Source organism: Camelus ferus, chromosome 3 (assembly GCF_009834535.1).
Source record: "Camelus ferus isolate YT-003-E chromosome 3, BCGSAC_Cfer_1.0, whole genome shotgun sequence".
Lineage (NCBI taxonomy): Eukaryota > Metazoa > Chordata > Mammalia > Artiodactyla > Camelidae > Camelus > Camelus ferus.
The window spans coordinates 45,407,645-45,479,733 of NC_045698.1; the positions used below are offsets into that span (position 1 = coordinate 45,407,645).

The 72,089-nt window shown below is 39.6% G+C and overlaps 1 long non-coding RNA gene across 1 annotated transcript; it reads right to left on the minus strand.

The window, feature by feature from the left end:
• Window positions 1-44,158: 44,158 nt before the first annotated feature.
• LOC116661423 lies at window positions 44,159-46,349 on the minus strand. The gene is made up of 3 exons (XR_004317287.1): window positions 46,329-46,349; window positions 45,994-46,087; window positions 44,159-44,996 (listed from the first exon to the last, which is right to left on the minus strand). It is a non-coding gene; the product is annotated as an uncharacterized LOC116661423 (long non-coding RNA).
• Between the last annotated feature and the right edge of the window lie 25,740 nt (window positions 46,350-72,089).

Consider the following 72,089-nt stretch of genomic DNA (forward strand, 5'->3'; position numbering starts at 1 on the left):
GTGCAGCAGAGTGCCTTGAATAGCTTATTAAAAAACAAAGACTTTCTCCGAAACCATGTGCAGTGTTTGAAAAGTTTGAGAAGGAGGGAGGGAGGATATAGTTCAGTAGTAGAGTGTGCGCTTAGCATGCACAAGGTCCTGGATTCAATCCCTAGTACCTCCATTAAAAAATAAATAAATAAACCTAATTACTCCCCCCCACACACACACACAAAGAAGAATGTTTTAAAAATTTTTTGAAAAAGGAGAGTCCTGTCATCAAGGTCCATGTTTTATAAAGATTGTCTTCAGAGGTAAGGGTGTGCCATATAAGAGAAAGGAGGCAGGGAAAGTGATTAGATAATACTGCAAGCCTAATTAATTGTTTCAACATTTACTGAACGTCTATTAAGTGTCAAGCACTATTTCTAGACTCTGGGAATAGCAGTAAACAAAACAGGAAAAAAAAAAATCCCTTCCCTCTTAGGGTTAGTGGAGCAAGACAGAAAATAAACAAAATCAATCTAATGAGATTCTGAGACCTTTCTCTTGCTTAAAGCCTTCACTTAACTAGAAATATAAGCAGGGTACCAGGTGAAAATATGACTGTATGAAACAGTCATGCTATTTTTTTCCTTCTTGTAATAATAAGATTATCTCAAAGACACGGTTATAATTGCTCTTCTTGAATTACTATTGCCTAAATCTATGTGGGTTCAATCTATACTGGGTAGGATTTGAGGTAAGAATACAACAGGCTTTCTTAATGATGTTAATTGTCTTCCACTGAAATGGGTCCCTTAGGCTCTCAGTGGTTTTTACTTTTCCTGGATATCTTTATAAAATGTAAACTCTTTTCTTTCCTTTAGTTTGGGCGCTCCGGGTCTAGTTCACTTGAAGGCAAAAGGATGTTCTTCATCAGTGATGGTCCTTAGGTTCTCCTGATCAGGATTCTGTGATGGTGGGTCCAGCCTGGGCCTTCTGTTTACCTATTTCTGTACCTGTGTAGACCATCTCGCTGGTGTACACAATTCCAGAAAGACAGAAAAGATTCTGATCTGCAGGTCCATATTGTCTACAGTCCTGGTTTTCATAGCCTTCTCTTTTATTATTCTGAGTAGACTCAAATTCAGCAGACCTCATGGTCTTCTGTAACCTCCTTATTGTTATCGCTTCTCCTTTGTTTCTGAGTTCCCTCCCTTCCCTAATTAATTGCTATTTGAATTTGCCCTTTGGAACTCAGGGAAGGTCTAGGAGGCTGAAGTCTTTTTCTTGCAAATAAGATACCAGGGTACATGAAGAGGCTTTTGTACCGAGAGGGCCCCACAGGGTCCTTCTTGGTTTCATTATGATAATTGCACGTCTATTTGCAAGCCCTCAGGGGTCTGCGGTCTTGCCCCAGAGGCTTTAATCCTCCCTCATCCACACTCTGCAAAAGCCACACTCTGCAAAAGCACGTCCCCTTCTCCTTGGCATCAAGGTTTTATATTTCAGGGTTTGTCTATTAAAATGTCCATGTTTGAAGTGATTCTCTAAGTACAAAGAACTATTAAGAAGGTATGGAGGGAGGTTTAACAGGGACTGCAAATTCTTCTTCTTGATTCTTCTCCTTCTGGCTTTTCCTGCTCCCTGGGTTTCATTTCTTCTTGACACTTACTTGATTCATTAAGGAGGAACAGCTCTTCTTGGATTGGGAATGGGGGGTTGTAGGAGCAAAGCATGGAGCTGGCCTGAGGAGAAGCTGGTTTTCGGTGCCCCCACACCCGCTCAGCACACCTCTCTTTCTCTTCCCTCTGGAAGTCCAGTGCTTCACATTGGCCCAGTGACAGCACCCTCATGGGCACTGAGGTGGTCTGCTGTAGACTGTCCTTTCCACGAGCTCCTCCTCCAAGATCTTCCTCTTGTTTGTCTCCTAACAGACCTGGTAGATATCAGCTCACATCACTTAAAACCTTCCTTGTATCCTGCACACTACTTCCAGTTAAGTTTTTAAATTGTTGACCATGGACTACTGAGTTACCAGTCATAGAAAAGCCTTGTGCTGTATGGAGAGTTAGCATCAGAATCCAAAGGGTTAAGTTGTAGCCAAAAGTTGATCCCTTGTTCCAGTGGAGAAAACTGCCAAAGAGAGATCTTTTGGTCAGGTTGGCCCTTTTGCTTCTCACTGTCAAACAGCTGGGAGCGCCTTTCTCTGCCTTTGGAAAAGGCCAGCACAAGCCAGGATACAGAACAGATAGGTCCAGAAATGGCACCATCATTTGTTTTGTTCCATTCATGTCTTCTTGCTCAGGTTCAAGAAGAAGACTTCTAGATTGGCAAAGTTTATCCATTCAAACAAGAGATCGATGGAAATAGATGGAAAAAATAATTACACAGAAGCCAGGAAGATCGCTGATCAGTGGCTTAAAATACCAGTTTTACAAGAACCTACAGTGCAGAGTCTAGATCCAAAGGTCAAAGATAGTGAACTTGCAGGCACTGGCAGCCCCCTGCCACAGAGTGCACGAGCTTTGGTGTCGGAGAGGTTTGGTTCAGTTTCCTGCTCTTCCTCTTCTGACTGTGTGACCTAGGGTAAATAAATGTCTTAATCTCATGTCTCTTCTCTATAAAACAGACATCACTGTACTCACTTTTCAGGGCTGTTTGAGGATTACAGATGATGTTTATGAAGTACTTAGCCCAGAACCTAGAATATACAAAGGTCTAAGAAAATGATAACTATTATGATTACAAGTATTGAACTTTTTTTTGCCAGAGACAGGCTGTAGATTTACATTACTTGGATTTCACTGAAGCCATAAACTTCCTTGAAGAGCAACTCTGCACCTGTACTTACTACATTCAGTCAGTGTTTTTCTAATTATAATGTGAAAACCTCAGGCATCTGGGAGTAGATAGAATGGAATTCAAGCTGGTCACATTTATTCTAAAGCACAGTGCTCCACTGCACTCCATTTTTGTTGTGGGTGGTGCCACCATTTTGCCTGTATTTCTAAGAAAGAAACCTGATTAACATGCCCTCTTTTCCCCTTCCTGTTCAAATCTAAGCATTACAGAATTCTGATCTTTCCCCCTATATTGTCTCCTGTTTCTCAGAAGCCATACTTACTCAATTCAACTCAGTCTGCTGTTCAATTTCTTTTTTTTTTTTTAATTGAAGTATAATTGATTTATAATGTTGTGTCAGTTTCTGGTGTACAGCATAATGATTCAGTTATATGTATATATGTACATAGACTTTTTCATATTCTTTTTCATTATAGGTTACTATAAGGTACTGAATAGAGTTCCTTATGCTATACAATAAGACCTTGTTGTTTGTCTATTTTATATATAGTAGGTTGTATCTGCTAATCAGCTTCTTTACTAAGCTCACATAACTACCAGTATGTAACTGTGAGCCTTCCCTCAGACCATCACTTGCCTGCAGGGAGTCTGGAATGCTCATGTTTTCCCTGGCTTCTTTGTCCTCTGCCCCTACCTCAGTTCTCCTAACAAGAGTACATTTGGGTTCCTGTCAGATATTGGAAACCACCAAGATCACACAACTCTGTCCTAGCCTAGAGGAATTTGAAATTCTATGGAAAATAGGATAAATTTTTTTGAATGGTGAAATACCAATAAAGATAAATGAAAGTTAGGTACATCAAAATTGCCTCCACTCTCTTGGAAATGCTGCTATCAATTTCAGCCTCCATTTCAAGGCCTTGAGCAGCATCGGCTGAGACAGGCTTTTCCCTCCTCCCTGCTAACCTTCCCTCTGCCCAGAAATCTGCCGTGTGTTCTTTACTGACCCCTTATCACGGGACAGCTACTGGGCTAAGAATGTTGCACAAGTAGTCCTTATGTAACCCTCACAACAACCCCACAAAGGAGATGTCATCATCTCGTCATTTCACAGAAGAAGCAGTTGAGATGTAATGAGAATAGGTAACTACCAGTGAGTGTAGCTACCCGTGAGGGTATTCTACCAGTGAGTGGTAGAATAGGGGTTTGAACTTAAATTCTTTCTGCCTGTGTTCTTACTCTTAATTGGGTTGTGCTGCCTCCCTGATGGTCACATTCATTTCTTCTTTGATCTGAATTTCCTTGTGCATTCTTTTCTCACACAGGTAAACACCAGAAACTTTTCCTATACTTAGCTTTTACACCATGTGCTTTTCTTCAGAGCTTTCAGAAAATCCTACCTTCTACTAGAAGCTGTCCTGGCTGGAGGGAACTATTTGAACAATCCCTTATCCCAGTTCCAAACACAGATAAGGCCTATTGTCCTCTCTCCTTCTCATATTCACTTATTTAGTCATTAAATGCTTATAAAGCTCTCGTTTCTGTAAATCAGCCAGTTGGGCTGATGGGCTTCACAACAAATGCATGGTCGGCAACCTCGCTCGTCCCTTCACTTGTCTTTGGCCAGCTTCTCTGACTCACCTCTGTGACTCCTCTCCTCAAGTGCCCCACCCACTCTCTCACTCTTAGAACCCTGCGTTTTGCTTTATTGAATAGTTAGAGAAGATCTGTTCTCCCATTCAGTAATCGCCTAAGGAACAGGTACACAGCCATATAGATATTTTAATGGTATCTCTGAGTGTCTCAGATGGAATCTATCACGTCTCTCTCCGTTTGCTCACTCTCTGTATTCCCATTCCCACTGTCTATAGTTACTGAAGCTGAAACCTGAAAGACATCCTAGATTCTTCCTTCTCCAGAAAGCTTGACATCTAAACAATTATCAGATCCTGCTAGTTTTTACTTTGAAATATATCCAGAGTTCTTCCTCTTCATCATCCATTTCATCACCCTTTGACTGCAGTAACCTGGTCTCTTTGCTTGCCTTCTGTTCCCTTCTGAGTTGTCCTGTAACTAAGGCAGCTATCAAAAACTCAAATATGACTATACCGCTTTCATGCTTAAAATCTTTTGAAGACTCCCATTGCCTACAAAATAGATTCCAAACTCTCTAAAATAGACGTACAATCCTTTGAGACCTGGTCAGTGTCTTCATCTCCTTCACCCACTTGCCTGAAATGTTAATCTCTACTTGTGCTTTAATCTACTTGTACTTCTAATAAAGATGATGCTAGCTATTGAATATTCTCATTCACACGTAAGTTACATTTAAGCAGGAAGAGTGCATTTTTTTATTAAATGAAATTAACTTTTTTGGAATCACTCCAATCAAAGGTATAATTGAAGTTAGGTCTTTGACTGGGAATATATGGATTTTGGCTCCATATATATTTCTTGACTTTTTTATTCTATTCCATTGGTTTATTTTTCTATATCTGCCAATGTAACATTGACTTAATTATTATTACCTTATGATAAATCTTAGTAACCAGAAGGGCAAATCCCTCTTTTCTGTTGTTCATTTTCAAAATTGCCTAGGCTGTACTCAACATTAGTTAAATTGTTAATGTCATGAAAAATTATTTTATGATTTTACTTGAAATAAGATGAAATTTACAAGTGAATTTAAGAAGAGGTGACATCTCTATGATATTGAATATTTCCAAACCTCAGTATGGTGTATCTCTTTAATAGTGCAAGTTTTTTTATCCTTGAATAAAGTTTTATAGTTTCCTCTATAACAATCTTACAAAACCTTTTTATATGTCTATTCCTTACACTTTTTATTGCTATTATGACTAGGTTCCTCTTTTTTATTGCATTTCTATCTAGTTGTTTTAGGTGTTCCGAAAAGCTATTGTTTTCATATGTTGATACTGTATCCTACAAACTTTTCAAGCTCTCTTATTATAATTTGTTTGTTCACTTTTATTTTTATGTGCACATATTGTCTACAAATAATGACAGTTTTCAACTCTTTCTTTTTATACCTCATTTATTTTTCTTTTTTTATTGAATTTTCTAGTATCTCCAGTACAACACTAGTAATAAACTTGATAGCAAACACCCTTATCTTGTTTCTTCTTAAAAGAAAGTGCTTCTAAAGTTTTGCCATTAAGTATATTAACCATAGAATTATGATTTAGTATAAAAATGTTCTCTTCTTTTTCTAATTTTTTATCATAAATGTATGCTGAATTTTATTTAAAAAATTTTCAGTAACAATTTAGCTCATACTTTTTTCTATTAATATTTTAATGTGGTGAATTAGAATTTTAAATATTGGAATATTATTTCTTTCCCAAGGTATATCCTACTTGGTCATGATGAAATATTTCTTAATACAATTCATTTTACTATTATACCATGTGGAATTTTGACCTTTGTCCATAAGTGAGAGTTATCTTTATATATTTTTTCATGTTCTACTTTTTGAGATAATATTTTATTTTATAAAATGAGCTTTCTCTAACTCTCTGTCCTCTGAAAAAAGTAATTGAAGATAATGATGATTTATTCCTTAAAGTTTTGGTAAAAACTTTATCCTAAAAAAATCTGGGCCTGGATCCCTTTGGGTTGGAGATGAAAATTTTTTATTAATAACTCCATGTATTTAATAATTATTGATCTAGTGAAGTATTCTACTAATTTTGAGTACATTTTATAATACAGATTTTTTCTACAAAGCTGTGTATCTTAAGAGTTTCAAGTGTATTATTATAAAATAATTTTATTCATTTACCATTTTAATTTCTAATGTTTCCTGTCATTATCCATGTTATTTTTTGTTTCTAGCATATTGTTTGTGTGATTCTCTTTATTTCATGACCAGTTTGCCAGAAGTTTATCTATTTTATTATTTTTTTCCAGATATTTAAGCAGTTTTGTTGGCATGCATAGTGCTTTTTTAATTGAGGTATAATTAACCTATAGCAAACTGCACACATCTAAAATATACAGTTTGAAATTTTGATATATACATACACACACCCAGGAAATCATCACCACGATGAAGATAATGAAAATATCTATTACCTCTAGGGATTTCACTTGACTAGGATAGTCATAAATTCCTTTGTAATTTTCCCCTTTCACTCTTTCTCACCTCTTGTTTCCACTCCCAAGTAACCACTTTTCTGCTTTCTGTCACTATGGATTAGTTTGCATTTTCTGGAATTTTATGTAAGTTAACTCCTTCAGTATGTAATCATTTCAGCGTCACACAAAATTATTTTGACATTTATCTATTTTATAACATATATCAGTAGTTGATTCCTTTTTGCTGAGGAGTATTCATTATATGGATATATTATGTTTGTTTTTTTTAACTATTCACTTGTTAATTGACATTTAGATTATTTCTTGTTTGGAGTGATTACAAATATATTGCCATAAATATTCATGTACAGGTCTTTATATGAACATATGCTTTTGTCTCTCTTGGGTAATTACATAGGAGTGAAATGACTGGATCATATGGTAGATATGTGTTTAACTTTTTAGGAAACTGTTAAACTGTATTACAGCTTGGTTGTACTATTTAACATTCTCACTAGCACTATAATAGAGTTCCAGTTCTTCCACATTCTCACCAACTTGTGACATGGTCAGTCGTTTGAATTTGTGCCATTCCAGTAGTTATGTAGTAGTATTTCATTGTGGTTTTAATTTGCATTTCCCTAATTACTACTGATGCTGAGCATTGTTTCACATGCTTATCTTCTGTATATCTTCTTTAATAAGATGTATTTTTAAATCTTTGTCCTTTGTTTAATTGGATTATTTGTTTTCCCATTTTTGAGTTTTAAAATTTTATTTTAATATTCTGGGTAAGTCTAAGTCTTATAAGTATTTGCAAATACTTCTTCCCAAACTGTGGCTTGTCTTTTCATTCTCTTAATAGTGTATTTTGAAGAACAGAAATTTTTAATTTTGATGAAGTCCAATTTAAAATTTGTCCTTTTATGAATCACAGTGTTGATGTTGTGTCTAAGAGCCATTTACTTAAACTAAGGTCACAAAAGTTTTATCCTAGTGTATTCTTCTAGAAATTTTGTAGAGGCATTAAATTTGGATCCATGATCCATTTGAGTGTTGTGTAAGGTGTGAAATAGATACTACATATAAAACACATGGATATCCAGTTGTTTCAGCATTTTTGTTGAAAAGACTATTCTTTCTCTGCTTAATTGTATTTGTACCTTTGTAGAACATCAGTTTTTCACATGTGAATGGGTTTATTACTGGGCTCTATTTATCTATTTGTCGTTACTCTAATATTCACACACTATTTTGCTTATTATAATAAGTCTTGAAATCAGGTAGTGCTGGCCCTCCAGTTTTGTTCTTTATCAAAGCTGTTTTGGCAATCTTAGCTCTTCTGAACTTCATATATATTTTAGAATTAGCTTGTCAGTTTTTAGCCTACCCTCCCTTAAAAAAAATGCCTGCTCAGGTTTTTTTCTTGGACTTACATTGAATCCATAGATCAAGTTAGGAAAATTGACACATCGACAGTATTGGGTCTTTCAACTCAGGAGCACAGAATGTCTCTCTATTTAACTAGTTCTCATTTAATTTCTCTTGGGTGTGTTTTGTACTGTTTAGTATACAGATCTTTCATATCTTTTACTAGATTTGTCCCTAAATGTTTAATATTTTGGATGCTATTATAAATGGTGTTTTTAAAAACTTCTATTTCTGATTGTTTGTTGCTAATACAGAGAAATATATGTTCTGTATATTGATCTTGTTTACTCAACCTTGCTAAACTTACTTATTGGTTCTATGAGTTTTTTGGTACATCCCATCAGATTTTCTGCATAGACAATCATGTTTTCTAAGAATAAAGACAGTTTTACCTTTTCCTTTCCAATCAGGTATTTTTTATTTCCTTTTTTGTACTGTTTAAGACACCAATGAAAAATTGAATCAAAATAGAGAAGATATTTTGGGGAAAAAACAAAACAAACATTTAAATGGACATTTTTGTCATGTTTCTGATTTAGGATCATTTTCAGAGATGGGGTAGGTGAGGAACCATTCTAGGAACTAACTTAAAATGGATCTGCATTTTAAATTATTTTGATCAGATAGACATCCAAATATAAATTCTATTTTTAGCAAATAGCTACATAGAATGTTGGGGCTTATTTAAGATTTCTCTGTATTTGATTTAGTTGAGTGTCTAGGGAATATCCCAGATTAGGGCTTGTAAATGTAAGTTAGTTGATGAAAAGAAACCAGAATGGATTTTAGAATCATCACATCTGTCTGTTAAATGTCACTAAGACAAATGGCAGGAGGAGGGGAGGATAACGGGGACAAGCATTTCACTGTGGTATCTTCCAAATTCTGTGTCTTTGGCCTCAGAGCACTACCAGAAACTATGATGAGACATGCAACTTTTGGAGATATTGAGTAACTTAGCTCCAGGCACCAAGAAGGTGCGCACATACACACACACCACTTGCCATCCCTGGCTTCTTATTAAGGGCACCCTATGAAAGTTACTCTAAATAGAGTGAGAATTTAGGATTCACAATATTATTGCTATTGTCATTGTTTAAAATACCTTATTAGGGGGGTGCCCAGAAGGAACCTGACAAACATTCTAATAGGCTCCTATGGTTTAGTATGTAGCTTCTATAATTTTTCATCACCTCAGATTGTAAGACTAGATAGGTTTAAACAGGTCTTGGTGGTTCCAGCTCTGCTTGGAGCACACCCAGATTCAGACACATGACTGGAGGCTATGCTGGTGAGAAGCACTTAAGAGTAGCACAGAACAGGACAGATGGCATGGAGCAGGCTCAGCCAAAATAATCCCTGCTCAAGCAAAGTTGGCAGCTTTCTGGGGACTGACACAACAGTCCTCAGCCAATCTGTGCCAGGATCATCAAGTTACAGACTATTGGAGTTAGGACTTTAGAGAGCTATTAAATCCAACCCTCTGGTTTTACTGATAAAGGGACTGACGCCAAGTAAATTGATCTATCCAGAGTTTCCCAGCTGATTAATATTAGAGACAAGGCAAGGCAAGACCTCTATCAGATGTTCTTCCTATAATACCATATTCTTTCCTATAATAACTTGATATCTGCCACAACCTGCCCGAACACTGTCCTATCAAATATTAAAGTAAGTGAAAAAAAAAAAACGTGAGTTGACCTAGTTGTCTGAAACATTGTAGCTCTGTTTATCCAGGCACAGTCATATGTGACATCTGACTGTCAACAGAGTAGCATTTTCAAAATAACTTTCTAGTTATAAATCCCCAAGGAAGTGAGGAAAGTGAAGAGCAAACAAAACAGTTTCCCCTCAGGGAGCCCTGCGTGCCTTCAGACCATGTCTTCCAGGCATTCAACCCCTGTACCTGTTACCAAGTCCAAACTCGTTCTGCTCCTTGCATGACAGGCCAGTAAATCAGGAGATGTTGGGGCAAGGAATAACGACTTTATCCAGAAAGCCAGCAGACTGAGAAGATGGCAGACTAATGTCCTAGAGAACCATCTTCCCTACATCAGAATTCAGGCTCCTTTTATACTAAAAACGGGGAGGGGTGTGGTTGGTTGTTGCAAACTTCTTGGTGTCAAAAGCCTTTGTTCTTACAGCTGTCCACCTAGGTCAGGTCATGAGTTCCTGTAAACCTCCAACAAGACAAATGTTACTCTGTTCTCCAACATTTTATCCCTATATAAATGGAAAAGTGCTATACCTTTAAAGGTCAGAGCCTTGAGAATGGGCTGTCCTGTATATTTCAGGCGACAGGCAACATTCTTTTACAAAAGGTACAGAACCAGTATGACTAAGTATAGGAAACAGAGCACAGGGTTAGAGCTAAAGGAACAGATCAATCTGGAGTCAGAATTATTCTTCCCTATTACATACCTATGACCACTGTAGTGCTCAGCTGACCATGCCATGAGCAAGCACATTCTCTGGTTGGGAAAGAAAATCAGCGCACAGGTTATTGGTCTCCAGTTCAGTTTCTTGGGTCCATAATTGAAAATAACCCACAGCCAGCACCATAAACACAGACGCACCAACCTGGGCTATTGAATCAGAATCAGACAGACGTGTGCTCAGAGAACGCCTTTTTTTTTTTTTGGCTTTGTGACTGAGAACAAGTTACAAAATCTCAATTTCCTTGCTTAGAGAAAGGAAATAATAACTTCTTCATAGGCTTCTTTAAATAAAGCTCATATGTATAATATGCCCATACTTTAAGATATTTAAAAAATGCAACTTAATTTCTTTCCCCTGTCTCCTACTTTCCCATGAATGAAGACTTGAAGGTTTCCTCAAGATAATTCTTAAGGTAAAATACTGTTTACCCTGGCCAGTCAGTTAGCAAAGAGCATGCCTGTATCAGAACCATTTTCTAACTTCAGCTCTGTGTTCAGCAGCTGATAGTTTTTGCTGTCAGCCTCAGGAGAAGTTTCATCTCTCCAAGAACATGAGACAAATCTGAGATATGTGGTCAAGGTAGAAGACTTTCAAGGAAGGAACCACTGTCAGTTCCCAATTGCTTAAGTGTTTATTATCCAAAGGCAACCAGGCTGAATAAACCATGCCATCTCTGTGAGGGCCCTATGGCTCTGGAATTCTTTGATCATCACCATTATACTCAGTGAGCTATCCAAGATGCACTTGGTATTGGAAAACCAAAGTTCCTTTCTTCAGCCTTGCTCTCTATGAAGTCAAGATGTGTTAGCCTGGGTCCTCTGAGAAGCAGGTATCAGGATAGAGTTAGACATGCAAATATTTTTTTAAGGCAAACACTTAGGAGAAAAAAATGAGAAGAGAACCAGGGAAGATTTGGAGAACCATCAGATCATAACAGCAGGTAGGGCTGACCCTTCTGAAGGAAAGCAAGAAGGAAGGCACATTGGGTGGGAGAGTTTTAGGCTCCAGGGCCAGTCTAAGGAGGTTCAGCAAGGCCAATGAGGGATCCTCCAGCCAGAGTTCCCCATCAGATGAGCCATTCATCACCTAGGAGTGAGCCTGCCTTAGTCTTCCTGATGTGCTCAGTCCTTGGCTATCAGATGTGTGACCTCAGCACTAACTCTTGGATGGATTTCAGAGCCCAGCAGCTCAGGACTTCAGTCCATGGCACTCCTGCTGTGGGAGATCCGAGAGGTGTATTCTTGCAGCTACATTACACACTATAATCTAAACAGCATGAATGTTGCTAAGTATATAAAGCACACAGCAGTTGCACTGAAAAGTTAATTGACACAAGTAAGGCAAGCCATCACCATTTTACTATCTCAAATAAACTTAGAAACAATAACAGTAGGTAGAGTGGCAATCTGAAATGTCGGCCTTCATCCTGTGACTTCCCAGTTTATGCTGCAGTATTATTCACAATGGCTGGTGAGCACTTAACATAGTAAGGCGCTGTGCAAAACACTGCATATGCGCTGCCTCACTTCTTCCTGTAAACTCTATTGAGGAAATATTATCTCCCGTTAACAGATGAGGAAACTGAGGCTCGGCCAGGTTAAGTACCTTGTCCAAGGTTACACAACTAGTAATTGACAAAGCTGAGACTCAAAATTAGACTGATTCTAAAGCACACTCAGGAAAACACTCCACTCCACTCTCCCTTCTTTTGTGAAAGTTTGAAAAACTAGAAAACAACAATCTAAGTGGCCGTTTAAAACTCGGTGAGGTCAGCCTGATCCTAGCTCAGACACCATTAGCATTAATTGCTATATTAATTCACCAACTCAGTTCTCATGTATCTATTTTCTCCACTGTGGGTGAGAAATTATAAGCACTTATCCTCATTTTTTTCTAAAGTGTACAAAGCACACTAGTGACCTGTTTCCCAAACACTCCCAAAGCTAGAAATTCTTCTAACTTATTAAGAGACCAGTGGACCCATGCAGCTGTTTATCAAGACCACATATCCAAGTTACACAGCAGAGAATGTTGTCTGATAGATTAGAAACCTTACCTTTGTCGTCCATGGCTAAACCCTAAAGTTTTCCCAAGCCTCCATGTATCTTAGGTTCCATTTGCTATCAGTCAGTTTGTCCATAAATAGCTTCCTGAACACTTTCTGAAACCCCACTGGAAGTAGAAGATAGGGTACAAAGAGAGGTTTCAGCCCCATCCCCAAGAATACTAATCAATTTTGGGAAAGAGAAGAAATACTTTCAGGATGGAAATATAAGGTCACTTTAATCATGTGCAAACATAGTCAAAATGCATTTGGGTCAATGTGACCACAAAGGAAGAAAAGTGGTGTAACTTTTTACAAGGGAACAACATAGTTGCCTGGGGAAGGGCTTCTGTAGGGGTTTGGCTCGGAACAGGAGTTCTAGCCTTGGTTTTGTTCTGGCAGTGTGAGCTTAAACTTATCACTGAATACTTCCGAAATTCAAATTCTTCTTTATAAAATAAAGCTGTTGGTCAAGAACAGTGATTTTCGAACTCTGCAAAGCCAAGAACCACTTTTCCCTCTCATCCCTGTGAACCCCAATGTAGGCTTGAGCTGATTTCAAGCTTGAGGTGGAAGGAGGTGAGGAGTCCCTCTATGTCCCCTCAGAAGTCTCTTAGCTGTTCATGAGTTCCTAGGGTTCCCAAGGACACAATTTTGGAGATCCTGGTCTAGACACTATCTAAGGGAACCTTCTTGGATTAAAGTGTGATGATTGTGTGGATCCCAGAGCATGGACAGTTTAATGTGAGAAACAGAATTAGTTCTTTTGAGATTTAAGTGCAACTCAATTTATAAATCAATAGAACTACCGTAGAAGTTGTTCATTCTCTGTACTGTACAAGATGTGAAATCAGTAACACATTAGGCAAGAAATCCGGGCCATGCTTTCATTCATAAACATTCATTGAGCGTCTTCTACTTGCCAAGCTCTATAGACACACGCTGCTGGGATTTAAATCATTTGAAAAGTACTCAGTGTAATAGGTTCTTAGACCAGAAAACGGTCTGCATTTTGAGAAGCTCTGAAAAAGGCAAGGTAAGAACAACATGGAGTGTTTTCAATTAGAGTTTTTAGGATAAGTTATTTATTTTATCTAAATGAAACTACTCTGGACAGATTTAACAATGTGCAGTGCGGCCTGAGGAGGTCTCTGCATTAAGTCCCGGGGTCGAGAGCATGCTGGCATCCTGACTCCCAGCCTGGGGCACAGTGAAGTCAAGTGTACTTCATCAATTAGGCATCAGGAAGCAGATGGAAGATGCTCTCTGTTTTAGCCTGAAACAGAGCTCCAGAAGGGGTGTACTCGTCCCCATCATCCCATTTATTCTCAAATCCACTCCTTAACTGAAAGGTGAGAAAAATGGGCCACAAAATCTCAGTGTACTGGAGCACAACTAGTTCAGGTATGTTTTATTTGAGTATTTGCCTAGAGAACCCAAACATCTCATTTCTTAGTGGTTAAATTAGATCTGCCTTAGGACTCTAGGACAAAGCAGAACATCAGACTCCAGTGGTCTTAAAATAAGGAGACAGAAGAGAGGGTATATTTCAGTGTAGAGTGCATGCTTAGCATGCACAAGGTCCTGGGTTCAATTCCCAGTACCTCCATTAAAAATAAATTAAATAAACAAACAAACAAACAAGCAGGCAAACACTAATTACCTTCTCCCCCCCAAAACATAAACAAAAAAATTAACAAAAATGTGCAAAATCAATAGACAGCTCAAAAAAATTTTTTTAAAGGCCAAAAATATCCCAATGGAAAATGAAAAGATCCCAGTGGGAAATAAAAAGCTAAAAATTAAAAAAAAAAAAAAAGGAGAGAAAATGAGTGTATACATTTTAAAAGTATTTTAATGAAAATGACTTGGAGAGAAGAGTAGAAAACAAGGCATAATGTAAAAGGAAAGTCCTTTTAAACTTATATATTTATAAGTAAATAATATATTTATGAATAAAAATGTATGATATTTATTTAAATATATTCATCTAGTAAATTTTATATGTATAAACTAATAAATATAGATATTAATACACAAATATGTTATTTATATTGTGTATTTATAATATAAAAAGAGCCGCCTTTCTTTGAATAATACCAAGATCACCTTGGGATGGAATACACATTAATTCCCTTCACATAATCCGTGGTAACTTCTCCAGGCAGTGAAGACTCCTAGTATTTTGTGCACATCTTCTGTCATAAAACTATATCAGGTGCTGTCCTTCTTGCCAGAGACTGAGAAGAGACAGAAGTGAAGTCTTTGTTATATAGATATCAGTTGTGCACATAGCCTATGTAAGTCGGTGCCTTGCCATCACTAGACACTACCAAAAGTTTTCTTCTTTTAGTAAATTATTTTTTATCATGGAAAATTCAACACATATAGGAAAGCAGAGAGAATAGGATAATAGGCTCCCAAGTACCAACTGGTACTAATTTTACCAATTATCAACTGAAAGCCAGCTTTATTTCACTTATATGCCTACCTACTTTTTCCCTACCCCATTCATGGATTACTTTAAAACAAACATGTGATGTATCATTTCATTCATAAATATTTTGGTATATATTTCTAAAACATAAAGACTCTTTTTTAAAAACCTAAATCACAGTGTTAAGACATTTATCATGCCTAAAAAATATGTAACAATAATTTCTTATATCAAATACCTAGGTGGTTTTAAAATTTTCCTTTGTTTCATTTTTTAATATAATTTTTACATAAATATATTTATCAAAGTATAGTTGATTTGCAATATTATATTAGTTTCAGGTATACAACATAGTGATTCAGTATTTTTATAGATTATATTCCATTTAACATTGTTAAAAATATTGGCTATATTCCCTGTGTTGAACAATATATCCTTGTAGTTCATTTATTTTATACATGGTAGTTTATACTTCTTAATCCCCTACCTCTATCTTGCCCCTTCCCCCTTCCCACTCCCCACTGGTAACCACTAGTTTGTTCTCTATAGCCATGAGTCAGTTTCTGTTTTGTTATATTTATTTATTTGTTTTCTTTTTTAAATTCCACATATAAATGATAACATACAGCATTTCTCTTTCTCTGATTTATCTCAGATGTACTTATTGTTTTAATTAGCTCCAAAGTCAGTGCTTTGCAAATGACTTAAATGCCTCTTAAGTCTCCTTCCATCTGAAGAGAAGTGTCCAATAAGAATACAGTGTGAGTCACACATGGAATATTAAGTTGTCTAATAGGCACATTTAAAATGTGAAAAAGCAACATTAATTTTAATAATATATTTGATTAAACCAATATATGTAAAATATGATTATTTCAAAATAATCAATATAAAAATTACTGCTTTTTTGGTACTCTCTGAAATTCAGAATGTGTTTTGCATCTATGGCGCATCTCAATTTGGATTAGCCACATTTCAGGTGCTCAGTATCCATGTATACCTAGTACCAACTAATTGGACAGTGTAGATACATAGATTCTGTCTCCAAGGCATATTTATTTGATAATCAGAACAAATAAAAATCCTTTCTATGTTCTTTTTTTTTTTTTTTTTATGTAACTCTTCCTTACCAAAGGATAAGAAGAGAATTCCTAACAGTGTGATAAATACATGTTAGAGCCTGTGTCTCCCCAGGGCTTGAGAGGGACACTCATGTGCTTGTAATTTCTTTGGGAATATGATCCTTTAAAGCAGAGGTGCACAACAGGGGAGTAAAACCTTGAAGGAGGGAAAACCTCTGCGAAAATATGTTGTATGGTTAGCTTCTGCTACAGGGAACTGGAAGTCCATTCTGCTGGGACCTTCTGAGGAATCATAAAAAATGTCACAGAACTGTACATGGGGCAAACAGGAAAGCATTTCTGCTCTCATCCCCTACTGCTAAAGGATGGACATCAGGCATTGTCACTCTCCTGCTTCTGATTGTGAATGTATAAGCGAGTATCTCCAGTTTTGCAGAGTAGTTAAGTCCAGGAGAGGAAGCAAGCCGTCTCTAACTGGGGCAGAGACAAAGTGCTGGGTGGTTCTGACCCCTGAGGTCTGTGCTGATCTGATCAAAGCCTGCAGGTCATCCAGTGCAGTAGTGGCCAGAGTGAAGCATATGGCCAAGAAGATTCTGAAGAGGAACATCGCAGGAGTCCAATAGGATACACTTGAAACTCAGAAGTAGATACATGTTAGATGAAACCATTTACCACAGAGATAATGATGACCTTGACAAGAAAATGGGGGAATACAGCTAAAAAGGGATTGGTAATAACCTATAACAAAAAAGAATATGAAAAAATATGTATACATATATGTATGACTGAATCTCAGGGAGAAAAAAATATTAGAAATAGCTATCTAACTAAACCCTATATTTACTACTATTTTTTTAAAGCTTCAAGATTCTTCAGACATAACCAACAATATCTGACATTCTAGCCAGAATATATAATTTTCTGATTTTCCTTGTAATGTGTGTTTACCTTTATTGCATGAGTGTTTTCTGAAATTAATATGATTTTCACAATATGGACCATAGCCAATAAGTGCCTAGACATCATATCTACTAAATAAAGAACACCTCTCCAACACTTATAGATGAGATAATTTTGTAAAGCCATTCTTTTCAGAGCTAAACACGATCCTAGAAAGGGACATGTCAAAACATTGCCACTGAGTGATGTAAGACTTCCTCGAGAGCCTTCACTGGAAGTAGTCACACAACATGTGCTACCCCCAGAGGATGAATGGGAAATATCTGGCTTAGTATTGAGCATCTCCTTTTGCTTGAATGCTTAATGATTGTCATAAAGCTAAGTGATTAATCCACCCTCCACCAATAAGCATTGCTGTCTAAAGCAAGACACACATTAGCCTAAAAATTGTTCAGTTCAAGGGTGCCAGGATCTGTAAAATGCCTTTTACCAATTCTGTGCTATAAAAATGGCATGATCCTATTTACCTACTTTGCTGTCATCCTGTAACAGAGCAATCATCTGTCAAAGTGATCTTTCCTATGCCTTAAAATGTCCATGATGGCTATAAAAGAAATTGTGTTTATACATACTGCACGCATTATGAGATCTCATTCTCTTTCCACATCACATGCTGATTCCTGTTAAGTGACTGACTAAAATTACTGCAGTGGGACACAAGTGATTAATCTGAAAATAAGTACAGAGTTTTGGCACTCATTTCACATGCCAAAGACAGTTCTGTCGTTTTTAGCCCAATTTCCCTTCCCTGTAGTCTCCCTAAAGGGAGTAGATGATTGGTACTTGGCAAGAAGTTAAGTTTATCTACACAATTAAAGGTCTGAGAAGTACCATGAAGACGGGGAAGGAGAGCAAGAGGCTCTGTGCATAGAGCAGGATGAATAGTATTGTCTTGGGAGTTGGAGTGAAGAAGATCGAGGAGACTCTGAGTTGCTGGGATGAGTGACAGAGGTGTACAGGAGGTAGAGAGGAGGGACAGTGTTCAGCCTTGCTGTAGACTAGGGAGTGAGCTCCTCTTAAATAGTCTTTGCAGCGAATTCTAAAGGAAACAATTCCTTTCTCATTAGTGTTGCCCTTTGAACTGTTGTTGTTTATTGCTCTGTGGGTCTTTGTGTTTACAGGGGGTACACACCTCTCCTCCAATGAAACCCAAGTTCAGTACGATACTGACCAGGTATATCAATGTAGCCCAGTTGCTGATTTACTTGGCTTTGTGTCTTGGTTTTCATGTTTGTTTTAGCTCCTTTATTCAGAGCTGCATTTTTTTAAACCCTTTCTTGGCTTAGCTTTTGAAATATTTCTACTGAGTGTAACAGCTATTGTGGTTAAGTTTCCACTGCATTGTTAGTCATTTCATTTCATTCACCAGACACATATTAAGTGCCAACCATATGGCAGGCTTGACACTGAAAACCAGGAGTTGGAGATGATCAATAATCAGACCTTGCATTGAAAGCTCAATAGCAGTTAGTAATAGCCCTGGAATGTGTCAGAATTCCTGTACACTAGTATTAATATTCACAGTTCTACAGGCTGTGACCTTAGGAAGCTTATAATGCCTTATATTGCCAAGTCAGGGTACCCACCAAGATAACTTCAGCTTTGGATAGTTACACACAGGAGTGCATGAAAAGTAAAAAAAATGGAGTCATTCATCCAGATATATTGCTAGTGTTTGGAAATTTCTGGGCAACTGTCTAATTTCCTTCACTTTCATCTTGAAGTTTGGCTTCGCTTAACCATATATCGAATGTAAGCACTCTAAGGAATGCATATCCTGGGTTTCAAGGGCATTTTCATCTGATTGGAGGTGATAACATAACTGGAACTGAGTCATAGCATTTGCTGTATCCCTCCCATTCCAGTAAAAATGGTTGGAGAATGTTCAGCACCTGAAATTAGCCAGGACTTCAAGTTGTAGATCTCATCATTAAATTTATCATTTCTGAACCTGAATTTTGTTGACACGGAAAGCTTTTCTTAAATAAATGCTTAGGGCTGGGAACATGCCCAGCATATTAAGCCTTGAACCATGCAAAGGGAATCATTTTGTAAATGGAAATAAGTCTTTTAATATAAACTGGGCAACCATTCAACCACTAAGCTTAGATTTGCAGGATCCTATTTAATTCACTGAGTGTTCTTTTCCATTCATCCAGCTTGAGCCACAAATATGTTGCTTCTCGTTTTGGTCTCTGAGGATATTTTTTTTTCCTTATCATGACTTAGAGGTCACCAGGAGAATAGTATTCATGCCTAGAAATGAATTATGAATCATTCATTAGCTTCAGAATCCAGAGGGATAAGAAAAGCAATAATCCCTAAATATTCTGGTCATTCTTTTTTATTCTACCTTTTGCAATAAAAATGTTGTAATTTAAAAGCTTGCTACATATTTTCTTGTTGAACTCAGAGGAACAGATACCCTGGAAAGAATAGGTAGGGACAGAAAAGTGAGGCAGAGAACAAGAAAAAGTGTTTATTTTCATCATTTTCATCAGATATAACTTTGATGGTCAGTGTATTGGCCAGGATGTGAAGACAGGAAAGTGTGGACATTGTGGCTTTATCTCCAAGGTGTAGCTTGCTGCTTCCCACCAAATGGAATATAAATAAAGGCAAAGTGTTCTTTTCTGTTGTGAGTCAGACCCAGCCTGGATGTCTGAAGGCCCATTCAGAAATGAAAGCTAGTCCATTCAGAGATGAACTTATGATCTGACAGGAAAGTGCTTCTGTATTTAGGAAACTCAGCTTGTGCCAAAATAAAACTGGTGGTCCCTGGGAGCTCCCCCTCATATTCCAAGGTAAACTAAATGAGTTAAATAAATAGTAAGTCTGAATTGACATTCAAACTCCATAACAAGTAAAAAGGGATATTCAGAAGGGAACATGGTCACACCTTGTGTCAGACTCAAAGAGAGGAGTCTGACCCAGTATAAGTAAGAACGTGTCCTTCCACCTAGAGAAGTGTAAAGGCATTTTTCAAAAAAAATGTTTTTATGGTCAGTATCTTCCTACTGTATGCACAGAAAATCACATAAAGTACTCTAGAATCTCACTAACAAGTACTAGAGAGGTTAAGGATTTTATGTTATGGTCCCAATCATTAACTTTACTAGTAAAAATGTATTAGTATAGATTTGTTAGCAAAGATAACAAAGATGGTCTCAGAAGTTTTCCTGTCCCCTGTCACAATGTCCATCTTTTCGTCCCATAGCTGGATAACATTTAATTGCATCAGGTCCTTTCAAGTAGCTGTGCCGGTGACCATTGCTTACCTATTCCTGTATCCATTTGCTTGTTCCTTTTAGTAGGGAACCCTACCTTCTACTTGGGATTGACAGATTTATCAAATAAAAATACAGATTGCCAAAATAAACTTGACTTTCAGAAAAGAAATACAATTTTAGTATGTCTCAAATGTTGTACACTTATACCACAAAAAGTTAATCTGAAAATCTAATTTAATGGGCCATTTTTATTTTATCATGCTACCCTACCAATTGTTTATGTTTCTACTGAGCTAAGACTGTATTTTTAAGGCTCAAACTGTGTGACCATGTGACCAAGTTCCAGCCAATGAGGTATACTTATATGTTGAGTGATGTTCCTAGAAAGTCTCCTTTAAAGAAAGAGGCATACCCTTTTCTCTCTCCTCCATCCTCTGCACTGCTCTCTGAGAAGGATATTATGGAAAAGGGGAGAAGGGCAATCTTGGGCCATGAAAAAGAAGACCATACCACAGCTCTGGTGGAGATAGAAAGAGCCTGGGCCCCCAGCAACATCAGGCTTCTGAATACCAGCCCTGAGCTGCCTTTCTGTAAATTTCCCTTCAGGGAGAGTATGAGGGAGAGGGGAAAGAGAGGGAGAAGAAGAAACTCCTTATATAAACCACCATTACTTAGGGCTTTCTATTATATTCAGTTGGACCCTATCCTAAGTGATAGAAAGCCTTAGCTCCCTAGAGATTTGTGGGTACAACAAAACCAAAATTTGTGGAACAGGACAATTTGTGTAGAGCAGGATAGTCCAAAGACTCTGTGAACGCTCCGTCACATAGAGTCTCATTGTATTTCTCTGTCTCACACACACAGATTCACTTACTTTTCTCAAGCTTCTGATTCCTGCCTTATCTTCTTGATTGCACTCAAAAGTTATTTTTAGCAATCCAGAGGGGAAAAAAATCAGGCCATGCCTAGAAGCACAGAGCATAAAGCTAAGTCGTGGTCAGCAGTTTTATCTAAGAGGTTACTCGACTGTTTCAACAGATTTTATTGATGATTTTTGAGCATCCTATGAGGTGGCAAGGATAAGAGTAATTGATTAAAAGAATTTAGTATTTTGGAAATCTTTGGCTTTGGGAAATGTAAAAATGAATTCCTAACAACAATGATACGTTGTAGAAAGAGGAAGAGACCAACATATAACTCCTTGAAATTTTCCTGGGTCAGAACACTTATATATAATATTCTAGTCCAAATGAGCAATGTTGATTTTTTTTTCAGCACTTGAAATTTGCCAATTTCAACATTTTTCTTGGTGCCATGAAAAATGTTGCCCCTGGCAGGCACTCCACAGTAAGTAGGAAGGCAAAAATAGTGTTAAATGGTAGAAATATGAGAACAAGAGTCTATATTTTCATTAATGTATCTCCTTCAGAATCCTTGATTAGGAGACTTATTTTCCGTTCCTTAAAGGGGGTAGAAACATATAGAAATGAGAAGAACAAAAGAAATGTGACCTTCCAACTAAACAAATAAGAGTAAAAGCAAGGCAAGGGCAAGATTATTAAAGAAATTGTATACTGTTCAGTTTGTTAGAACAAAACACAACTCCTACTGGTAGACTTTCGCAAGGCTGAAAGTTTCAGACACTGATTACCAAGTTGAAGTTATCTGTGGTGGGTTGAATAGTGTCATGCCAAGCTAAGGGACCAGTTCAGATAATCATTCTATAAAATATAAAAGGAAAAAGATCAAATGATAATTGGTCACATGGGGCATATAAGATACTGATTTTATTCTGAAGGACCCAGAGTAACATATTCTGTAGTTAAGATTAAAGTCTCTTCTTAATAGTTTCCAAAATCCAGGCCATGAAGTGACATGCTAGACACAGTGATTGGTATTTATGCATTCCAAGCAGAGCTAACAGAGTCTTCCCCTAGGCCTGTTACAAGTAATTTTATAGGCCAAATGTCATTGAAAAACTTTCATTTTTTTTTCCTTTGTAAAGTCATATGTTAGGCGACTTTTGTGGTGACAAACAAACCTAGTAGATTGGTGGTTATAACAATATGAATTTCTCACAGGTTTTGAGGTTAGCTCTTGTCCAGGTTTTAGGTTGAGTCCAGATTTTTTTTTCATGTGTCTTCTCTGCATCTAGCTTCCATCAAGGGCAAGAGGGACAGTGCAGTGGATAACATGGGAAGTTTCTAAGATTGAGGCTGAGCAGTGACATATAGCACATCACAACTACCCACATTCCATTGGTAAAAACTGTCACATGACCACACCTACAGCAAAGGAGGCAGTTACACAGACCTATTTGTATAAGATTGGAATAAAGTTTTATCCATATGTTTGGCAGGTCTTTTGAAACTGATTTTTTATTATTAGGGAAATTTTAAACTATTGTTTAAATTTCTCAGTTATAGGACTATTAAGGTTTTCTGTTTTGTTTAAATCTGTTTAACAGTTATATTTTTCTGGAAAAAATGTCAATTATGTTTTGAAATGTATTGACATAAAGATTTTCATAGATACCTCTAGTAATATTTTAAATCTCTGCTATGTTAATTATTACATTCCCCTTTCATATCTAATATTATATATTTGTGACTTGTCTTTTTTCCTTGACCAGAGAATCAGCCTTAGCATTTATTAATCCTGAATATGACATCATTTTGTATGTCATTAATTTTTACTCAAGTCTTTATAATTTCCTTCCTTTGACATTTTAGGTTTAATATGCTTTTGCCTTATCAATTCCTGGAGTTGGACATTAGCTCAATAACTAACTCAATATACCCAATTCATTGAGAGTTTTTACCATGAAAGGGTATTGAATTTTGTCAAATGCTCTTTCTGCATCCTTTGAGAGGATCATATAATTTTTATTCTTCATTTTATTAATGTGGTATGTCACATTTATTGATTTGTGTATGTTGAATCATTCTTGTATCCCAAGGATAAATCCACTTTATTATGCTGATTAATTCTTTTAATGTGCTGTTGAATTCAGTTTGCTAGTATTTTGCTGTGTATTTTTTCATCAGAGATTATTGGCCTTGTAGTATTCTTATCTGGTTTTTTAATCAGAATAATGCTTGCCTCATAAAATCAGTTTAGAAGTTTTCCCATATCTTCAATTTTTAGGGAAGATTTTGAGTAGGGATGGTATTAATTTTTCTTTAAATGTTTGGTAGAATTCACTCATAAAGCCAGTCTGGTCCTGAGCTTTTCTTTGCAGGGGGTGGTGTTGATTACTAATTCCCTCTCCTTACTCTATACTGGTCTGTTCAGATTTTCTTCTTCACTGGTCTGTTCAAATTTTCTATCTCTTCATGATTCAGTCTTAGTAGATTGTATGTTTCTAGGAATTTGTTAGTTTCTTCTAGGTTATCCAAATTGTTGGTGAATAATTGTTCCTAATAGTCTCTTATTATGATTCACTGTATTTTGTGATATCAGTTGTAATGTATCCTCTTTCATTTATAATTTTACTTACTGAAGTCCTCTCTCTTTTTCTTGCTAAGTCTAGATAAAGTCTTGTCTATTTTTTTTATATTTACAAAACACTGGCTCTTATTTTCATTGATCTTTTCTATTGTTATCCTGTTTTCTATTTAATTTATTTCTACTCTAATCTTTGTTATCTCCTTCCTTCTGCTAACTTTGAACTTTGTTCTTCTTTTTTTTAGTTCCTTGAAGTGTAAAATTGGGTTGTTTATTTGAGATCTTTCTTTTTCTTAATGTAAGCATTTATCATTATAAACTTCCCTCTTAGAACTGTTTTTCCTGAATCCCATACATTTTGGTATGTTGTATTTCCATTTCTATTTGTTTCAAAATATTTTATAATTTTTCTTTTTATTTCTTCTTTGACCCATTGGTTGTTCATAAGCATTTTGTTTAACTCTCACATATTTGTGAATTTTCCTGTTTTCTTCCTGTTATTGATTTTTAGTTTTATTCCATTGTGGTTAGAAAAGATGCTTTATATGATTTCAGTCTTTATAAATGTATTAAGACCAGTTTTGTGGCCTAAATATGATCTATCCTGGAGAATATTCCATATTCACTTGAGAAGAATGTGTATTTTGCTGCTGTTAGATGGAATCTTCTATACTTGCCTGTTAGAGATGACATCCAAAGTATAGTTTAATCCCAGTATTTCCATATTGATTTTCTGTCTGAATAATGTATCCAATATTGAAAGTGGATATATTAAAATCACCTATTTTTATTGTTGTCTATTTCTCCCCTCAGATCTGCTAGTTTTGCTTATATTTTAAGTGCTCCCACATTGGATAAATACATATGTATTTGTAGTTGTTCTATCCTCTTGATGGGTTAACTATTATTGTATAATGATTTTGTCTTATTACAGTTTTGACATAATATATATTTTGTCTGATAGGTATAGCTACCCTTGCTCTCTTCTAGTTTTCATGTGCATAGAGTATCTTTTTCTATCCCTTCACCTTGACTCTTTGTGTGTCCTTAAAGCTGAAGTAAGTCTTTTGTAGGCAGTATATAGCTGGGTCTTGTTTTGTTTATTCATTCAGCCACTAAATGCCTTTGATTGTAGAATTTAATCTATTTACATTTAAAGTAATTATTAATATGTATAGGTCTTTCTGATACCATCTTATTAGTTGTTTTCTGGCTGTTCTGTTGACCCTTCTTCCTCTCTTGCCATCTTTAAGAAATTGATGATATTCCATTAGTGATATGCTTTGGTTCCCTTCTTTTTATCTTTTGTGAATCTACTGTGAATTTTACCATGAGGCTTACATAAAACATCTTACAAATACAACAATCTATTTTAAGTTAAAACAACTTAACTTCAATTGCATACAAAAACTCTACCCTTTTACTCCCTGCCCCTACATTTTGTTTTTGATGTCAAATTTTACTTATTTTATTGTGTATCCATTAACAAATTATTATAGTTACAGTTATTTTTAAATTTCTGTACTTTAACCTTTATACTAGAGTTGGGTGATTAACACACCACATTGCATTATTGTACATTACTAAATTTCACTAGATACTTACCTTTATCAGTGTGTTTTATATTTTCACATGTTTTCATGTTAACTAGCATCCTTTCATTTCACCTTGAAGAACTCCTTCTAGCATTTCTTATAAGGCAAGTTTAGTGGTGATGTACCCACTTAGCTTTTGTTTGTCTGGGAAAGTCTTTATTTTTCCTTCATTTCTGAAGGATAACTCTGATAGTTAAAGTAGTCTTAGTTGGCAGATTTTTCTCTAAGCACTTTAAATATATCATACCACTCTCTCCTGGCCTACAAAATTTCTGCTGAGAAATTTGTTGATGCCTCATGAGTGAGAAGCTTCTTTTCTCTTGCTATTTTTAAGATTTTCTCTTTGTCTTTTATTTTTGACAGTTTCATTATAATGCATTCTAGAGAAAATCTCTTTGGGTTGAATTTGTTTGGAAACATCTGAGCTTCATTAACTTGGAAGTCCAGATTTCTCCCCAGATTTGAAAAGTTATCAGTTATTATTTCTTTAAATAAGCTTTCTGCGCCTTTATTTTTCATATTTCATTCTAGAATTCCCATAATATATAGATTGATTCTTTTAATAGAATCTCTTAAGTCCAGTAGAATTTTTTCATTCCCTTGCATTCTTTTTTCTTTTTGCTTCTGTGACTTGATAATTTCAAATGATCTGTTTTTGTGTCACTGATTCTTTCTACTGCTTGGTCAAATGTGCTGTTGAAGCTCTTTATTGAATTCTTTAGCTCAGTCATTGTATTTTTCAGCATCAAATTTTCTGTATGGTTCTTTTTTATGTTTTCTATTCATTTGTTGAACTTTTCATTTTTTCCTTATATTATTTTCCTGAATTGATTAAATTGTTTAGCTGTGTCCTCTTGTAATTTTCTTGGAGCATCATTAGAACAATTATTTTGAATTCTTTGTCAGCAATTCATGTATCTCCATTTCTTTAGGTCAGTTGCTAGAAGTTTACTGTGTTCCTTTGGTGGTGTCATGCTTCCCTGATTTTTTTTTTATTATTCCTGGAGCCTTGCATAGGTATCTGCATATGTAAAGAAACAGCCACCTCTTTCAATCTTTGTGAACTGACTTTAATAAGAAAGTCTTGTGCCTGTGAGTGAGGGCACACTGGACATTCTGTGACCCTGGGTCTAGTGATACAGGGAACCCTGTGTGAGGACTGTGGAGGCTCCAGGTCTGGAGGTTGTAGTGCCTTGTTGGCTCAGGCACCTGGGGTCCACAACTTCAACAGCTATGTGATCTTTGGTGAGAGCTGTGGTTGGGGAAGGGAGAGGTGGTCTACAGTGGCTCCAAGTTCATGAGCACCCCCAGGGACCTTGACTGTTGACATGTGCTTGTGTGACAGCTGGGCCTAGCCACAGATAGATGCTTAGCAACGGAAGCTGATAATGGGAGTTGGCGCTGGTGGTATGCAGACGCACAGCTACAGGGACTAGCTGCAGGCTTGCATGGCAGCGCAGGCCAGTGACAGGAGTCATGGCTGGATCCAAGCCCACAAGAAGCTCTGGGAACCTTGGTTGTTGGCATGCATTTTTGCAGCTGTAGGAGATCGCCACGGGCATGTGCACAACAGTGGAGGTTGATGACAGGATTCAGGGCCGGTGGTATGCAGGTGCACAGCTACTGGGACCAGCTGTAGGCACACACTGCAGTGCAGGCCAGAGGTAGGAGTCCGGGCCAGATCACAAGCAGCTGTGGGGCCTTGGCTATCAATGTGCATTTGTGCAGCTGCACGAGCTAGCCACGGGTGCACACGTGGTGGAGGTCAGCCTCAGTTGACGTCTAGTAGGTGCACAGCCGGGGCCGGCTGCTGGCATGAATCCCAAGCTCCAGCAGGAGTCAGGGAAGGGAACGTGGAGGGACTCAGGCAGCTGGCATCTGTGAGTATGAAACCTGTGAGGTGCAAACCTTAGGAGGGTCTGTGGTGACTCTGCCCAGCCACTGTTCTCCTTAGTGGTGAAAGCTGCTAAGGTCCTCTGTGGAGCAGTCTGCTAGAGTCAACAACAAGGGCCTCAGTGATGAAAGCTGGCAGAATATTCGGTGGATGCTGGACTGTTAAGGTCCTCAGTGTCAAAGGATACTGAGGTCCTCCACAGAGCAGGCCTCTGGGAATCGCTGTCACTCATACTGTGTGACTGGTACTGGTATGCACTTGTTCTTAGCTATCTCAGCTTTGCTGATCTCTGAAGCAGGTCCTTCGTGCAGTGCCCCCCAAAAGATGAGGAAGCTGGTTGCTCACACTGCTCTCCTTTTTCCAGCAAGGGAGCTCTCTTTGGCCCGGGACTTCCCTCTTGAAACTGAGCAGCACAGGCCTGGGTGACAGGATGATGGAGGCAAAATGATACTCTTTTTCCTACCCTTTTTGTATGGCTATTCTCAGATTTTTGGTTCCATGGTGTCTCTGAAGCTTCTTAAGTGAACTTCTGAACTCTCCCAGAGCTATTTTCATTCATGGACAACTGTCTAATTGTTGTTCTTTGTGGGCAGATGGAGGCTGGGGTCTCCTACTCTGCCATTTTGATGAGATCATTTTTTTTTTTACCTTGAGAAAATGTGAAAAGCGGTTCCTATTTGGCTATCTTTATTGTACCAGTACTGAAAGGCGTAGGCTGAGGTGCATTCCTCCAGAGAGGGTTTGTGTTATCTTTTTCCAAACCTCCTGGAACACCTCTAATCCAGAAGTATTTTAATTGAATTTATTGAATTGAATTTCCCTGGATCATGTAGATGATACAAACTCAAATCCTTAATCTGTACACGGGCAGGCTTATGGTTACTACTTTCCAGAGAGATTTTCTTCACCGCAAGGCAATACCTTAGATCAACAAGTTTTCGTGCCACCAGCTCCCTTTTCCAGGGAAGAGTGTTTTTAGGCCACCCTTTCCCTGTGTTTATAACCCTTCATAAGTACAGGGTTTGTGGAAGTCTCAATTCCTTCTACACACTTTATGTGGGACAAAATCCTGTTTCTCATTCTTTCACACAGGCTAAAACTCAAATCCTAAATTCCTAGCGTTGGCAGAGCCTTTCAGTGTAGCTTTTGTCTCTGTTACACATGTATCACTCTGTTTCAGTTAACTCTGGGTTTGGTCCCTATGTTTCTCTGTCTCTGTCTCTCTGTCCCTCTGTCTGTCTGTCTGTCTGTCTGTCTGTCTGTCTCTCTCTCTCTCTCTCTCTCTCTCTCTGAGGCTGCCTATATTTTTAAAAGGCTATTTAGGAAGTCTTAAACAGCATTGCTAGGTGTTTGTAACAAGAAGGTTTTCCAGAACATCTCATTCATAACAGTGCAGAAGTAGTAATGGAGTTGAAAGCCATGGAACATTTGAACATTGTTTGACTATAATAATGCTTATAGTAGTTATTATGTACCAAGACACATGATAACTTACCCAACGTTTTTTGGGTGCAATGTTACGGGAGATTTTAGGGTACTGCTCTTCCAGCTTCTTTAACATCTGGCCTTTATCAATTTTATAATCACCAAATGTAGATTAACAAGTGTTCATAGTTTGTCAACAAATATTTGTCAACAAATATCTTCACTGCGAGGAATTGTGGGTAAAGGAAAGTATGAGAAATGTTAAAGGAATTAAATTTGATGTTTGAATTCTTGGATTTTTAACATGGTCTTTGGGGGCACTGTCATTTCTGTCTCTAGCTACAGATTCAAACCTCTTGACAATTTTTGTCTTCAACAAAGAAAACCCTTCTTGGATCCAGACATTTGTGTACCAAAATGAAGTCGATTTTATCTTTCTGTTCTAGAGAATACTCATGCTCGAGGCGTGAAAAGGCTTAGAAACCACACAGTCTTCCAGACCCTCCCTCTGCCACGAGGAGGAAGTCGCATGGATTCTTTTAGGGCCTATACTTAAATGACATGAACCCTGAGAGCTTCAAGTCCCCACTTACAGCAGAACCACAGGCTTTCCACAAATCCCCACAGTGTCTCTGGCTCTGGGTTCTGCCTCTCCCTCCCCCAACCTTGGCCTCATCCATCTGTGCCAGACTCACAAGTGGGAATGTTAGGCTCCGGTGGAAGGAAGTTGTGCCCGTGATCTTCCCACACCATGGGTTCCCAGACTTCTGCCTGCTCTTGGCTCGGGGACAAGCTTTAGGGGAGAGGATGGGTTTCACCTCCGGCTCTGGCCTCAGCAGAGGGTTGTGTGCCTGGTGGGCAGGGGTGCTGCCTTGGTCCTGGTGATGCTGACCTGGTCCTGAGCTGGCTATGCTTGGGGTGAGGGAGAAGCTCTGTTCTCCCTTGCTCTGCCAGGCAGTGAGCACACAGCCGCTAAGTGACACACTTGCTAAAGCCTCTGTTGGCAGCCTGGACTTGTCCTTACCCCGCCATAATCCAGGACGTGAAGCTTTCTAGGCAGGTTGCACTTGTTGACAGAGGGGCTATGACCACAGGCCTCGCTGGCACAGAGTCCCTCTGGCAGAAAGGCATGATCATCATTAAACTCCTACTCCATAGCCCCAGCTGCATGCGTGGGGCAGGGGAGGCAAAGGGGCTTCTAGAAAAATGTGAACACCTGCTGTGAATGACCATGATACCGGTTAAGGCTTTCCACAGAGGAAGCAAAGAACTGTAACAGTTTCCTTCCTCTCTCAGACTGTGTAACCCACTGCCCTGAAATGTGTTCAGCCAGGCAGCTGGTCAGAGAGACAGGTGTCAGGCTCACAGCAAAACCTCCAAGTCTGCTTCATGGTCTTCCCCTCCCTTCCCTTAGGGGTCTCTAAGCCAAGCTTGTAGTCTGAATATTCCCTTTGTGAAAAAGAAAGTAGACACTCCTTATCCAGAGGTAGACATATAATGTTATCTAGATACATGCCCTTTACAACTATAATACAGCCTAGATATATGCCTCTCATAATTGTATTTTTATTGAAATACATATTCCTTTTCATATTATTTTTCATTATAGGCTATTACAAGATACTGAGTATAGTTCCCTGTGCTACACAGTAGGACCTTGTTGTTTACCTATTTTATATATAGTAGTTAGTATCTGGAAATCTCGACCTCCCAATTTACCCCTCTACCTCCTCTTCCCACTCTGGTAGCCGTAAATTTGTTTTCTATGTGTGTGAGTCTATTTCTGTTTTATAAATAAGTTCATTTTTTGTCATTTTTTAAGATTCCACATAAAAGTGGTATCATACGGTATTTTTCTTTCTCTTTCTGGTTTATTTCACTCAGTATATGATCTTTAGGTCCATCCATGTTGCTGCAAATGGCATTATTTCATTCTTTTTTATGGCTGAGTAGTATTCCATTGTGTGCGTTTGCGTGCACGCATGTATATATATATATATCTCACAACTTCTTTATCCAGTCATCTGTTGATAGACATTTAGGTTGCTTCTATGTCTTGGCTAATGTAAATAGTGCTGCTATGAACATTAAATTTCAGATTTTAGTTCATAATGATTGTAGCTTTCAGAACCTACTAGCGAGTGCTGTATGTTAAAATAGGCATAGTTTTGACTTCCTTAGTTAACAACTGAATTCCTCAACAAATGAATTTATTCATTCATTTAACAAATACTGTTGGGCACTGACCATTTCCAGATACTGGGCTAGGTGTGAGGTATGCAGGAGTGGAAACACCAGACAAGATCTCTACCCATATAGAGTTTAGATTGTAATTGGAGAGACAGAGTTAAGTAGCTACATAAATAAAATAACAACAAGCTAGGATGGGTGCCATGAAAGAAAACATCCCAGGGTCAGCTGAAGACTGATGTAACTCTAGGATTTTCTCATCGCAAGGTATTGTCATTGTCTGTTTGTTCTGTCTCCTCGTTGGATGCAAGAGCCTCCAGGGCCCACTAAGATTCTTCCAGACTCTTCATTTTGGTCTTCCTTGTACTTAAGATAGTGCCTGACCCACTATCTTAAAAGTGGGGAAAAGATGTCTGCTGAGTGTATGTACAAATATTTGTGTTCATCAGTGACTTTAACTAAGGACTGGGGCTTCATTTAGAAATGGCTACACTTTGCACAAAGTACAAAGTGCCAAGTACAGCCTGCATTGCCCATCCTGTTTTCTTAATAACATTTTATATTTAATATTCAAGATCTATGTTTTCATTCTGTGTAGATCCAACACACAGGCGCATGTAGGTTTCACAGGTGAACAAAGAGTCCGGCTTTCCTACCAGTCCGAGACAAGCACACAGTACCAACCGGGGCTGTTTAAGGGTCAGGCTGTGGGATCAGTGGTAGAAGAAAACACGAGGTTTTCAGTGTCACTGGAAGCTTTAGGGATAATTAAGCTCCCTGTTCTTAGGTTTCTTGTCACCTTCCTCTTCGCTGCCGGAATACCATGTTTCCATCTCACTGCTGTAGTACTAAATGAGCAGCTGTGTTTCATTCCTGTCCCTTCCCCCCAGGCCTGCCCGCTTTCAGTTGCTTCCCTTGGATTTCCTGGAGCTCAGCAGCCTCCCTGCAGGCACTGGGTTGAGTGGTGCCGGGATCTCTAAGCACAGCCCACAGGCTGCATTGTCCTTCAAGGCTGTGAGGCTCCTGATTTTGGAAATTCAGGTGGGCTAGATGAGATCTGGGAGAATGAAGTCTCCAAAAAGATTGTGCTGTCTGGGGAGAATTACATTTGGGAAAATTAAAGCAAGAGTAGTTGTCACCTCCAACTGCCTGGCTTTACACATGAAGAGGCTGAGGCCAGCGTTCAATACCTGAGGGAGGTGGAAACTCAGGCCCAGGACCAGCACCAGGACTGCCTCCTCCTCCTACATGTTTATAGCACCTGTTCTCCAAGCCATCTTGAAGCCCTGAGTGTACAAAACCTTAAATTTAAGAGGCAGCTGTTCATTTTCAGTTTGTCACAATCAAAATTCTACCAATAATTATGGATCACCTCTTTCATGCCTGAATACTATTATAAAAATCAAAAACCTCACAATGTATTTGGGGAAGCAATTGTAAAATTTTAAAGCCAGAATCCTGTTATTTAACAAAGAAGGAAAGAATTATATGGAAGGGAACTTGATTGGCTGCTGGTTGAATAGCTAATTGAAGGAAGAGTTGAGACTGAAACATGTGTCTCCTGACTCCCAGGTCCATGTGTATCCCACACCATCCCACCAGCACTACACAGTGTTACAGTTTAACAATCTGCAATGAGAGAGCAGCTACAGGAAACATGAGCATGGGCTTTGTGGTGCTGCCCAGTCACTATACCCAAAAGGAAAAATGATACAAAACATGGCAGCCATCAGTATAGATCTCAGGAGGAGATGAGTCCTAAGCAGGGATTCACAGGATGATTGCATTTGGAGAGTACGGAGAGAAAGAAGAGATCAAGAGACATTATTCCAGGTGGAAGGAAGAGCATGAAGTAGTAAGAATAAGCCAGATACCTGCATGGGGCTGTTAAGGAGCCTCGCAAGCAGAGGAGAAGTTAGTTGCCAAGAGCTGTTGGAATTGGCACAGAAATTCATCCTATACCACTGAACGCCCGCTATCTGCCAGGCACTGTGTTGGGCACTGGAGATTTGCAGGTGGATGGGAAGTGGTGCCCTATTGCAGTGTGCTTCCGGCTCTGGCCACTAGAACCTTGACTCTAAAATCCAGGAGGGTTGCCAAATCTATGCCTGGAAAATTAAACCCAAGGGGAACTTGAACTCAGGATTTTATGAAGATGGCAGGAGGGTGTGATAAAAATAGCTGAAACCATACATTGTTTAAAAATCAATTCATTCTTGAGCTGCACCTGGGAATGACAACCTCTAAAAGATATACACTGATGCCGATGGCAGGTGCCAGTTCCTCCTAACCTAAGAGCAGGCAACCATCCTCAGCCAGTGGAATTCAGGGAATATCTTCTGAGCTATCCGGCTCCTGCCTCTGCTCTGGGTCCCCTTGGCTCTGATCAGATCTGAGTGAGGATATTTGCCCCTTGCTTCAGAAACCTTATTTCTAAGAGTTATTTTCCCCCTTAAAATAATGCATTTAATTGTTCATCAGCTGATTTCCTCCCCCCTGGGTACTCTGCAAACTCTGATTGTGAGTGTGTGATATTGAGGTCCAACAATATGTCTGTGTTCCCTCCACAAGCTCCTTCTTTGGTTCTGGCTGTTGGGGACTTTGTGAAGGATTCTTATGATTCTTTCTGCTTGTTGGTGGAAGGGGTTTTATTCATTGTTGTTCTTTTTTTACTTCACTTCCTGTCAGAAGAAGAGATGAAAGTGAATGGCACAGTAGCCTTTTTGCATCACCATTTAGCATCCACTTATGTGCAATAATACGTGGTTGATGTTAGAAAACTCAATTAACCTTGGTGATTTGTTGGGTGTGAGTCAGGAAGGAGAGGAGTTGAAACAATGGACTAGCTCAAAGCATATCTCCTGCTTGGATACACAGATTAGAGTGACTTTCTTCTAGTAAACTTCAGTCTCAGAAATACTGGACGTGGGCTAATCTGGAACCTGCCTGCTTCCCTTGGACGGTGAAGAACATGGCTGCCTTCAAGTTCTTACGAAAGTGTCGTCCTCAGTGAGTCAGAGAAGATGTCTTAGGTGATTAGCTGGGCTCTATACCTTCAAGTTAGAAAACCAAAGCAGTACCACAAGACAGTTCATAAGGAGAAGAAACAGGAAATACTTATTTTTAATATTTTCCTTCCCATTTCCTTTTTTATTAGGGAAAAATGTAGCCATACAAAAAAGTAACAACCTTGTAAAACTAACCCCAAGTATGCGGATATGTGTATTTAATTTTTATTCTACCCTTTTGATTCTATTTCATGCATTTTATAATATAAATAATACATTGAGTAGTCCATTATACAATTTAAATATAAATATATATTTTGGGGGAGGCGTGCTTAAAAATATTTTGCAAATAGGGGTAGTATATCAGAAACACTTGGGCATATTTGTGTTAACAGCAGTCACAAGCCACTCTTAGGGATAACAGTACGAATGGTAATTAATATTTGTTGGTGCTCAGCTGCTCCACGCACAGGGTTAATGGCTGCCCTCTAGGAAATGTGCACGGCGCCCAGCTTACACCCTTTTCCTGTAGCATCTATACCCGGAATAGGAAGTCTAAACTGATGAACCTCAAATCAAACATTTGATCCTACCTCCAAAAAAAAAAGTCTTTTGAAAAACAAATCCTAAGCTTCCCAATATATTTTTAAAAATTATGCTCGCGTAACATTCATATTAAGGGAGTACCTATGACCTCGGGGAAGTCATTATATTTTTTAGAACCTGTTTTATTGTCCGTAAATTAGGGAGATGGAGTGTCTCTGGCCTCTCACATTCCTCCTAGCCCTAACATTTTATGAGCCATTTCTATGAGGTTATAACTTGCTAAAGCCAAACATCCTCTCTGATACATTATTTGTATTATGTCTGTTTTTATAGCAGGGCACCACACGTGAGGCGTGCAGGTAATGTAAAGATGTAAATCTTTATCGCCATCGTCAGCATTTATGGAGGGTCTCTGCTCTGTGGCAGGTGTCATCAGGCATCACAGGGAATGAGCGTGAAGGAGGCCACATTCTGTGGATTCCGTTCATAACTATGTGGCCATCTCAGATCTCACCCAGGCCGCCAGGGCCTGGTCATACCACTGCCCTTTTGTCACCGTCTCCCCTGGTAGGAGTCGGTGTCCAGGGGCCGGCACCCAGCCAGCTGGCTGCAGGACTGCTTGTAGCACTTGCAGGGCTGGGCACATGGGATTCCTTCCAGTGAAGTGGTAGGCGCATCACACGCTGGTGTTCAGGCTCTGACACGCCACAGACGGGCAGGCGTGCCTCTGTTCAGAGGTGTGTGATGGGCCTCTCAGGCCACGTCTCAAAACCCTCAAATCCTCCCTTCCCTCCTGAACAAGCCATTTCCACCCAGTTAGAGCCTGTCTCAGTGTTTTTCTTTTAATGGTTCAGATGCAAAAAATGAAAAGGCATTGCAGTGGCTATGGCTGGCTTCCTTTTGAATGCTGGATTTTCATGTTTCTGTTAGACACAGCTAGGGGAAGAGAACCTACAGGGGCTAAGAGTCCTAAACAGAAGGAAGCGATTCAGAGTGCTCCCAACAGAAGATTCTAGTGTATAATGGTTTTTAAAAATTGGCTTTGACATCGATCTTAGTCATACTGTTCTGGATCTGTGTCTTCAGGCAAAGTCAGTAAAAGCAAAAATAAACAAATGGAACTACATCAAATTAAAAGCTTTAGCACAGCGAAAGAAGCCATTAACAAAGTGAAAAGACAGCCTACTGAATGGGAGAAGATATTTGCAAATGATGTTTGATAAGGGATTAATATCCAAAATGTATCAAGAATTCATACAACTCCATATCATAAAAACAAACAATTCGAAAATGGCCAGAGGATCTGAATAGACATTTTTTCAAAGACCCACAGATGGCCAACAGACACATGAAAAGATGTTCAACATCACTAAACATCAGAGAAATGCAAATCCAAACCACAGTGAGACATTCTGACCTCACACCTGGCAGAATGGCTATCACTGAAGAGACAGCAAATAACAAGCATTGATGAGGATGTGGAGAAAAGGAAACCCTCCAACACCATTGATGGAAGTGTAAATTGGTGCAGTACTATGGAAAAATGGTATGGAGGTGCATCAAAAAATTTAAAATAGAACTATAATATGATGCAGCAATTTCACTTTTGGGTATTTACCTGAAGAAAACAAAGCACCAATTCAAAGAGCTGTGCACCCCTGTGCTCACTGTGGCATGATTTACAATTGCCAAGCTATGAAAGCAACCTAAATGTCCATCAGTGGGTGACAAATGGGTATAGAATATGTGGCGTGTGTGGGTGTGTGTGTGTGTATATGTATGTATGTATGTGTGTGTATACATATATATACACACACACACACACAATGTAATACTATTTACACAAAAAGAATGACATGTTGCAATTTGTGACAACATGGATGGACCTAGAGGGTATTATGCTAAGTATTGAAATAAGTCAGTCAAAGACAAATACTATATGATTTCACTTACATGTAAAATCTAAAAAGCAAAACAAATGAACAAACAAAACAGAAACAAATTCATACATATAGAGAATAAACTAGTGGTTGCCAAGATTGAGGGAGAGTGAGGGGATTGGGGGAAATAGGTGAAGGGGATTAAGAGATACAAATCCCAGTTATAAAATAATTAAGTCACAGGATGTGATATACAGCATAAGGAGATAGTAATACTCTAGTAACTTTGTGTGGTGACAATGGTTACTAGACTTATTATAGTAATCATTCTGTAATGTATTTAAATGTCAAATCACTACATTATACACCTGAAACAGACATATTGTATGTCAACTATTCTTCAATTTTTTATAAGTAATAATGCAAAATTAAATTTTTAAAAAATTTTTAAATTAGGCTTTGATGTCAGGCATACAAGGACCTGATTCTCATCTCTAACTCACTGACCATATGACCCAGAACAAGCTTGTATATCATAAAATTATATTAAATACTTATTTTATAAGATTGATGACAGAATTAAATGAATTACCACATGTAAATTGCTTACGAGAAAACCTGGCATCTAGTAAGCTCTAAAGAACTAGAATCTATTGCTCTTGTCTTTTATAAAGCCAAAGATTTCCCCCAAACTTGCCAGTGGCCAATTCATCTTAAAAACTGATTGATATAATCAAGAACTGCATAGTAAAGGATTGGGTGCCAAATGCCTGTGGTTTGTTCATCTCTGAGCATGTCAGCAAACAGGGGCCACATTACTTAGTGCCAGTCAGACAACAGAAATGACAACCTTGAGACCTACCTGTCACTCAGCTTCCCTGGGTAGACCCAGCCAGCATGGCATGTTATTACATGTCTCTTCTCTGCTAAAGATATAATGCAGATTTTTCATGAAATTGTTGCAGACACCGCTGGACATATAAAAACATATATCCAAAAACTGAGAGAAGAGGCAAAACAACTTACTTTTGCAACATTTTTAGTTTAAGGCCATGTTTCCGTCTGTGACCTGGGTTCTCTCAGTGAAGCAAGAACTCATGTTTGTAATCTGTTTACCCTTCAGAAATTCTGTTCAGATCAAAGGAGTTTTTAATTGACATCTAAAGAAAATGACCATATGCCTAATGGATAACCAGTCTGTCAATCTTTGTGAAATACTCCTCTATCAAGTTCATCTCTCGAGGGCTTGTTTTGGTAACCGAAGTTGCTCATGAAATGATGTGGTATCTGTCTTATCAGAGTATGGAAAAGGTTTTGTGAACAGAGAAGTAAAGAAACAAAGCAGTTACTGGTCTTACTCACTTTAGCCCCAAACCAAGACATCAGAGCGCAAGGTAGTTACCCTTCATACTTTGACTGTTTTATGACTTTCAGTTCTAGACTCCAGGGTGTGTGCCCCGTCTTTGTTCGCTTAGATAAATCAGGTTTGCATTCACACTACCCCCAGAAGCCTAGTTCCAGAACAAGGGCCAAAGAGACTTCCGGTTTGAAGTTCTTCGTTCTCCAACCCTACATCAGAAACCTGTGTCATCAGGGCACCCTCCCTGCTGATTTTAAATGTTTGATGACTCGCTCTGTATTTGGACCCATGCTTGTCGAGACTCTTGAAGGACAAACGGTCTGCCCCTGTTTGTTTGGACAGCCCAGTACCTTTTGTAGTTCCACAGCTCTTTGGCAACATCCAATTGCATGGCCCCTGGTGGCCCAAGACCCTCCCCTGGGGATGGGTTGGAACAGGTTCTACCCAGTTTCTGCTCTCTAAGTGAGAAGTGGACAGAAGTTCCATAGACCTCTAGTTCCCTTTATTCATAAGGTGATTTACTCTGTTCTTTGAGCACTAGACCTCATTCTTTGGAGTCATATAGCAATTTCCACTTTGTTTCCTTCAGTTGGCACATGCATTCTGTAACAGCACATCAGTGCACCTTGCTTACAGCTCTGTGTTTCTAGTTTCATTGAACATCATTGCCTTTATGCACAGTTCTCTCTCTCTGCTGGCATGAGACTGTGGGTAACATGGGATGGCCCTAGCCTTCTCTATCTGTGAGCCCTCTCACCACTAAGTTATCAGAAAAGAGATTTAGTTAGTGGGAAAGGTAGCAGATTTGACACAAGTTGGAAACTCAGTTTATGCAGGAAATGCCACATTTGGTTACTTCTCAAAATCAGATTAAATCCCACTTTTTACTTTCATCCAGACTGGGGGATAAATCAAAGGCATCCACCATTGAAGCTCCCCTCTCCTCCCACCCTGCCTCCTACCTTCCCCGTGCCCCACACACAAAGAGTCTTACGTTCAGAGAAATCCCTCTGGTCTTAAATCATTCCAGATACTGCAAAGATCAAATCCATTCAGCCTAAATGTTTCTTGGAAGTCCAGTGACCTTGTTGCTTACAGCTGGTCATTTCTTCCAAGGTTGATGGGGTCAGATGTCTCAGGCTGAGCATCCCCTCTGTGCCCTCATTCCCTCTCCATCCTTGGACAAACCTTGAGAGCTGAGCACATTACCCAGCAACACATGGGACCCACAGAGCCCAGTCTCCTCTCTGGGGACCTCCTCTACTCTTTCTCTCTGCTTCTGTCTCATTTTTCACCTCCTTGGTTTAACCACTTAAACATGAACTCACTTTCCAAAAAAACAAAAGCCAAGGAGGACCTTCTCAGGTGGCAACTTCTGCATCCTGCCGTACAGCACGCCTCCCCTGAGACAAAGATGCCTGCCCATTTTCTTGGAATGGAGGTAACATACAAGGAAGACAAAGCAGAATATCTTAATGAAGGACCCTGCTGCAATATATAAGACATTTAGGATGCCTCCAGTGTTTTTGGCTACTATAAATAAGGGAGTAATAAGCACTCTAGTACATATATTTGTTCTCATATTTATGATTAGCTCCTGAGGGTAAATTCCTAAAAGGGAGATTACTGGGCCAGAGGGTATGCACAAAGAACACTTTTAATAAATACTGTTAAACTGAACTTTCCTCACAAGTATAGTAATTTACATTCCCACTAACAAGGCATGATTGTTTATTTCCCTATATCCTTATCAGGCTGAGTTTTGTCAATTTTTTAAACTTTGCCAAATTGATGGGCATTTAAAAATTCTTGCTTTTGTTTGCAATTCTCTGAGCATGAGTGAGGCCAAATCCATTTTCCCCATATATTATTCAGCCACTTTAATTGCCTGTTTTTATTTTGTTTGTTTATCTAACGGGGTGTTCTTGTTCTCACTGATTTCTAAGACTTTTGGTATATATTAAGGCTATCAACCCATGATTCAGTGCCAGTCTCTAAGGGATCAGAGAGCCCCCTAGCACCCCATAAAATTAGTCATTTTCATCCTCAGCTAAAACGAGAAGTCCCTTCAATGGAGCAGTTACTGGTCTGATGTGACAGAAGAGTATCAGCTGTGGGAATTGGACCTCCCCAGCTGGAGGGGAACTGACCACCGTCAGCCAGGAGCCCAGGCCCACCCCTCATTCTCTACCTGCTGGGCCCACCTCCTGAGGGAAAGGTGTTACATATGTTACATATGATGCTGGCACCCTCCACACCCACCCAGCTGGCCATGAAGAACGTATGTATGTGGCAACTTCTTTCTGTGTAAATCATTACCTTAAGGCAGGGTTCTCAGCCTTTTCCATGATGCAGACCCCGGACAGTCTTTTGAAACCCATGGACCCCTTTACAGATTAGATTTTGAATGTGTAAAATAAAATCTACAGGATTACAAAAGAAACCAATTATGTTAAATTGTGCTTGTCAGAACAGCTTTTAAAAACAAATGTGTGATACAGAAACATACATATATACATATGTATTTTTTAATTACCTCCTCAAATAAGGAGATCTAGCAATGAGTCCAACAAGTACCATAAATTTGGAATTTAGTGCTGAGGGTAAATGATACTGGTGACAACTAACATACTATGAAAATACCTGATTTTTACTAGTGATGAAGTCACAAGTAACTAGTACTAATATAGTTTATTAACTATATTCATAATTGAAAGACATGCTAAGTTTCAGTTAGAACTGCTGGAGGTTGGAGAAAATAAGATGTAATTTTTTCCTATCCCAGTTCAGGAACATTCTGAATTCAGGGAATCAATTAAGAGTCTTTTTACAAAGGGACAGAGCCACAGGAGCTAAAGCAGAGGGGAACGATGCTTTGGTACTTCCCTGTAGGAGACCCTAGAACACTTGCCTATCATGAATTTTGCTGTACAGAGGTTTTAAGTTTTTGAGGTTTTAAGTTTTCGCAGAGTCCAATTTTAACTTGGCAGTTTCTGAATTTTCTACGTGCTACTGCTTCATTGGTGGGCAGGGGCTTTTAATCAAAGGGAAGCAAGAATGGAGCTATGGAGTCAAAGCCTTCTCTTGGGGCTACAGGAATGGGGCTGGTACAAGGCAGTCTTCCTGGAGAACCATCTGTAACTTCCAGCAAAACTCGGCAGCCACGCAGATCTGGAAGAGTCTACAAACTGGGCCTGATATGCTAATAAAGGCCTTTCCCAACCAAAGATTATACGAATATTCACCCATGTTTTCTTCTAGTATTTTTATAGCATAAAATATATTCACGTTCTTCTATCTGGAGTTTATTTTGAGGTAAAGAAAGAATTTGGAATCTGGCTTTATTTTTAATGAAATGGGTGGTGAATTATCCCAGTCTCATCTTTTTCCCACTGATTCGAAATACCATCCTTAGGATATACTGTATTCCTGTGCATATTTGACTCTGTGTCTGGAGATCCTATCCATTCTATTAATCTGTATATTCCACAGTGCTTAATTAATTGGCTTTATAATTCATTTAATATTTGATTCTTATGGATTATTTGGTATTATAGCCATACTTTATAGCTCTGATGCGGGGAAAAAAGGAAAAACTGTTACCCTTTAAATGTGAGACCATGTTTCCTTTGTGCAGCTCACCATCTTTTCTGTCTGTCTTTTCCCACTGAGCACCATCACTTCTGGTTTCTTTGGAGTTTCTCTTCCAAATCATTCTGACAGTCTTTCTTTATGTTTCCTTCATCATAAGGCATCCTGTTCTCCATCCTATGACTAAACAACTGGTTCCCTAATTAGAATATGATCTAGTTACGACCATTTGTATACGTAAACAAAATCAAATTTTATTCTATATGCTAAAGGGAATATTAATGAAAGAAATTATGTATCACATGTAATCACTGTATATTCATTGGGATAATGGAAATCTCCAGTCTAGACCTTTGACAAAAATTCCCTCCTTCTGACCCCTTTCCCACCCTTCATCTTGCTATCTCATACCACTTCAGATCTCACATTAAACATCACTTATTCATAAGCTAATGGGTCCCTGTTTGAGGCTCTCATCGTGTATAATAGTTTTTAATTATATGATTATTTAATTATTAGCTTAATAATGATCTCTCTGGCTGGATTCTAAATTCCATCGTGACTATGACTATATATGCTTTGCTGTTTCAGTATTCTCAGTGCCTAATTCTCAACCTGGGACATAGTTAGAGCTCCATAAATCTTTGTTGACTAAACAGCAGTTATTTTCTCCAACAAGGGAGGCAGTATAATTTTAAGATATGAGCTTACTTTAAAGTCATAATGCCTGGGCCTAAATCTGTGTATACCATTTATTAACTATATGATCACAGGCATGTTATTAAACTTGCCAGTGACTCAGTTTACTTGTCTATAAAATGGGGAGAGCAACATCTATAGCAGAAAGTTTTATGAGGATTAAGTATACAATGTGGCCACAAGAACTCAGTGAATGTCAGCTATTATCATCATGATCATCATTAGAGAGGAAGTTGTTTGAAGGAAAATAAAGATAAGGCATGGAAAATATTAAAATCTCACTTCACATCAAGTTTTTTCTTGGATTCTTTCAAGTGAGGACAAAAAAAAAAGTTGTTTGGCAAAGATTCCTAAAAGCATTGACTTTCCAGTAGATGAGAAGTAGACACACACTCCTTCCTTTGCAAACACATGAGCTTTTTATTCCTTTAACCAAAACTGCTTCCATTGAGAAAAAGTTGCATGGTCACAAATGAACTTCTAACAATGCCAGCAAGCTTTCTGACCCAGCAGCTCATTTCTGCCAGAGTCACAGCTGGACTGTGTAGGAGAATCATAAGGGGACAGTGGCTAGTAGGAGCCTCGTGTTTGCCTGCAAACCACTGGCCAGTGATGTCGGTCATCAGCTCCCGATCCCACACCAAATGCCATGATGTGATAAATATCCCCAACGTCAGTATCTTTACTACAGTAATTGAGCACCTGCCAGTTTAAACCTCATGGAAAATTTATTCCTTGGTTTGGGAACTATTTCTCTACCCCAAGGTATGCCTGATGGAAACACCGGGGCTTGGCACAGTAACATTTCTGTTGAAAGGAAGAAATAGCCGAAAGTAATTAATTCTTCAACCTCTACAGAAATGAGCAGTCCGTGACCACCAGGAAAGGCAACATATATATCTTTTGAATTAAAAAAAAAAAAAGAAAACCCTCTTGTTCCTTTTATCCTTGCATTACATCAAAATTCTTCAAAAATTAAAGATAGAAAACTTCTTGCTGTATGCCTGAGAGATCATACCACTTTCCTCCTGAAAATCCTTTCAATGTGCTTCCAGAAGCCTGGCCTGATCCTGGAAGGGTATGGGAGTGAGTCACAGTACCCAGAAGACCCAGCGCTCCCCAGTGGCCTTCCTGCCTCAGGCATTTCTTACAATCAGCCACTTCCGCATTCTGCAGGTGATGGAAGCCAGGCCTCGAAGCACCGTCCTGCAGTCAGGAAGAGCACTTACAGCAGGCTTCGGTACGCATTCAGGACCACAGAAGGAAGAACAAAGAGGGGCAGGTGTTGAGAGGAGCAGCAGGAAACACTGAAAGCTTCCTCAGAATTAAGAAAACCCTAACATTGCTTAAAAACAGAGAGGAAGCAGTTGGAAGCATGGCACAGCAAAACGATGGGAAAGGAGACCTCATTCCTGTTGAATTAGCCCTTTCTCCTTTCTGTTCTATTTCAGCAGAATTCAGAATGACTCGGGGCAAGGTTGAGGAGGCCTCCAGGTTAAGACAAAGGTGGCTTTTGCTTCAGGGAGCCATGTTGCATTTCCCATATAAAGTACTCACTGAGCCTGGGAAAGGGCAACGGGGGCGTGGCTGCCTCTCTATTCAGAGCAGCCATCCTGGAGGACCTCAGGGCAGAGGCTCTGGAACTGGCAGCCGCCACATGTAAGTATATCAGGGTGACAAGGGTCATGTCCCTCCCTTGCATCCTGGAGATACAGATGTGGAATCTCTCTTAAGGCAACAATTGCAGCCAAAGGTGTAATTCCACTGTCACAGATCTCTGATGGGGAAGGAAGGGTACCAGGAAGAACTTAGATGCCTGGGTTTCTTCTTACCTCAGAACTATGGATATGTGAATGACTTTCCAGGATCAGTGATTCCAGAGGCTTGCTTCACTATAAAAAACACACACACACTTTTACCTTTTTTAAATTTTATTTCAGCAAATTAGGAATTTAATAACCTTTTTAGAAACCAATTTCTCTCCTTGGTTTTTACCTCTATTTAGGTGTTAATGCAGTTTGAAGAAGTTATTTATCCTAAAGTGGTGGGTTTGAACTGAGTTGACTATTTTTCATTGTGATGCAGAAGTTGTAACAACAAACAAGTGGTTACATACAGATTTATTTCCACTTTAGGGCATAACAAGCTCACATCCAAAACTTTAAAAAGAAGGAGGAGAAGAAAGCGGAGGGGGAGGGGAGAAGGAGAAAAAGGGTCAAGGAGGAAGAGGAAGAAGTGGGTAGAGAGAAGTGGGGAGACCAAGCAGCGGGGGGACTTTCTGAGAACAAGGCAGCAGTGGAAGTAGGTGAAAGGAGTGGCGCTGAGAAGCCAGTGAGCGGCGTGAGGCTGCCGGAAGAGGGGCGGGCGGATGGACTGGAGTCCACTCCTGGCTCCCCAGACACTCGCGCGAACATTGCTTTGATCATCAGTGGGCAGAGGAGCTGCCGCAGACTGGAACTCCCCAGTGAAAAGAAGGATGAGAAAGCGGCCCATTCTCCTGGGGCAGGCCCAGCTGAGAGCCATCCCAGTCAGTACTCCTTGGGGGCAAGGAACTTGGCCTGACGTGCTCCAATATTGCCAGCACTCACTCAGTGTTAGGGAACACGAGTACTGGAGTCGCTTTTAAAATATCTGGCTGCTTCTCTTCAAATGTGGGTTGAATTTTCTTTCGCAATCTGAACCATGTTCCTGCCAGTGTTCAAGTTTACAACTCCAGCTGTTAGGGAGTTATGTAAGAACAAAAGTGATCAAAGGACCTCAAGAGTGGAAAATGCATTTTCCCCCCTTGGTTGCATAACTCCCCCAATGGAATGGGCAATATAATCGAAGCATCCTCTGCTCATTCCTCCTGCCCCTCACTCCTCACTGCTACCTCTACAACCAAAAAAGAAAAAGAAAAAAAAGGAAAGAAAGAAAAAAAGACATTAAAAAAATGATGTATTTGGACTCAAATTTAGAAAGCCTAAACATTTTTCAAAAGAACATTGCAAGTAAATAAAATAGATTAAAATAGAAACCAAGTTCCCCTCAACTCTAGGGGGCTTTCCATGATATATATGAACTCAGTATGTTTAAAATATAATTCATTATAGCCAGCATGATATTTTAATGTCATTATTTTCTGAATGTCCCTCTTCGTCTCTGTCTTTCAGTCCTTTCAGAACAGGGAGCTTAGCTTTTATCACTGCCTCCCCAGTCCCTGGCATACAGTAAGATCCAATAAATATCAAATGCCTGAATAAGGATTATAGACAATATGACTTTAGCCATAATCTGCAGAAGCCTAGATGTGAAGTAATGACTGTTTTTGGGAGTAAGAATCAGAGGCTTGATAATGGCCAAACAGGTGTTATTTGCCCATATTTCCCTTTTTCCTTATATGTCTAATTTCAGAAAGAATAACAAAAGCTGAGCAAAGTCAGGTGACAGAAGTGGGCAAAGCTGGCAGTCTCCGTAAGCCCTTAGCAAGAACTCTAGAATATTTTGGGGGGTTTCTGACACCAGTGGCCTGTCCTATCCACTTCTGGAAATGTGAGCTACCAGACTGTACTAACCGCCTCTACAAGTCCCAGTGGGCAGCGGTTATGAAAACTGACCCCAACTGACCCCACGTTCCTCTAAGAATGGCCCAATTACCACTTGGCAAATTGTAGTCCTAGATCGAGGTTGTACTCAGTCAATGGACAGTATAATTTAGATTGATAACACTTCCTTCAAAAATCTAGGGAAATCTGTCCTTAGTGGCTAGATTCCACTCTGCTGGGAAGAAGGGGAATCTAGAGAGAAATTCCAAAGAGCTAGTGAAGGGGACTGAGGAGACAGCAGGATGAGAGGACAGGATAGTCCTCGCTCACTTGAAAGAGACACTTACCTCTCCCTTGTGGTGGGACTGGCACTCGTTGCATTCTTGGTCTTTCCACGCATCCGTCCCTATTTGGCCCTTCCATTTTTCTGGTCTTTATCACCTATTGAAGAGAGTAGAGGAAAAGTGTTCAGTTAGAGGACAGTGAGACCCTTTGAGCTCTCAAGTTCTCTTGTCCGTATGTATGGTAATGACCTTCCCATGGGTCTGTATTCACACCTCTTCTCTTAAGACCCTTCCCCACTATATAGAAGCATGAGACTACTTTCATTGTTTCACCATCCTAGCTGAAGACTGAACATGTCCTCCCACCCTCCCTTGGTGTACTGAATGAAAGTCTGCACCGCCTGGCCTGGCTTTCAGCACCCTTCCCAACTGTGGTCTAAACCTTCCTCTTCTGCCTTATCTGTTCTCTTGCCTGGAAACACTGCCTCTTTCTGAACCATGACCATCTTTTGACATCCTGTCCAAGTACATTTTAATCTAATTTCTCCAGGCCATTGCAACATCTCAGGCCTCTGAATTCCTGTGGAATATACAGAGGCTCAGCTTTCCATGCCTTGCTGGACCCACGGGTTAAGTCTCTTATGTGCAGAACGCAGTGGCCCCTACGTGTGCTGGACCTTGAAGGGAGTGGCGAGAAGAGCACTGGGGTAGAATCAGAGGCCCAAGTCTCAGGGCCGACTTGGCCATTTGATGTTTCTGTCATCCTGCTCAAGTGATTTTCAGCCTGGTGTGGGAAGGGACAGGCACATAACTCAGGAAGACATACCAGAAACCTGGGATTGCAGATAGTTTTCATTGTATATTCATAGTATAACTTTATATTTGGGAACACAAATTACTTTTGTAACAAAGATTATAGAAAGTAAAGTGTAACCAAATCTTGGCTGCAAAGTGCCTATAGAAATTGACTTTATTTTATGATTCTTAATCAAAAGTTAAAGGCTTGCCGCCCTTAAGGGATAGGGTAGATCAGAATTTCTGGGAAACATAAGATCCTTGTGGTTATTAAAAAGTTAAAAGCTGAAGAAAATTAGCAACTTACTCTATCTTAAATATTACTTTATAAAATATGGAGAAACCAATAAATTAATAGTGAGGTTCTTGTGAAAATGAAATAAGATCTGTGAAAGTATTTGCGAACAGTAAGGTTCTATTTAAATGTAACATGTGAGTATATACAAGAGTATATATAATAAAAACTAGCATCTACCCTGGGTTAAGGAACAACTTTGTTCCTTATTCACATTATGTTAGAGATTCTCACATCAGCGAGTCCAGAGGGTCTACAAAGCTATGGGATAAATATAGTTATCTCAGGGAAAAATTTTACTTAAAGATTGGAGAGTTGGAGAGAAGAACTGTATTTTTGAATAGAATACATACTTGCCACACATTTTTACAGTAAAACTTACTTTCTAAGGAATGTTACTTGTGCAGAAGGTCTTGAGGCTACGTCTGCAGGAAGCATCCCACCGCCCATGCCTGAGGTGCCCCCCACCCTAACTTCAGTGGACAACCTTAGAAAGCTCTCCATCTGTCATGTCATCCTCTCAGCAACTCTACCACACATGCGTGACTATGTGAAGAAACTGAGCTACAGAGAAGTTGTAATGAAAGCTTGCAAACTTGTTGTTAGTGGCAGAATCCTGCCTTCCCCTAACTGCACTGTCCAGTAGGCAAGATGATCCTTCCTGCTCCCTTGACTCGCTCTGCATCTTTCTTTCCCTTTAACTGCACCTCCTTTCTAGACGCCCTCTCTCCACAAGGACTCGTTCCCTAGATTCCTAGAGAAAACAATCTAACACTTCAGGGTTCTACAGTGGTTTGAGTAGTTGCATTTGAAAAGAGGACTGCTGGGACAGGGTAATGCTGACCCAGAGAACAGAACAGAAATGTTCTTAGTGGAATTTCCCCAAAGACCAGCTGGGGCAACCCCCTGGATATTGGATACATTGGATATTGCCCTAACCTCAAATGATACTGAATGAAAAATTTTAGAGATGTCAGACCAGTTCCTTTATAAAGTGATGGCCAAAAAGATACCCAAGAGGTATTGTCATAGCCCACCTTCCCAGCTTTCCAGGTAGTCGTGCTGGGTGTGGAGCCAGGCAAATAAGGGGTCTGCTAGCAGCAAGGAGCGGAAGCTTGCTTACTGCCTCATTCAAGCAATAAATCTTGAGGCCTATTTGACAATTGATGCTCTTCTAACTACTAGAGTAAAAAAGGGTGACTATGCAAAAAGATGAAAGTTGAACAATACCCTAAAATAGCTCTAGGAAAGGTCTTTGCCCACAGGGGGAGCTGAGATCTGGTTCAGGAATTTGTGGAGGTCTGTTGTCTCAGCATCCTACAAAACAGAAATAGTGATCCTGTTCCCACATCTCTGCAGCACACAAAGGAGAGTAATTACCTTAGAAAGTTTGGTCTGTCTGTCAACATTTTAGAAGAGTCACTTGGCTCTTCTAAAACACAGGAATTTATGGGTTGAAAACAGGCTTGGAATCTCCAGGATTGGCCCAGCGCTCCAACTTGTGGATAAACCACAACAAGACATGATATACTTTCTCGCTAAGTTTCTATATAATTCTGGTTTGAATATGCCCATAGTTGTGGTTTCTATTTTTGCCCTAGTTTTGCTCCCTAAACTTCAGAAAGTTTGGTTCTGTCAGTCTCTCATTCTCTCTCTCTTGCTTTTTCTCATGGGTGCACACACACACACACACACACACACACACTCACTCACTCTCTCTCACACTCTCTCTCTCTCTCTCTCTCTCTCTCTCTCTCTCTCTCTCTCTCTTTTATTGGGATGTCTTTTTACATGACAATTAGAGGGTTACAGAAACCAGAGGCCAGAGACCTTATCTGAGAGTTAACTAGGGCTTTCTAAAAAAATATGATAGAATTTGTTTATCTAGAGATTTGTCAAAAAAAGCAAACATGCAGGAGCCTACACTGAGGTTTTAGATCTGAGTGAATGATTGTTTATAAGTGAAATTATGAAGAAAGGACAAATTGATAAATAGCAAGCATTTACGTGCTTCTGACTGTATGACAGGTACCTTCCTATGTGTTTTAAATATTTCTCCCAACAAGCTCATTATATGCAGAACTATTACTACCCCCACCATACAAATGAGAAAGTTGAGGCACAGAGAAGTTAAGTAACTTGCTTAACACACAGCTAACTAATGGTAGAGGCAGAATTTGAACCCAGGCATTTCAGCTGCCAAGTTGATGCTTTTCACTGCTCTGCAGGGCTGCTTTTCTAGTAAGTATAAGTGAGACTGTTTACTCATCCATCATAGCCTGAACCCTCGATTCGCATTTATTCTGCCTTCCCCCTCATTCTTTTCTTTCTTATTTTTTTCTCTATCTGACTATTTGCTCCAACGTGAAACCAGTCCTTTTTAAAGCATTCGTCTACTTAACATTGCAAGCTGTTCCTCATTCATTCAGCAGGTAAGAGGACATTTCTGTTGAAGATACCTCAAGATAGAAATAAGATTTGCTTACTTAAGGCATACACAGAAAGTAAACATGTTCTTTTCTTTATGTGTCTTAGAGGAATTTTTCTTCTGAGGGTTAGTAAAACCTTCCCTACTTTGCCCCTACTTTGCTTTTACTCTCTGGATTGCAAAAAAAGAAAAACAAAAACAAAAACAAAAAACACCCAAAACCCTTAAGATTTTTATCTTTATCAGACCTCCTTAACATTTTAAGGGCTTGGGTCCAATCCCTATAGGTTGGTTTATGGTTGGGCTCAATTCAGCAGAAATTCTGTAACCCACATATCACTCGCTGAACTAAAGCCCTGGCTAGTTCTTTATTCTGTCCACTGAACTGTAGTCATTTCTATGGTAATTTTCTTATTTTTGTGGTATTTTTTTTTTTGAGATTTTGTTTTTGAGTTTCCCATCAAACCAGAAACAGATTTCTCTTTTCTATTCTAGCCCATTCCATTCTTTGAAGGCAGGGGTCAGCTGTGAGATAGGGCTGGGTGTCACCACCTACTATATTGTCAGCTGCTGGAAGGTTGGGATCAATGATAGCATCTTTGCTCCATGGCGCCTGACAGTGCCTAGCATTGGTCAACAGGTGCTTAGTAATTGCAGGTTAAGTGAATGAAACAGTGAATACAGGAATTCTTTCCTCTATGTTGGCCATCATCCTATTTCAGACTTTGGAGATAGCATCCCTCTCCAGTTTACTCAAGAGTTCTGTCCCAGTGTGTGTGCTGTTATTAAATGAGTAAATCTTGAACTGAGAATAGGTACATTATGTGAGCCAGCCAACTTTCTTATACTTCAGGATGTCCTCTGACAAATTACTGAATCAAAACCCTGTCCCAAAATGCTGGTAACTGCTGAAGATTGGTGATGGATACATGAAGGTTTATTATATTATTTTCTCTACTTTTGTGTATTTTTGAAAATTTGCATTACTTGTTAGAATCTGCCTACATGAAATGTTACAGTTAAATTGGGATAATAGTGATTTTAAAGGCAGTGCTTAATATGAAGGAGTCCACTCAAATCTTCTAGGAATCTTCTAGGTCTCACTACAAAAGAAACTATATTTCTTTCATCCACAGTGGAGTACTGATTTAAAAACAGTTTAATTCACGCTGGGAAAAGCATTTTAACTGAAATCTAGATGACTTCTTTGGAAATGATATTTATTCTTTATCTTCCTTATAGAATGTTTCGTCTTGGGGAGGCTGTCTTACCAAAAAGTGGTCAAAATGATGAAGGAATCTAGGTTCTAATGCTGACATTTTCTAAGGACTTCCATATGAAATGGTACCAGTGAGAAAAAAAATAGAAACTGTAAAATACAGGATAATTCTGTGTGTATGCATGTGCGTGGATATATGTTAGACAAATATTTACAGCAAGAGATCTTTCCACTGAAGGGAAATGGCGAAATGTTAGCTATAGCCATTAAACAAACGCTGATGGCTCAGAAATGTTGAAAAAATCAAGCTCCTGTTTCTAACCCTGCAATTGGACTCTTCCGTACAATTGTGTTAATTGAATAACAGCCATTATGGTATCTTTATCTATGTTAATATATCCATTTCAAACAGACTGCACAGCGGTAGTAATCATCTTTAGTTCATTAGAATTTTTAAAAAATCAAAATAACTTATACAAAGAAAAGAAGTAAACTTATGCTAGAATTCCTTGGTGTTAGGGATTTTTAGAAGGAAGTGGGATCCAGGCTGCATAGACCTGTGACTTAATATCCACTGCCTGCTCCCAGCGTAGATGTTTCTCAAGTTCTCTGCTGTCTCTGTTTTTCTACTTCATGTAATGTGCAGAAATCATTCAGTTTAGAATTGAAACCCACAATTTAGAAATACAAGTATTTTTCTTACATTTCTCCTTTGGGGTTTTTCCTCAGACATGCAGTATCTGAAGAAATCGGTCCAAACCCCTTGAAAAAAACAACACGTATTCCTACTTGAAGTGTATTTCCTTTTCCTGTGTGAGGAAGGCTGGTTTGTGTTTGATAGGTTTCTATTACCATATGCATCATTAGTGTGTGAAGATTTAAAAAGCTTCTGAAATTCAGTGATTTTTTTTTTTGAAATTCAGTAATATAACTCTGAAATTAGCAGAGATACATGCACAGCTATTTAGATATGAGGACAGGGGCATTGAGGGAGATGTGAATACATCTGCCAGTCAGATGGCATGGTCTCAGTAAGGTGATGGCTGGCAGGAATGCTGGGGAGATTGGTGACCACTGCACGTAGGATCTGGGTCTCCAACAGAGTTCACACAAGGAGGCCACAGCCATCTTAAAGGACAAAAAACTTGAATTCTCTCCAAAATCAGAGATTGGCAGAGTTTGGGGCCAGGCATTCGGCAATATGAATAGCTCATTTTCAGACACTGTACACATCTTATCTGATTTGAATTGATTCAGTATGGTTTCTCCAGAAGACTTTAAAAATGAAGTAAATATTAAGCTGTTCTCACTGTGTTAGCCAAACCCAATTAATTTTGGTCAGCATAATCCTAACAAACTAAGATGCTGCAAATGGAACATTCTGAGTTCTGCGGACCCACTTCAAATGAAAGTATATGCAGCTGAAGCCAATGCATGACTAGTCAGAATTATTTGTTTTAACATTACTTTACTACATGTCTCCACATTAAGCATTTGCCCAATGATCGTCAGTCAACCAGTTTGAAGCTATAATACACTAAAGTACAGCATTCAACTGTTAGTCCTTGTGGGAGGACAACCTTTGATCACACATCCCTTTGGCCATCCACTCTGTGTTACCAGATCCAAAATAGAGGTATTTATTTCATCTGGCATAGATTAGGAAATTAAATCAACACATCACCAAACACAAGCTCCAGAAGATGTGGCTCAGACAAGGATCAGAGTGCAGTCCCAGAGAAACAATTTTTATAACACATAAAGTTTTTATTATGCATAAACTCTAAATCTATTTTTAATTTTTTTCAAGGCTGTCAGTGGGAGGATTGCTGGCCTATAGCAAATTGCAGATTGTAAAAAATCTTTCCACAATGAAACAACATCTTTTTCCACAGTGACTGTGGTCCAGGTTCTCACAGTAATGTTCTTACCACACTGGGTCATGGCCAGGTATCTTGGAGGTTAGACAGATTCTGCCAGCTAAGGAAATCCTAAATGATAGCCCTGTCACAGTGTTCTTACCCATCTTCCTCCCAGACCCCAAACCATTGGCTTCCCTGCCACTGAGCCAGGACACATCCTCCCCTCCTGCCCCACTTTTTCACACAATGGCCAGCATTCTGCACTGCTCTTGGCCCATGGTTTGGCCCGTGCTCCCAGGGACTTGGAATTCATCTAGCAGTGAGGCTCTCATAACCCAAACTTCCTGTGCAGACTTCAAACACACACACAAACACCAGGACCAGCTCTCAGGGAGCAAGAAAATAACACAAAATACACAAACTCTCTCCTCAAACCTGCCAGCAACATTCTAATAAATCGTCCCTTGTTGCCCTGGGTGGAAGAAACACTTCTGGGATCACTTCTTCTCTACTTGTGTGATGAAGCATCCTCCAAACCCCAAAAATTTAGCCTAGAGTCTTCGTAGGCAGCCTCTTAGTGAGCTACATAGTTTCTGAAATAAAAAGTTACTCTCTGAAGTTATTAACAAAATCCCCCTTTTTTAAGCACTCAATTTTAGTTCCCCCCAAATCTGTTTGCTTTCTGCAAAAGCTTACACTCTGGTATAGGAAATGTATATACACGCAAATAATCATAATAGGGACTTCTATGTACCAGAAACTGAATACATAGGACTTGGGTCTCTTCTAGCAAAGACTTTAAACAATTGCATTTAGATTTTCTGCTCAAGGGATGGAAAAGCCTCCTGGGAGAGATTAGATTTGAATTCAGCCCTAAAAGGATACACTCAGTCATGACAGCTTTAGGAAAAGCTCTTCCTCTCCCCAATCAGACCTTTCAAGGAAGAAGTATGAACTTGGAAGAAATTGTTGGGATCTGTAGCTGAAAGTCAGCCACTTGGAGGAGGAGGGGAAACTGGGATTCAGCTAGTTCGTACTTTGCAGAGCCAGTGCTTAATGACCAAGGCTTGACTGTGCCCACTCATCTCGCTGCTTCTCATGTACTGTTCAGCAGCAATGCTCAATTCCGTGGGCAGAAGTTCCATTGAGTAGATCTATTTCCTGCTCTAGGCAAGAGAGTCTAAACAGCAGCATTTTTATTTGCCCTGTTCGTGGCCTCTGTTCAAAGTGAGTGGAATGGCAAGTCAAGGGAAACATTATGATTTCTCTCTGGCACCCGCAAGGTCAAAAGATTCCCTCATTTTGCTGTGAGTAGATGGAGCCAGGTGGGGGTGGAGGCTTTTCAAAGACACTCAAAAATTCCTCCAGTTCTGGACCTGTCTTCTGGCTATCATGAAATTCTTTCTTTCTCTAGAATTGAAACTCATGATTTAAAAAAAACTTTCTATGGCAAAAATAAATGCACTTTCTACTTATGGACCAATAGTAGAAAAAAGCCATTAGAACCCAGGTACTCCTAAGGAACTTAAGATCTTTGGGTAACAGGACCTCAGAACAATACAGTATATAGCAAACCACCATGAGTCATATTTTCCATCAATAAGAAGTTCTTAAAACTTTGTGTACGTTAATTGGACAAAGATCATAGAGCTCCAGACAATTAGAAGAGTGTTGGCTCCCAGACACTAAGGATAGCTGTAATAAGATGAATAGGTTTGAGCAAGTTTCTTAAACGTGTGCTGAACCAAACATGGTTAGGAACTAGGTGGTGCCTTTAAGGATACAGAGCAAGTGTGTGCTTTGCCCAGGACCAGAGGCCTTGAATTGAGGTGGGAAGCCCCATGAAAACAACCGGCAGGACCCCCAGGCAGGGCCACTACTCTCCCACCAGCACCATCTGGTTCCCTGGCCCAATAGCATTATCTTGTTTTTTGCCTCTGAAACTTCTAGAAAAGTGGAACTTACCCCTAAGATTGTATTGGTTCCCTGAGATAACTCCTGATTGGTCCATTTGTAGCACCTCATTTGCATGGAGCTCACTCCTAGTTGGTCCATTTCTATCACTCCTGATTGGTCCATTTCTACAAAGCTTGTTCTTAATTATTCAACTTTGTTACACCTTATTTGCATATGATGTTGCAAAGTGTAGACTGGCAGCCTATGAAAGCCTGTGTAGACCCACAGACGGGGTCCAGAGCTTGGAGTGTTAACTCCTCTGGGCCTGCCGGTGTAATAAACCTGAGTTCTCCAATTCTCTGAGTGCTGCTTGGTCCCTTGCCCAGATCCAGGTTGCTGTCACAACTGAGCTGTAACACACTTTGTTGCAATAGAATGAGTCGTCTTGGGTAGTATGACTTGGTAAGACCTGATAAAAAGCCCTTTAGTGTCTCTTCCAGAATAGATAAAATTTATGCCATTAGAGAGTGCTTGTTTGGGGTTAGGATTTTTGGTTATCCATTTTTAAGCTTTTTAATGAAGTACACATACTCTTGGGAAGCAGTGGGACAGGAACATGAACAACCAATCAGAGTGGCAAACCAGTAACTTCTGGAGAGAACGAGAGAAGGAATCAGAGGGCATGAATTTGGGTGGGAAGATTATTTCGCACTGTGCCAGAAGGGGGCTTGACAGAGTTAAAACGGTGAATGTTAAATCCTCTTCAGAGAACTCCTGGATAGCCAGAATTTTAACACATGGTAATAAATCTCTAATGGCATGATTTCCTCTATCCCTCAAATTACAATACCTAGGACTCAAGTCTCTTCCAGCAAAGGCTTTTGATAATTGCAAATGGATTGTCTTAATTACTTTATATGCATATATTATTAATATATAGTATGTATAGGTTTATATCCAGTTTCATGACACACAAGCCTGTGGTCTTGCCCCTTAGACAGAATGTTTCCCTCTCCCCCATCCCAGCCCAAGGACAAGATACCCAACCAGCCAGCTCTGCCAGAGGCCCTGCAGGCACTACAGGTCTGCTCACAGCAATTGCCCAAACCTCCTCATTTTCCTGACAGTTTTGCTCCTATTTTTTGCCCCCTGCCTTCTTCCAGTTCTGCTCAGCCCTTGCTGAGTATCTGGCTGTGTGTCTACTCTTGCCTTCTGCCTTTTGAAAGTGAATTTTGTTTCTCTAGTTATGTTTAGACCTGACTTAAACTCACCATCCAACAATTTCGCTTCCTAAGTGTTGGGTAAAATCTCCACCCAACACAGTTTGGCTTCGATGTTGCCCTGAGGGGTCCTGGGGAGGCAAGGTCTGAGGGCTCCGGATGGACATGCCTCTGCTGCTCAGTCACCAGATTTCCCATTTTGTTTCCTCATCGTGGCTTCTTCCCATAGAGAAGGATGATAGAAATGTTGGCTCCCAGCTAATGTCAGCCCACTTCCAGCAGAGAAGGTTATAGTAACTTTTAATGACATTGATTTATCTTTGCCCTAATTACAAAAGTAACATGTTATTACAAAATTAACATGTTATTGTAGGAAATGTGGAAAATAAAAAATGTGAAAAACAAATCATTTAAAATTATCCATAATCCTATCACCCAGACATTGTATCTGTTAACTTTTTCGTTTATAATTTTCCAATATTATTTCTTATGTATAGTACATGTTTACACAGCAAAATTAGAGTCACCTAGTCATTTTGTTTTGTTTTCTCTTAATTTCACTTAATATAGCCAATGAATATTTTCTATATCTTTGGTTATACTAAATCTGAAAAGTCCTTTAAGTCCATGAATTCAATATAGGAATCTGCCTACAAATAAATATGACAGACATAATTAATATAAACAAGTAGGTCTACTAGAGCTAACTATAAGGCACAATCAAAACATGATTTAGTGATCTAGACTTCCTCTTTTTGAGGCAGCATCACTTAGTGATGCTTAGGTAGTGATCCTCAGTGGTAAACCCAGACCTTAAGACAAAGACAGAACTTCACTCTAGAGCATTGGACTCGGAGTCAAATACCCTAGTTCAAGATGAAATCAGTGGTACATTCTTCAACAAATCCCTTGGCCTTTCTTAGGCTGTGTTCCCATGTATAAAACTAAACTCATAATCATTGCTACATAGGGTGAGGATAAATAAGATAATGCTTTGGGAATTGGGAAGTGCTAAGTCAATGTGATGGATTGTTATTCCTGGAAGAGAAGGTTGGTTAAGTGCTGCCATTTAGTTTCCGCTAAGTTCACCTTATTGCCTTAATAGGACAGGAGAGAAGGTTTTCCAAGAAATCTTTTTTTTTCTTTTATAATATCAGCAGGGCAGACATTTCTGATTTTCTCCCTTTTAAGATCAGCAGGGTGGCCCTTTCCTAGCCTTGCTTTCCTTTTTCAAGGTCACCTTTCTCAGAAAAACAAACAAACAACAACAACAACAAACCAAAACAAACAAAAATACTCACTAATTGAAAAATCTTATCAGCTTTCACTGACATAACCCAGGATATTGAATATAAAACCCTCTGTCTGGAAGCCTGAAATAAACTTTTATTATAAGACAGGTTTTAGAAAATGTCTAAAAATGAGTGCTCCTCCACCAATAACATCAAACGCTAGCCTCTAAATTGCCAATTTATGTGTGTGGAGTAGAGGAAAGCGATCTAGAAAACCATAAAATACGCAAAAAAAACAAAACAAAACAACTCATGACACTCCACTCTACTTAAAAGACTATAAAATAGATCTACAGACTTCATGTTGTAGCTCACAAACTAAAATTAATGTGTTTATGGTGACTAATTACCTATTGTTTTGTGCTCTTCTCTGTTTGATGTATGTTAATTTCGGTGCTGATTTTCAGCTACTTGATGAGCCCAATGAGGGCAGGATATACTTAGTACACTCTGTAGCTCCCATGAGTCTAGTCACAGCCGAAGGAGCTCATTAAAACCTACTGGTCAAAGCATACAAAGTACTCTTAATGTCAACAGGAAGAAAACAAACAATTCAGTTTTAAAATGGGCAAAAAATCTTAATAGACACCTCATCATAAAGATATACAAATGGCAAAAAAGCTTATGAAGAGATGCTTAACATCATTTGTCCTTAGGGAATTGCAAATTAAAAGTGCAGTGAGATACCACTATATGTCTGTTAGAATGGCCCAGATCCAGAACACACACAACACCAAATTCTGGTGAGGAAATGGAGCAACAGGAACTCTCATTGACTGCTGGCGGAAATGCAAAATGGTACAGCCACTTTGGAAGACAGCTTGACAGGTTCTTACAAAGCTAAGTATATTCTTACTATATAATCCAGCAATTGCACTCCTTGATATTTATCCAAATGAGTTGAAAACTTATATCCACTTAAAAGCCAGCACACTAATGCTTACAGTATCCTTATTCATAATTGCCAAAACTTGAAAGCAGTCAAGATGTCCTTCATAAGATGAATGGATAAGCAAACTGTGGAATATTCATACAATGGAATATTATTCAGGTATAAAAAGAAATGAGTTATCAAGCCACAAAAGACCTGGAGGAACCTCAAATCATACAGCTAAGTGAAAGAAGCCAGTTTGAAAAGGCTGTCTACTGTATAATTCCAACTATAGAACATTATGGAAAAGGCAGATCTGTAGAGACAGTAAAAAGTGGTTGTCAGGGCTCAGGGGGAGGGAGAAAGAGAGAGGGAGATAAGGAGACAGAGCACAAGGGATTTTTTAGGGCAGTGGAACAACTCTGTATGATTCTGTAATGGTAGACACACGTCATTACATTTGTCAAAAGCCATAGAACAAACAGTACAACACAAGAGTGAACCCTAATGCAAAGTATGGACTTCATTTAACATAATATATCAATATTCATTCATCAGCTGTAACAAGTAGAGTTAATGCAAGATGTTAATAGGGAAAACCAGCAGGCACGGCAGGGGGAAATATGAGTATGCTCCCTGTTTCTCCTAAGTTTTTCCGTGAAGACAAAACTGCTCTAAAAAATAAAGCCTATCAATTAATACTTTTTTTTATTCCTATTGATTGACTGGTTTCTTTTAATGGTGGGAAATGGATCTTCTGAAGAGCTACTTTCTCCTAATAGGAAATGATCCTGACAATTAAAACTGTGAAGAGGCCTCCCACTGAATACCAAGTGCACAGACAGTATGGATTATGGATTTATGGGGCTGTCTGCCAGTCAAGGCTGTTTCTTCTTTAGAGCCTTGATCTTTTCTAAAATAAAATCTGCCGGAAATTTCACACGCTATGGAAGCAAAATGGCTCCTCCCCACTGTCTCACGAGGGAAGTGCCCTTGTGGCCTGGAGCACAGACACAGACAGGGAAAGGCCCAGTAAATGGAGCCCTGGCCCTTCTCCTGGGAGTCCCTGAGTTGCACAGAATCATAACTTCCCAGCCAGCTGAAAAGGCCTTTCTACTAAGCCAAGAGCATTTTAATGTATTTGCCTTATTAATCTTTGAACCCTCATTAAGTGGGATATGCACTAAATGGACCAGAGATGTGGGAGCTGGGCGGACAATACTCTGGACTGTATGGAGTCACCCTGGAAAAAAATAAATGAAGTAGAGGGAAGTGGGAGGAGAAAGAGAGAGAAAGTGGGGAGACTAAGAGACTTATCTTTTCCAAAATCGGAAAGTGTAGATGTTTAATACACCCCCCACCCACCATGAGTTGAACTCCTAATTTACACTTGGGAGTGTCGGGTCACCTGCATATGTGAAAAAATAGTCATGGGAAGAACTGATGTGTTATCCCATTGTCTTCACATTCACGCTCTCATTTTTTTTCTTTCTCTCACCCATTTCCCCTAAGCTAGTATACTTTTCTAATACTTTTGCCTGTGATCACCATAAAATTCAAATTAATTAGGAACCACTTTCCCTTCTCTAAGCCCTTTCTCAGACTTGTATTAAAACTTTCCAAAGGACAAATTCCTATTTGACTCATTGTGATATTTAAGGTATCCTGATGCTGTAGCTAATTGGCATGAGGCATCAAAAGAAGACTTAGAGAATCAAAACCAAATAAGAACATTAAAGCTGGAAAGGAATTTAAAGGTCCTGGAGACTACTTTCCTTTTCTTTCTTTTTTTTTTTTTTTTTTAACATATGAAGAAACTGGGACTTGAAAGTAACTTCCTTGATGTCACTTAGCTGCAGATCTTGAACTAGAACCCAAGTTTCTCAGAATCTTTTTTCTTTTATCTTTATGACGATATCCTTTAAGCTAAATACAAATTTTGTTTCAACCCTTTTTTAGTTTAAAAATAGTTTTAATTAAAGAAAACAGCATTTGTTTATTTATTCATTCATTCACTCTATGTTTGAAGGCATACTCTATACCAGCATTACTGGCCTTGGCAATACAGAAATCAGTGAGACAGATGGGGGCCCTTCCCTGTCTAGCAGACAACATCTTCAGCATCTTTGTTATTTAAAAAAAAAAAAAAAAAAAGGAAGAGGACAACAGTGGACAGAAACAGAAATTGCACTCAGATCCTGCCCTGATGGAATTTAGGATCAGCCAGAGGGTATGTGAAGGGGGACAGAAGGAAATTAAAATTAAAAATTAAGAGAAATAAAATTAAAGGGATCCTGGGAGTCAGGGCAAGAAATGATAAAGGCTTGGACAAAAGCAGCAGCCACCCTGCCTTACACCAGCCATCTCCTTGGCCACATCCTTCACCAGGGCTGGTCTTCTGCATCACAGCAGCATGTAGCTGGGCACTTTCTTCAAGAAAGACTTAAACCCCCTGCTCCAAAAGCTCTCTCACCTAAAATGTCTGATATCATTCCAGAAAAAATGTGTTTGTTGCATGGAATCAGTTAGAACTCTAGAGCCCCCTGAAAAGCCAATGTGAGTCAGAATTGGAGATGCAATGACTACACCCATGAAAAGTAGAGTCAAGACATGATCCTTGCTGAGTCATCAGGTTGGAGGGAGCTTCCCAAACTCTTCTCCAAGTGAAGCACTCTTGAATCCAGGGAGCTCCACGAATACTCATTCAGAGAAACTACTTTGATTTCCTAAAGCAGGGGTTGGCAAACTTTTCTGTCAAGAATCAAAAAATAAACATTTTAGGCTTTATGGGCGATGTGGTCTCTATGGCAACAACTCAGCTCTGATGCTGTCGACAAAATCTAAATGGATGAACTTGGCCATGTTCCAGTAAAATTTCAGTTGTAAGGCAAGGTGGCTGTTGCCCAGGTCCAGGCTCTTTCTATTTCTTGCCCTTACTCCAAGGATCCCCTTCACACTGATCTGTCTTTCCCATCCAGTCAACATCCTTCACTGTGCTGGAAGGAATTCTCCAAAACGCAGATCTTCGTCCATGACTTCTCTGCTGAAAACAGACAGTGTGCCAGATTTAACCTACAGGTATGGTTTGCCTTCATCCCACCCCATCCCCCTTCCTTTATTCCCCATCCTGTAAGAATCACTGTCTCTATAAATTTTCATCCAAGGACATATTTGCCTTACATTATCCCATTCACCCTTAACAAGTAAAAATCTTTTTCAGTAGAGTTGCTGTTCCTGTTTTCTATTCCTTGATTCCTTTTTGTGAAGCTGGTAAATACATTTCCTAGAAAATAAGTGTAGATTTTTGTTTGATTTTAAGCATCCATAAGCAGTGGCAAATAAGAGAAATTCATAGCCTTTGAAACTGAAAGGGGATTTAGGAACCTGCTGACCCAACCCCCTTTTTTAGCATGAGGATCTGAAGCTACAGAGGCAAAGGGACTTGCCCAAGATCATAGACCTTGCCCAGCTGTACACGTTTGCACAAGATGTATGAGTTGAGGGGCACCCTGTTCAGAATCTGTCCCTGTCTGCAACCACACGTGTATAGACATGCTCTGACTCTCTTTTCCTTGAATGATTTCACTTCACTTTGAAAAATAAAACAAAACAAAACAAAAATAGTCTCCCACAAAAACTCAAAAGAAGCACATCCCGACGGGAGCCCAAACCAGTTAGCAAATCATCCTGTCTGAGGGTCACTGTCAAAGAGGCTTCAGTTATTTGGCAGACACACACAGGTATTAGCTGGAGTCTGAGGGCACCCCTGAAGTTCCTGTTCTGGCAGGAGACTGGCCAGCTGTAATGTGCAGAAACACAGATTTACATCAATTTCTTCAGGGGCATCTGTTCTTCTCTCCTAGAACCATTGGAAATAATTTCTCTTAAACCTTTATTCTCCAGACAAAATTTCCAAAACCATTCAAGCTAACTGAGCTTCATGGTGGAAATGCCTGTAAATTTTCCAAAGAACTGTGAGCCATGTTAACGTCTGTTGGAATAGGGTGAATACCAGACTAGAGAAGAAATGCCAGGAAGAGAAGTATTTCCAGTTACACCATTTCCATTCTTCTACTTCCATCCTTTCTCCAGGATTCCCATTCTGCAGCAAGGACCAGGCCATTATGGATAGGAAGGCCATTCACTGGTCTTGAATTTAGATGTTCAAGATGGAATATTTTGCCTGGCGCTGAGCATTTTCCTTGGATGCAAGTCATAAAGATGAATTACATAATGTCCATGACTGACTCATCCGGCAGTGGCTCCCAGAGAGAGGTCACATTAACTGTATTCATTCTCTTAACGTCCTTCCACTTAGCATTATGCCCACTTGGCATCTTTGCATTTTAAATATTCTGAAATCGTTTTTAGTGCATTCTGTTCCATCACACAAAGAGATCATAAACTCTTCCTCAATTGATATTGTCTTTTATTTCTGTTTTATTTTGTGTTTTCCTTTCCAGAATTAACTCAGCCCCATAACCAACCTGGAGTAGTGTCGACCTTGATACAGAGGACTGGGGCAATTCAAAAGACTCAGTGCTCCTCTGGGCTAGAGCAGGACGGGTCCAGAGACTCACAGACTCAGGAAGGCTCCTGGGGTTCTACTCCCCAACTTTGATGACTAGATGCCAGGCTTTCCGCGAGTGCTCTGTGTGAATTATGTCATCAAATCTTCCAACAACTCTATGAGATAACCGTATAATTATTTCCATTTTACAGAGAGAGGTATTAAGGCTTGGGGAGGTTAAATAAATTGCCAAAATTGACAAAACTAGTAAGTGGGGAGACCAAGGATTCCAACTCTGTCAGTCCACGGAGCACAGACCCTTAAACACTCTGCAAATCCTTTTAGTTTGCCAAATGATGCTAGAAAAATTTTTTTCCAAAATGCAAGTCAGATTATATTACTCTGAACTCTTCAATAGCTTTTCATGTGTACAGGACTTTATTCAAAATGCATTTTCCATATAATATCATTTAAAAGCCTCTACCCACCCCCTCTTTCCTACTTGACATTTTCCCAACCATCCTTCTCCTGACTTGCACTGTATGTACCAAACTGCTTGCTTCTAAATATGATGGGCTACTTCACACATACCGCTTTGCTCATACTGCTGTCTCTGCTTGGAGAACCCCCTCTCCCATCTGCCTGGGAGATACCTATTCATTAGCTTTTGCTTCACTGTCATCTCCTCTTAAAGATTGTTATGGACGTCCTCCCAGTTTCCTCCCTTCATCTCCATTTTCACCTTCTGCAGACTTTTGTCTTGGTGACTAGAATACATCGTTGTACTTCTTGGTCCATAAATAAGTTTAAATGCTTCTGTAAAGCAGACTCTCTGCCTTATTTATCTCCTATCCTTAGTGCCTATTTTATGCATGTAGTAGGTGCTTAATCATAGCAGCAACAAAGAGGGACCATTTGCTGAGTATCTGCTGTGTGCCCAGTTTGCATGTGTTTATTAGTCATATGTCTGTATATGTGTCTATGCATATGTATATGTATGTTCATGGTAGAGACTATTACTCTCCTACAGATAAGGAAGCTATTGTAGCGTGATTGTAGCTTGGAGAGGCTTAGTGACAGAGCTGGAATTTGGACCCAAGTTTGACTGACTTCAAAGAGGAAAGGAAGGAAGGAGGAAAAGTAGAAGGAAGAGAGAGATATAATTTCAAATGAATGAATAGAAATACTCTACATGAGAGGGTGGTAATATCACCCTTTTGAAAAGATGCACAACATATTTTGCAAATGAAGATAGCAGGATTGAGGGATTTTTCTTGGATACTTAACTGGTGGTACCCTTTTTGGAGGGATAATTCAAAGATGCCTGCTGTCCCAGAACCATTTGCACAATCCTACTGCCAGGAGTAAAGTGGAAAAGAAAAGAAAGGAGACCTTTAAAATTATATGAAACAGATGTCATTCTCTCTCAACAAATAAAAAATAAAAACCTTTATAGCAAACTAGAACTAGTAGAGTCCCTTAACCATTAAAAAAAAAACAAAAAACCATGCCTTCACCTTTGTAAACAATCCCTTTAAATTATTTCTAATTTGAGTATGCCATCTATTTCCTGCTGGGACTCTGATTGATGCAGATAGGAGCATATAAAATTCCCGGGAAAAGAAATCTAAATGAAAAAAAAAATATGAATATGCAAATGCACATTAAAACCACAATGGGGTAACATGTTATACCTATCAGACTGGGAGCAGTTCCCAAGTTTTATAGTACTAAGTTTAACAAGAATCTGGGGAGAAGTCAGCAACTCTTGTTGGGAGGATTATTTGGTATACCTGCTTTGAAGAACATTTTCTCAAATCATGGTGAAGTTGAATCTTTTCCTCCACTGTACCCCAGAAATTCCACCCCTGTGTATGTGCTTTAGAGAAATTCTTGCACAGGTGCACGAGGAGACATGCACAAAATGTTCACAGCAGCATCATTTGTCATAATTAAAAAATGGAAATATCCTACATGGCCATCAAACAGGTGAATAAATAAATTATAGGATGTCTATACTATGAAATTCTGTATGACAGTTGAAATGGATGAATTAGAACTACATCATGGGTCCTGGAGTATCGATATGGATAAGTCTCAAAATTGTAAATTTAATAGCAAGAAGCAAGTTGCAGATTGATATAAACAGTTTGACACTATATAAAATTTTAAATGCAAGAAACAACACTCTGTTTTGCATGGATACATCTGCAGGTATTCAGTGCATTATAATATGGACAGAAATAATACCAACCTCAAGGTAGCAGTTACCTCTAAGGAGGATAGGAAAACCATAATAATTTTTAATTTTTTTAAAAAATTGAAACAAATATTACAAAACGTTAAATTTTAATTTGGAGTGATAGGTACCTGGAGTTTTAATCTATTACTGTTTTGTTCAATATGTTTGAAATCTTCAAAATAAGAAAATACTTTTGAAAATCTAATACATGAATCCAGCCTTCTGTCTAGATCTAAGCCTCATCGAAATATGTGTGTTGGTAGCTGCAGAATGGGGTAGGGTGTATTAAGAATGCATGCTAGAGGAGTTCAGGGTGCAGCACCAACCCGCACTGACTGATGAGGGGCAGTCAAGTCTGCCCTCAGAATTATCTGTCTAACCTCACATTCTGTTAATGAGCAAACTGAGGCCACCACAGGTGATGGGCTTAGTTAAGGACAGAGTAGGGACCTGGATCATGTTAAACTGATTGAACAAGGAGGCCATTAGACTAAGGGGTTCTAATGTCATCTTAAGCCAAAATCTAAGCCTATAACAAACACCTCAAGGTTAGGACGTCCAAGCCTAGGGACCACCAGTCACAGCAGCCAGCTAGGCTTTAAGCCATTGCTGGTCAGTATTTTTCTTATTTTCCTTGTTTTGCTTCTGCCTTTTCTCTGTAAAAGTCCCTTCCCAAGATCCTGTTGGTAGTGCTCCTAACCGCTTCCAGTCTGGCACAGCCCATCTGGAAACAACTTCTGCTCAAACTGACCTAAAATTTTTAATGTGACCCAGTTATCTTTTAACAGTCACATGATTCCTATGTCAGTGTTCTTCCAGGATCTTGTGCCCCTTCTCAAATCAAAATCAGGGGAAGAAAAAAACGCTTAGTGCTTACCCGGTAAAAACTCTTGGTGTGTTCTTTTCTTTTTATGAGTTTATAAGCTGTTGTTTATTTATGACCTTGTAATATGTGTGGCAAAAAAAATGAGAAGAAATCAATTGGAATGATTCCATCGTTCCTGTTATCTGAAGGGGAAAAGAGGAAATTGTTATTTGGTAGACAGCATTTCTGAACTGCACAACAAAGCCCAGTGCCAAAATCCCCTTACCCTTTGTGCTTCTTCCTAGCTGATTGTGGGGGAAAAATGGTTTGTAAAACAACTGGGTAGATAAAAGACATTTTCCACAATTTCTCTCACCACACATCTAGCCTAACCACACCTGGGATTGCCCCAGGGTAACAGCAACAGCCATGACCAGTTCCCCTTCCCCCTCCATCATCTATTCTATAATCCGCTCTCCCCTTACTGCTCTTACTGGTTAGTATTTGGTTTTCTTCCAGCCCCCTTCTGTGTCCGTGTCATAATCACCATCACAAAATGGAATTCTGTCTCAACACGTAAGTGGAATAGGGGTACCCAAAGTCAACTGTTAGTGGTCATTGCCCCATCCGAGAGTGACTCAGAAGGCCACCTAGAAGGCCACATCTCTGCCATAGGAGAAAACTCATACTGTGAGTCATGCTGAACCTCTGGAGAAAGCCACAAAGGGGTGGGGCTCTCTAGGTGAGAAGGTTAATATCCAAAGGGGCATGTCAAACTCTGACATCATCAGGGCTAGTGACACCTGGGGAGCTGGTCATAGATGGAGGAGGTAGTGTCATAAGTCTAGATGACCCGTCCATTTTAAAGCAGAATATCAGCCAGTGGCTGGAATATTGGGGACAAGTCTAGTGTCCCAGAGGATGAAAGATTGAAAAGCTCATCAGATGCCAGGCTGCCTTGGATTCACAGCACAGCTAAACCTCAAGAAGGAAAACAGAGTGAGTGTGACTCAGAAAAGCAAGGCAGAAGATGCTGAGCTGTATAGACTGGGACATGGCGTGGATTGGGAAGTGGATTACAGAGTGATGGCTGTGGGATGCCCTGGGCTCATCCCTGATACATGGACTCTGGGCTCAGGGAAGCCAGTCTACTTCCAGACTCCACCCATGGAGAGACTGATAACCTCTCTGCCTGGGTCAGGAGTTGCTCAACCAATGGGAAGGGCTGTGCCTCCAGGGTGAAGACTCTCAGGGCTGCAGACTGAGAGACTGGGGAATCACGTGTTGAGCATCATGATTCTTCCGAGCATGGGAGACTGGGCTTCTTTCCTAGAATTGAAAAATAAATCTATTCTGCAGTAGAGATAGAACCAAGTCTGCCTATTCCAGAGAAATACATTAATGCCCCAAAATGCCTTACACTATAAAAGGTAGAAAGGACAGTCTGCTGCACTGGTGATTTGAGTTGAGTCTATGAAACTGCCATCTTTATGTGTAAAAAATTTGTTGTGTATCTGCAATTTTGTATGAGTCAGTCTTGGTAAATGTCCTTCAGATCTTGCACAGTGTGACTTCTTTTAGTGGGAAACGTGGTGGCCATTTCAGCTGTCAGTAAGTGAACTTTCCTGGCTGATTCATTTCCTCCCCTCTAAAATGGAGATAGCCCAGCCTTAGCAGAATTGTTTTAAAACATGATAATGATAAGAATCGTCAGCCACGGAAAGAGGACATGGGATCAAGTTACTATCATGTTAATGTTATACAGTGACTATTCTCATAACATCCGTGGGTATCAGCATAATTCTTATTCATGGATTAATGGAGCAAGCTGTCAATGTCATGTCACTCCACCTCCTTCCCAGGTGGTCACTACCTGAGCATCCAGGTGCCCTCCCCACCAGGTATAGGCTAACCATTTGGGGGCAGGGGTTATTCAGAACCTGACTTTATCCCCGGGGCCTCTGGGTGTCTTGTGTCTAGCTGTCCTGGGCGCTCTGCAGCCTGATCTAACTATTCTGTATCACAAGGACATTGGTACCAAAGGAGAACGAAGGTGAAGTTGGAAAAGTAGCCCCTAAAGCTGTACAGGCCTGGAAAGAATCTCCTGTCTGGCAGGATGGAACACGTGTCCTGGTCTGCTCTGTTTCTGCCTAAGTGTTGCCTCTGACCCCAAGAAGGCACTTAGATCTGTGGCCCTGGTGGAGAGTTGAGGGATTTGTTTTCCCCACTTGCGTGACCCATGAAAGAGCCCCAGCCAAGTAGAGGAGGAAGGGCTAGAAGGACACTGTGTTACTCAGGCAACCCTTTTGCTGCCCCTTGCCTTGTCCTCTTTCCATGGGGAGACCACTCACCATGTTAGAGCTGCTGTACACTTTAGGGTAAGTGGTTGCTCAGTTAGAATGGCAGCAAAACTGCATCCCCCGAATGCAGACAAATGTGGCCTTCACCCTGCTAGAGCCCAGCAGGCAGTGACCAAGCCCAGGCTGGGCTGCTCCTCTCCCACCCTCCCATCCCTGAGTCACCGCCACACACCGCCAGAGATCTCAGCACAGGCTGAACAGAAAAAGCCAAGGCTCTGGCCAGAGAAACAGGAGGAGACTTCAGTAAGGACTAGATAATGCAACACTCCACTCCCCCACTACACACACAGACTCATGCTCACATGCTTGTCATCCGCCTTGCAGGGCAATTAAAGACACCCCCAGATTCAAACACACAAGTAATGGAACAGATTGGGATTAAGATGGAGCCAACAGAAGCCCTAATCTGTGTTGCTGGTATCTATAAAGCAAATCCAAGTGACCCAACCTCCTTTTCCCTATACCCCTGCTCCAACTCTCCTATATGGGGTTGGAATATATCAGTCCTAGTCCTTTCTCCTGACTTCTACCTTTGCTATTCCTCCCAACCTTCTAGAAAGTATTTGATCTCTCTCTCCAAATCTATTCCTGAATTTATGCAGTATTTGTTGAGTACTTTGAGCAACTCCTAGGCATCTTGCTAAGCAAAAAAGCAAATCTCTGCCCTCACAGTTTATTATCTTAGTATATAAATTCGTATTTTTACTGTGATCTCTTCGATTTCTTAACACTTAGCAAGATTGCTTGTACTATTTATTTGGCAATTAACACTGCTTTATTTTTGTTTCTTGTTCTGTTTTGTTTATTTAACATTTTGTAGGTATCTACATGGTCTTGCTAAATGAATTCTATGAGATCCTGGAGAAAGGAGATCTCATTTAAATGTTTGTGTTTAGAATATATTTGGGGGAGCATGCTGAAAATGGAGATATGTAACAAAATAACAAGAATGGAAGTCAGTTCATTCCTTATTTATTCCAAGGCCTAAGCCAGGGTTTCTCAACCTCCACATAATTGACATTTGGGCCTGATGACTCTGTATTGAGGGGGTTTTCTTGTGAATTTTTATAGGATGTTTACTAGAATCCTGGCCTCTACCTATTAGAAGCCAGAAGCACGGTCACCCTGGTTGTGACAACCAAAAATGTCTCCAATCATGACCAAATGCCCCCGGGGGTGAAGGTGAAGAAGTGGGAACAAAATCAAACCACTAGCTAACCAAAGCTCTAAAATGTCTTGAAGTTGTTTTTTTGTTGTTGTTGCTATGTCATTAAATTCATACATACGTACCTATGATATTAACATTGAAACAGATACAAATCTCATTTCACATGGGACATATTTTACCAAGGCACTGAAAAGTGATTGTGTAAAAGCTCAGTACATTGAAAGCCAGTCCCCAGGGCCTATAAGTGAGAAAGGCAGACCCCCAAAATTACACTTGGCTCCCAATGTCCATTTCGGGTCTTTCGAGAATTTCTCTAATATTCCAACAGCTGTAAGTTAGTTAAGCCCTCAAGACAATCTCCTGGGATAGTCGGCGCCTGCTTATCTAAGTAGGGCTAACTGGAATTCACAGTCAAATTCCCAACATGCACATCGTCCTTGTAGTTCATTGTTCCAAATCCCCATCCCCATGTGACTACAGTTGTGCAGCCTCCTCCCCACATGACCTTTGAGTAGACTGGGACCAAGGAGTCAGAGGAATTGCACCTTTCCTTTCTTGTGGGCATGCTGGATCAGGCTGAGGTTGAATAATCCACCCCTGAAGGATGGCGTGTGGAATGTGCCTTAAGAGTCATTCTTAAATAAGATCTAAAATTACAGGCCATGCCTGTCCTTGGCATCCACCATTTAATAGAAATAGTGACTTCCTTCTGGATTTGAAAAAAAAAAAGTAAGAGTGAAGTAACAGTTAACTTGAATCTAGAAGCATGTGCTTACAATTTTACCGGGAAGCTCCTTGGTTCCTGAGAATGTGTGGATGGAGGACTCAGGTCCTGTGAGGTCCGCTCGATTGTAAGTTCCCTGAAGGCAGGAGCCACCAAATCCTGCCCCTCAAAGTACCTCCAGCACTTAGCACGTGGTTGGCATGTAGCTGTACTGTCCAAGAAACAGTCGCTGATTGAGTAACTTCAATAAAACAGTTTTCCCTTAATTTTTAGTTCTATTTTGAGATGTGATTTAGTCAAAATAAATTTAGCTTATCTTATAATTTATAAATTATAACATACTTTAAATATAAAATTACATCTCTGCATTTTATAGGAATTTGTTTAATAAAATCTTAGATAAGTTCAATTTATATGTAATTATATAATGTAATAGAAAGGGGAAAAGAGTCAGCACTGAGCATTACTGCATGCCAAGCACTGTACTAAGTCCTTTCACTTGTTTCGTTTCATTTAGTTTATATTTTTGTATGTGTTTCCTCTTACATCCTGAAGATGTATAAGAACAGCTACTATTACTCACAGATATATAGAAACTAGTGGTTACCAGTGGGGAGAGGGAAGGAGGGAGACGCACTATAGGGGTAGGGGGAAAGAAAGGGTTACTATGGGATTATATGAAATCGTGTGTGAGACTTTTGCAAATTGTAAAGCACTATAGAATTTAAAGAATCTTTAATTTAAAAAAAATTTTAGAAGCTGCTGTTTATCCCAAAAGGGGAAGCACATGAATCCAAAAAAAATCAAAGATTATTTATTAAGCATATTTTCTATATTCATTTTTTATGCGTTTGACAATCAAATGCTTATACTCTGTACAAGCACATTATTAAGACCTGGGGAGACAAGAGAGAACAAGACACAAGCCCGTACCCTCAAGCAGCTTACAGTCAGTCTAGTGTAGAAGACAGAAACCTAAGCAGATAATTAGAATGCTGTGTGGTAAGCAGTATGGATATGTCCAAGGCATTTTAGGTGCCCAGAACAAGACACCTAAATGGGCCAAGATTAGCAGAGAGGCTGTCAGGACAGGGTGCTGGTGGAAAAGGCAACTGAGTTGAGCTATTCAGGTGCAAAGGAAATTAATCAAGTAAAGAATGGGAGTGAGGAGGGTGTAGGGGTTTCAGGCTGACGTGACTGCTAAAAATAATGACCTGAACTCAAGAAATATGTGCAGGAAATTGCAAAAATTCTGGAACTTCTGGGGCATTATGTATCAGTCAAGATGTGATGAGAGGTGAGGATGGAGAAGCAGAGATAAGGCCCAGATTGTGGGGGTACCTGGGCTTTATCCTGTGACTGGAGGAAAACCCTGCAAGGGACGGAAGCAGAGGAACACCAGGCTAGGTGTGTGCCTTTGCTCCTTGACTTTGGCTCCAGGGAATGAGAGGGGTCAGGCCTACTCAGGGCAGAAGATCAGTGAGGAGGCTGTACTGAGAGTCAAGCAGGAGGTGAGGACAGCTGTGAAGGGGCAACTTTGCCAGCATGGAGAGGAAGAAGTGGGGTCAAAGATACATTTGACATCAGGGTTATTCATCCAGTCTATGAAGGCCCATGACATCACTTCTAGGAAACCATGGCTCCCCAACATGGAAGTATGTGTGTGTGTTTTGGTAAAAGGAGACCATCACTTAAATAGATTCTCAAGATTTTGACTTATAAGCAGATTCTAGAACATGATTTTACCTCCTATACAGAGTTCCTGATTCTAGTCATCAAAATGGGACCTCTGTTCTGTCTAGCCATGGTGCCTGCTGGTGGGGGGTGGTGAAGATCTTGCTCATGGCAAAACTTTGATTTTAATTTAGCCAAGAAAAATAACCCTCTTCAATAATACAGCAGAGCCTCATAACTGAGGTCAGGATTAGTGAGCTGAATAATTATCACCAATCTGGGGCTCATTTCTTCTGTCTCTGTAATGGGGATGCATGGTTTTCATCAGATAAAAAAGTCTGGTCCCACATGCCGCTAACCTCACCTGTGTTGTCAGATTCAAATTAGAAATGTTACTTGCTCTTTGTTCTCATTGTCTCTCATGCAGACACCCCATTCCCAATGAGAAATGGTTATCTAATTTTGAATTGTTTCAGTGAGTTCTTTTCCACTAACATAGTTAGTTTGGTTCAGTCCATTAGCTTTGTTTTTCATGATATTCATCATGGCCAGTACCAATGGACAGACAAGGGCTGTGAGGCATTACAAAAGGAGATTCAGGGAAGAAATATCAGGGTATAACCTTTAGCTAATCTGGCAAGAGTAGTGTAATGATTTTGATTCCCACTCTGTGAAGAAATCACCTTTTTTTCTACCTCTGTTTTCCCATGAAATTGTTCTATACCCAGTTACACTAATGAATGCCCATTATCTGTCATAATGCACCCACATCGATAAAGACAGCTGTATAGGATTAGG